We start from the raw sequence: 72089 nt of genomic DNA on the forward strand, positions 1-72089 counted from the left end.
TACTATATTTTTCCTCGTAAAAAACTGCACTTTTTGTTGACTGCTCATAAAGTTTCTCGGTGAAAAATAGTAGTCATATTGGTCTTAGTTCTACAATAAATAGATTCATTAAAGTCATTTTTTAAAAGTGTCCCCCCTTTCTTTGTCTAAAAATTAAAAACAAAACTTTTCCCTGGTTAATAACAAGGATTGTATAACTTTAAGTAATTAAATGACACGAAACCGGTAGATGTAATTCGTTTGAAATGGCGGAAATACTTTATTTAATTGACTTTTGCTATATGATGATTAAATCATTGCACTTATTTAAGTTTTTTTGTGGTCTAATACTGTAACTAAAGACGCTATTAAGTAAACGGGTAAAATAGTTACTGTAAATATCATTACGTTAAGTCGAAGATCTTTTGTTTTAGATTCGTAAAATTTCTTAAATGCTTCTAAATGTAATGAACCGTATGTCAGGGAAAAAGTACACCCTCCGAAGTGAAATTAATGAACCCCATATCTAATGTCCTTAACGAATAAAGCGCGCCCTAAGAGATATAGGCAGGCAACTTCAAGGAACCCTTCGAAAGATACTATTGCTACAGAATATTTCCTTTCAGATCTTTAGTATCTTTCTGCCATATTTTCGTACGCAGAAAATAACAACATATTGTCTGAATTTTCAATATGTTGATATTTTTGGATAATTGAAAGATTGCCAGAAAGAAACTAAATCCCCCAAACACAAAACAGAAATAGTATTCAACCATTCTTATTGTGTTTTATTTAGTGCATTTTTAGATGCAACATAGTCATTGTTTTACAAATATTTAGAAGAAAAATGTTTCAGGGTTTTAAATTTTTTTTTTGTAAATGCATAGCAGCGTTGTATAAGCTCATGTATGTTATAGATAAGTAAAAAATTATACAATACAAATGAAAAAATTATACAATACAAATCAAAAAAACTACTAGTATACAAAACAAATGCAAAAAATCGAATATTGCAATTTGTCACGCCATAATAATGATGAAACTATGATGTCGAGATAACAAACAGTATTCGAGCTCAAATGTCCATTAAACATTACAAAATAGGAGCAGAGCAAACCTCCAAAACATCAGAGGTGGGATCAGGTGCCAAGGAATAGTGAGCATCCCTGCTGACCGATCACACCCGCCGTTTGCTCCTTTTCGTAATTGGGAAATAAAAGTAAAACATCAAAATTACAGTGAAAAGCAGAAAGAATTGGACTAAGATCAATACAAAGAAAACTCAAGTTATGTCATTAAACACCAAACAACCGGCAAGAATACAGGTTGATGGAAACGACCTGAGCAACACAACAACATTTACCTATCTAAGCAGCATAGTAACATCAGATGGGGGTGTAGACAAGGATTTAAAGGCCAGGCTAAGCAAAGCTAGGGGTTCCTTCATCAGCCTCAAGAACATCTCGAAAACAAATGACAGAAGTAGAGGGACAAAAATAAGAATATATAACAGCTATGTACTGTCTGTCCTACTCTACAGGGCAGAATGTTGAAGAATGACAGAAGGAGACATATGCAAACTTCCCAGTTTCCACAATGGATGCCTCAGAAAGATCATGAGGATTTTCTGGCCAAACAAAATTACAAATGTGGAACTCCATGAGAAGGCTAACACAGACAACATGAGAACTTTGTTGACTAAAAGGAGATGGCGATGGATAGGGCATGTGTTGAGGAAGCCAGCCAACAACATGACAAAAGTAGCCCTTAGATGGACACCGAAAGGAAAGAGGAAACCTGGTAGGCCAAAGAAACCTGGCAAAGGACTGTTGAAAAAGAAATGATGGACCACAAACTAACGTGGGGAGATCTGAAGAGCAATGCTAAAGATAGTGAGAAATGGAGAAACTATGATGCCGAGATAACGAATAATACTCGAACTCAATGGTCCATAAAACATTACAAAGTAGGAGCAGAGCAAACATGAATTTCCAAAACATCAGAGGTGGGATCAGGTGCCAAGGAATAGTGAGCATCCCCTGCTGACCGATCACATCCGCCGTTTGCTCCCTTTCATAATGGGGACATAACAAAAAAAAAAAATCCGTGGACAACTTGGTGTTGAAGTAATTGTCCAACAATCAATATGACTTAAAACTGACTCGTAAAAAGGCATACGTCATTTTCGATATATAATTATCTACGAAACATCAACACTAGAGTACACTCTAAGTATTCGTGACTTTTTTCTTGCTTTAATATATAAAAAACCTTGCAAATTCCAGGGGTGGTTCTGAACCCCCCCCCCCTCTAAGACCGCGCATGCGTGTGTATAAAGAATGAAAAAAAAGTTTTTAAAAAATCGTTATATATAAACGAAGAAGGGTTGTATTTAAGTAAAAAATAAAAATTACAACAGCCAAATCATTGCTAAACAAGTACTGTACTGTAAACCAACTATTAATCGCGTCATCTTTTATTCGCGGTCAGTCAGTTTTAAATCAATCCGCGACGATTGATTTTCGCGACTGAGGATCATTTTCTATACCAATATAAAGCAACCTAACTGGTTCACGGCGATAAATATTCACGAATTAAAGTGGTTCGCGAAACTTGCGAATATTTTTTGCACGCGAATGAAAGTTGGTTTACAGTAGTGTTCAGTGTCATAGCGAAAGTGGTGAGCTCTACTAATGACATGTACGTACGGAGGAAATTCGAGTTGAAATCTACAACCTTATGATATCAATACCTCATTTTGGATATTTGACATCTACATAATAAGTGATGCTGTAATGAAATCGAAAATAAACTGTGGGTGTAATGAGCCTCCTTAAAACCTAAGATAATAAGTAGGGCTGGGTATTGGCCTGAGAATTCGTATTGCGATATATTGCGATATTTTTAAATGTATTGCGATATGTATTGCAATATTTTCAATGTAATAAAAATGGCATTTTCTTACTATATTTACTTTAATTTACATACAGAATGTACACAACTATGATAAGTAACCAACACGGAAAAAAATCTTGTTGATTTCATTTAAGTTATGCTCTGAAATTTTACCACAAAACAACTTCTGACTTACTGTTTGGCTTAATAACAAACTTTTATAAGTCCATTTTTTTATTTAATGACAAAATTCCTTAATCTATGTATATTGCCAATATATCGATATTACAAAATCGTATTGCCATACGATATTTTTTGTCATTGTATTGCAATATATTGAAATATCGATATTATTGCCCAGCCCTAATAATAAGCACCAGATTTACCTGGTCTGTATTTCCCCACAATCAAGTTAGTGAAAGGAAGGAAAGGACAAGATAGGGTAACAGCCGAATCTGGCCCCTTATTTGATATAAAAATCAGAACACTGGTAAAATTGTGATAGTTTGTAGTTAAGAAGTTAAAATGATGCTAACTTTAAGAAAAGTACTACCTTTGATTCAAAGCTTACATGTAAGCCACTACAGGATGCAGAAATAGGACATTTTCCCGAATTTTCTCAATTCTGGTGGAATTGCATCATATTTGGGATACATTTCTCTTCGGAAAACAAAGAGCACAAGCTTGCCTATCTGAGATTTTTACACATATACTGCATCTGATATCAGTGTATAAAACATATAAATTCGGTAGATAGGCAAGCGTGTGCTCTATGTTTTCCGAAAGAAAATGTGCTGTAAAATTAATGAAAATTTGCATAAAAATGAGAAATTTCGAAAATTGACCTATTTCCTGACCTCACTGTGACCCCTGTATATTCTTAATCTTTAAACTAACACTCATTTTGTGGCAGGGGTGAAAACAGGTTTTCATGGATAAACTGTTGGATCATTCTGAAAGACACCCAAAATCGGGGGCCAAATACTGGTCTTATCCTATCTTGTCCTTTGTTTTGAACATATTTTATTGACAAGCAAAAGGATAAGAAACAAGTTTTAACAACTAACTAGTTCTTCTTTTTAAAAACACGTAGTAATTGTCATGCAAAATTATATCAAAAACGTTTACAAATAAAGGTCAATAATATATCTAGCTAAATCTACAAGATTCATTGCAGCCCGGAGGACCGGACTGCTCTATACATATAAGTTTAAGTGTTGTTGTATGAGGATTGAGGTGGGAGAAGTTATTCAGAATTAAAGGTTTTCTAAAAATTGAAAAGATTGTTAATCAGAATGTTTTTCGCTTTATAAATTACGAGATACATAATATATTTACTTCAGTAAGTGAATCTGAAAAAATATGTATGTTTTTCATATTTAATATATAAAGTTGCTTATCATTTACTTTCGAAAAAACGACAGGTCCCTTTTTTTTTAGAACATCGAATTTTACTTCTCGCATAAAAACTTACTCTGCACAGTTCGTGTTTTATATTCTATGATTGAAAATTAATACATCTTTGAATATAGGTGATGCATGTGTCTAACTTCAATTTATATTTTATGCAGCCAACATTTACTTAAGAAATTGATCAAGTTTAAAATGGTATCGTTTTTGTTTGATTTTTATCCGACTATAAGTTTTCAAAATATTCGCGACTATCGTCTCTATCAATATTAGACGCATGCTTTTTCACACATATCGAAGCGATTGGATGATCAAGACTTATTTCCATTGTCTACTTTATATATTTCCCGGGCGACAATTGATGGTTACGTCAATGTTTTCTTGTTTATAAATTTATGAAGAGCGGCAAAAATGCCAATGTTTAATTAAAATTCGACTGTTGTTGATTTGAAGAACAGTCAGGTCCCGGGCTTCGATAATATTTTAAATGAGCACATAACAAGTTTGTCATTATTTTTGCCAATTTATGAAAATCTTTTCAATCTTATTTTTAAACCTGGTATTGTACCAGAAAACTGGTTAATTAGAATTCTGAAATCAATAAAAAAAATAAGGGTGATCCAACGCATCCTGAAAATTACCGCCCGATTACACTTTTAAGCTGTCTAGGTAAACTTTTTTTTCTAGAATCTTAGGTAGCCGTGTAGAGAATTATGCAGAAGTCACGCTCATTAAAGAAAGTCAGACTGGATTTAAAAAAGATTACTCTACTTTAGACAATATCCTTTTATTACAATTTTATCTCAAAAAGTAATTAACAGCAAAAGAAAATTGTTCTGTACGTTTATAAACTTTAAACAAGCGTTTGATACAGTCTGGCGAGAAAGACTTTGGTGCAAACTTTTCAGAAGTAAGGTAGATGGTAAATGTTTTACTTTTATTAAAAATATGCTTATAGTTGAATTAAATCTAAAATACAGATGATGGTTTGTCATCTGATTTTTTTAATTGTAATATACCTTTCTTATTCTCAATATATATTTATGACTTGGAAGATTTTTTTGTCAGAAAAGAATATTGTCGGTATGTCTGGCATTATCAATGGTATAGAGGATGAGTTGTTTTTGTATATGAAATTGTTTATCTTAGTTTATGCCAATGATAACTGTAATTCTTGCGGAAATTGCTGAAGATCTTCAGAGAGCATTAAGTAATTATTTTTTTTACAAATATTGTGAAGAATGAAAATTATGTTACGCTCCCTCGTGTCATTATGATTAAGCCCATCGGGTATCTGCACATAACCAACAGTATTATATGGAGTAACTGCTAAGAACTTCGAATGTCAGTTGGATTTGTTTAATAAAATAGTTTTACCAGTATTGCTATATGTCTGTGAAATATGGGATAATGAAATATCGATATTATTAAACGAGTACATTGATGTTATTTAAAACTAGGGATGTCAACGAGTACCCGGTTAACCGGGTACTCGATCGAACGTCCGAGTATCGAATACTAAAATCGGTACTCGGTTACTCGGATGTATATTTTAAATATTTCTGAGCTTATATATTTATTAATGCATTAAAACATCGATTTTAAAACGTAAAATGTTCTTTGCATTTGTACATACAGTAATTAAGGTTTCCTAAATGACCGTTATCGCCCGTGGCAGTGTTTATACAGTAATTACCGGGACCAAACACCTGATGTGCTTACCTGGCTTTTCTCACCTTCGACTGTCTTCTACCCTTATGTTTAGTTTGCTATAATTATTTGTTTTCATTGAACATCGTTTAAGGTCCACTGTATTTAAATAAATTAAATAATTTTGTCAATTCTCCAAAAAGCCGTAAATTCTCGGGAAAGAGACAGACGATATTGCACGTGCGATTGTTGATATGCGTTGATTACATGCCAATTAATGCAAATGGTTGAAAGCAAATGCTTTAAAAATGTTATGTCCATCGTTGCTCCAAACTAAAACATACCGTATCGTAATTCTATGAAGTCTCGGATCAAAAAGTGTACGAAGATTGTATAAATCCTCTCTGTTATAGGATTACTTGATCAAGTTTATACCGTACATGTAGCTCTGACAACTTATCACTTGGACGTCAAAGGCATCAAAGACTTACATATACAATTACGGAACAGAACTGATTATTTTGAAACAAAAACACTGTGAACAATTTATGATTTTATTTCTCGTATTTATCTGATAAAAAAATTGAACTTAAAAAAAATTTCGTCGGGTACAAAGTGGTCATAATTGTTACAACGCATTTGCAGGTAACCTCCCATCGGTTTTATTTCTACAAGAGTTTACCATGTTTTACAGTTATCAATTAACTTGTTCCTATTTATTTACACTTTACCGAGTACCCGGGTACTCGATCGGAAAAACGTCCGAGTAACCGAGTAATAAAAATTGACCGATTTGACATCCCTATTTAAAACATAATTTGAATTTGAAAAGTAGCACGCTATATGAATTAAGGAGAAACTGGACGGTTTCCATTACACATGAATATTTACTCAAGAATGATAAAAATATTGGGCAAAGCTTCTGTATAGAAAAGAAAACAAATTGTGTAGAATTGTATATGTGTACGAGGGGTTATCAAAAAGTTCGTAGACTAGCGCCATAAAATTAAAACCGCTTAAGGTACATCAATGAATTTTTAAATATCTAGTTAGCATCATCTTTTCTATCCAAAGAATAAACCACAAATCATGAATTTTATTTTTAAATAAATCAGTAATGTTTTTGTAAGCAATGGTATGTCCGGGCGGCGCACCTCAAAAACGACGTTTTTTCGACCTATGTGTAACTGAGAAAAACTCTTTTGATATGATCATTTGACATCCAAAAAACCCATTAATTCAGGTATATCTCGGGACACAATTGTTCTATAAAATCACTTCACTTTGAAAGTTCTATGAAATTTTATCGTAAATTTTACACGGAATGTCCAAACAAACGAGGCCTTGAAAATGACGTCAAAAGGGGGGAGGGGTTTCCGTTTCCAACATTCTATAAAGTTTTGCCCTTAAAAAACCAGTATAGACCTAAAATATGTTGAAACTGGCTACAGAGAAATAATATGCATCCAGAGTACTTGTCTTTTAATGTCAAAATAGATTCAGAGAGTAAAGGATACACAGTTAATGTCGATTTGCAGTCAATGTGTGCAATATCAATCCCGTCAAAAATGACGTTGATCATGTGTTGTATATATTTAACTCCAAAAAGCAAAATATGCCAGTACAATCATGCAAGGATACCTTCCTATATATTAATCCATCTGGAGTATTATACATTCATTGAAGGCCACTGTTCATGACATTGTATAGTCACATAAACAAGGCGGGTTTAAGTCCTTACTCAGCTCCAGGGAATCTCATCAAAAAAGTATATGAGGTAGGAGAAGAGGACATGGAAAAACAATGACGTTATTGGACGTCATGAAAATAAACGACGACAGCGCCGGGTGATCATATAATGTCGTTTTCATTTTATGATAATTTGCAAATATTGAACGTATCAAGCTAAAATTTTCAACATTTCTTTATTTTGTGTTGTTTTATGTTCCAAATAAATTTTGAAAGCACAGACTACATAGTACTAATTTTATAGCCTCAGTCCACGAACTTTTTGATAACCCCTCGTATTTACGAAAACAATATGATAAAGATGAAATGAAAAACTCAAAAGATATCATTTGTACAAAAGAATTTTGATAGATGTGGTTTATTAAATATATGGTTTGAGCACGAACAATATTTTTATAATGTAGAATGCTAGTCAAACAAAGATTAAAAAATCAATATATTAAAAAGTCAAATGTGAAGTTCAAGAATCTTCAAAAAGTTTAAATTATAGAATTTTAAAAATTCTATAATTTAAACAATTTGAGTGCGAAAAATAATTAATTCTAGCTGTTATCATATACATTTAGAAAAACTTTTGTTATGAATTAGAACCACAAATCACCACCTTCCAACTGAAACAGGTAGATGGAATGGTATTCAAAGAATTGAAAGAGTTTGTAGCTTATACAGTAGTAACCAGATAAGAGATGAATAACATTATATTTTAGAATGTAGTGCTTTAAACCAACTGAGGAAAGTTTATTTGAATTAAAAATATTGCTCTAATCCAAATATTATCAAGTTTTGGGAAGACATGTGCCAAAATGATGTTGATTCTTTGAAAAAATTATGAAAAATGAAAATCATCTCATAGTGTTTCAGTAAAATAAATCAAGATAATAACTTTTTTTTATCGAAAAGTGTTATCCAAGTGAAATTTCAGAGCTCAAGAGGTGGTTAAATCAATTCGTTTCGAAGCCTGCAGAAAATAGAGTCTTTAAGAAATCTTTTGCGCATGCCATCTATATTATTCCTTTTCTTTTCAAAGTTTGTTAAGAGCAGACCTGCTTATTTTCATAAGCATTAAACAGTTGTCATCCTGCACGTCTAGGACAAATAAAGGGAAAAAATGCGCCAGACATCGAGAAATTCCAAGACAAAGAGTCCATATTACAGAGCAAATATTGTAAATTCGGTCGTTGGTTACAGGTAGTAGAAATCGGCGTTCTTGTGGATATATCAATGAAAACACTGAGCATTTCCTCCTCTATTGTAAAAATTATACTGAAATAAGAACAGAATTATTTCATACTATTAAAAAATAACAAATGAGAAATAGACCTTGACAAAATTCTTTTTGGGGACCCAAACTTGGGTCAACAAAATAATATTAATATTGTTAAAGTATATCAAAAATTCGAAAAGATTTTTGAACAGCAAGTGTAACCCCACGTAACCATTCTGTATCCTTTACATCCCCTTCCTTCTTTCATCTTTCCTTCCACTCCTATTCCCCTCCTTTCTTATCACTCTGCACCCTTTTCTTCTTTTTTGCATTGTAGATTTGTTTGTTGTTCATCACGTGTATATAAATTTGTTTTTTCTTTGTTTGTGTTGGAGAGGACATTCTAAGTTGGAATAACTTGTGTCTGATCCCATTCATTATGTTTCAATAAAATATGTTTAAATCAGAAATCGGCGAATTGTGACAATGACGCGTGCCAGGGCTTACTCCGGCAACATAATTCAACCAAGTGACATAAGAACTCTGCAGCTTGGGCGGTGATGCAGAGTTAGGACACCAATTTTTGGTCTCCTGCATATGTTGACTGTTGATCAGTATAATTTTGCAGATTGCATTGCTTTCTCCGACGATGTACTGACTGTTTTTCCAGGCATCCTGGATGAAGATGGTACATCACAGGCACCTGACGTTACTTATTTTTCTTTAATTAAAAAAAAATACCGCTGCCTAATAATTATTGGGTAGAGATAATTTTTTTATTTAACGTCAAGTGCCTGTATGGTTCATCTATTGATTTTTTTCAGGGGTGCAAACATCTGTTCAGTAATTGTTATTTTCTGATATAATTTATATCGATATTATGGCCATGAAAAGTACGCTAAAATACATTGTTATGTATTAGTTATATTTATAATCGCTTTGTACATTTGTTAAATGGTTTTCCGATCATTGCCATATGTCGTGGCTTTTAATACATGTATATTTAAACTGTCATGATATACAGGCGCGGATCCAGAATTTTTTTCCGGGGGGGGGTCCACCCCAGTAATAAAAAAATCGAATCCCAGAATTTCCTTGACAAGCAAAAAAAAAACACCTAAACTCGCCCCAACATGAAAAACTTATCTCGTGGGGGGAGGGGGGAGGGATAAGTCTATGACTTCTATTTCCTAAAATCTTTCTCTTTTCATACCAATTTCACATCACAGGTACTTGTAGACAAGACCCCCCCCCCCGATATTCAACCCCGGGGCTTATTGGACATTTTTTTCAAAAATTGAAATAAAATGTCCAATAAGCCCCGGGGTTGAATATCGGGGGGGGGGGGGGGGGTCCTGTCCACAAGTACACCTGTGTTTCACACATATTCACGTTTACCGGGGGGGGGGGGGGGGGTGTCAGCGTTTTCCAAGGGAGATCCAAGGTAATTTTTTTTCTTGCTTTTGTATATGCTTTTGTTTTGACCTTGTAAATTCCAGGGGTCCTAACCCAACCCCCCACCCCCCTCTAGATCCGCACATGATATAGTATGTCCAAATAATAAATATTCACCTTTTCTATTTTCCTACCGTTTGTTGTATTTAAGTTAAATAAAATATCTAAGAACTAAAGAAGGAAGTTTGATCAGTTTGGTGTGCCATTCAAGGCTCCGCATGTCTCCACCCCTCCATTGTTTCTCTATTTTTTTTTAAAATAAAATATCCGTTTTCTACATTTTACACCATGCCTTAAATTATGGCGACGCTAAAGTACATCGAGGAAATAATAAATAATCTTCATTTAGTCAAGGCTTTTAAGTTTAAAAATATATTAAACCATCTAAGAGTTATTCTGTTAAATTACATGATTATATATGCACATTCTTGGATCTTAGGTTTTTCGTACAGGTTATTGTTAACTATAGCATTTTTAAAATTCTATTTTAATCAAATGCATCATGGGGTATATGCTCCATATATGCCAGACTATGTGTGGCTAAATCTGCTGCCTAAATGCTTTTGAATCGTATTTTGCATGCCTGAGTGATACCTTAGAAAGATACATACCATTGCTGAAAGGTACAGAAAATTGAACATAGTGCTAGGAAGGGTAATCTCTGGGGTTGTGAAAAACGAGTAATTGCCGCTCTACGTGGGTGTTGCTAAAACGCGGAACGGAAAACGGAACGGAAAGCGGAACGGAACGGAAAACGGAATGTATTATTTTGGATTAAATCACTTAAAATACACAAAATTTATCATATATTTTGTACATATTCAATCCCCTACTATTAAAAACAAGTTGATTTTGTCATGCTTAGTCTCTTTTTTAACGAAAATCGCTAACGTATAGCAGTCACCTAGAATCGAATATGAAAAGGGGGATATAAACGAACTTGAAAAGTATTTTACAAGCAAAAACACAAAAAGAAACAATTGTTTGATTCGGGAGAGGGGATAAGTTCCAATTCCAACATATTTCAGTACTATTTTTTTTTTTACACTAACTTACTACATTAATTACATTCACAAAAAGTATGAGGATGTCAACTTGAACGAACATTTCCGTAGTAAAAAGGTTATGACTGGTGGATCAAATATTTGATATGTAAATGAACCATGAAAGAGAAATAAAATGTAAAAAAAAGATGTAAAGATAATACGTTTAGGGCAAACCTTTACAGCAAGCTCGAATAAACATCTCTTAAACATACTGGTTGTTAAAATTTTATTCAAAAGAGAGACATTTTCTATATTATATTTAAATTCTGGAAAGACGAAGTTGGAAAACTTTCATTTGGTAGATATAATGCAGAATCTTTCATTCAATGAAGTTAAATTTTGTTTGCGGTACATATGTGTGTATATTTGGGGGGGGGGGGGGTGTATATGAATGACCCCGTAAAAAATGAGTTTGTTTTCCCTCTCATCGGAAAGGTTTGAAAAGTCTAATAGGAATGTTCCCCTTTTTGTGTCAAAAATTTTCATAAGGTTTAATAAATCAATTTTTAATGTGACTGTGGGCCCCTACACAGACCCGAAACTGCAACTCCCCTTTCATGATTCGCGAATTCGACACTGCGTGCATAATCTGAATATTACGGAAGCCCGTTGGTGCCACGTACGAAAAGTATTTTATCTGGCGACCGCCACTTATTATTTGGCGGCCGCCACATATATATCTGGCGGCCGCCACATAAATTATTTTGCAAAAAGTGAGTACGTGTTATTGGGTAAAGAAGATGGATGTTGACACAACCGCTGCTTATTGATAAAAAAGTAATGATAAAAAACGAATTCTGAAATATTGGAACACCATTCTTGGAAATCCACATCTTCGCTAGCCAAGGGTTTCTGATACGCTCCTCTCCTCATAAACCCTTGGCATACGGTGAAGTCAAAAGACGGGAATGTTTTCCGTCACGTGATCTCAAATCTATCAGGTACGCACAGATTGCGTCATCGCCAGAAATAAAGACACGTGTTAAAAAAAAAATTAAATCAAAGTTTTTTCAAGAATAATTAAGAAGCAATAATTGAGTTATGTTTATTCATTATTTATAGAACAAATCTGAAGCTTCAATATAGATTCTTAATCACATATTTAGAAGATTTTATCTTACGGATCGGTGTTTTCTTGCGTTTTTCGTTTTCGAGATTAAAGAGTGAAGATGTATCCCGAACGCAAATATCGTCATTTACAAAAAACAATTGCTGATTGGTCGACCTGGGTGTACTGAAATCCAATCAGAACCCTGGAAAAAAATCCCGATTTCTATGAACACCGTAGGCCAAGGGTTTATGAGGAGAGTAGCGTATCAGAAATCCTTGGCTAGCGAAGATGGAAATAGATAAATAAACAAAGTGGCTACAACTATTTGTTAAGAACCATTGTTTTAAATGTAAACTCACTGCAACAGGTATCACAGCCAATTGTGCCTAACGTTAATTTAACATGAAAATAACGTTAAATATTTAACGTTAAATTAACGTCAATCGAGCTTATACATGAATTTAACGTTAAAAAATTAACGTTATTTTCATGTTAAATTAACATTAAGCGTTAAATTAACGTTAATTAGTTCACACTTATTTAACGTTAAAATGCATAAAAATTGTGTGCATATTTTTGGAATTTTCCTTGTTATTCTTCCAGACAAATACATGTTATTGCCTCATAGCAGAAGCTTTAATGATACTACATGTAATCATAATTATTTCTCTAAAGGTACACCAGAAGCTCATCAATTTTGCACTTTTCCTTTAAGCACTGCAGAAAGCTAAGCTTGATGTTGACTTCATCCCTGGGGTCACTTTCTTTTCAATTTGAATATCCAAAAGGGTAAAGGGACCCATCAGCTCTTTCAACAAAATCCCTCAATTTCTGAGCATTGCCTTTGATTTCAAATTTTCTGAAGAAAAGAGAAAAACACCAATTCATCCATTAATACTTTTAATCAGGCATCTTCAATACAATGCTACAAATCTTCTTTCTTTTTTCCAATCTGAAAAAGAAAAGAGGCAAATGCTTATACTATAATAATTATTTGAAAAACACAGATCAGGTAAGTATTGAAAGGCTTACTTAATACTTATTGGGGGAGGGGGATTTGAATTTTCTATTACTTGAGATTGTCACTATTACAATACAGCTTACATGTATTTTTTGCCATACTTGAAAAGAATATTTTTAAAGATTTTTCCAATACATTACCTGATCTTCCATTGTGACCCCTTCTTAACCCCCAATCCCTGGGGCATTATTTGAATAAATTTAAATTTTCACTACATGCAGATCATGTCAATTTGACCAAACAATTTGTTCTGTTCTGGAGAAGATTCTTTTTCCTATGTATTCTTATGCAAATCTGTGATCCCTCATTGTGGCCACACCCTAACCCCTGGGGTCAAAATTTGAACAAACTTGAATCTACACTACCTGAGGATGTTTCCACATAAGTTTCATCATTCCTGTCCCAATAATTCTGGAGAAGATTTTTAAAAGGTTTTTCCTATGTATTCTTATGCAAATCTGTGATCCCTCATTGTGGCCACACCCTAACCCCTGGGGTCAAAATTTGAACAAACTTGAATCTACACTACCTGAGGATGTTTCCACATAAGTTTCATCATTCCTGTCCCAATAATTCTGGAGAAGATTTTTAAAAGGTTTTTCCTATGCATTCCTATGTAAAACTTGGATCAGCCCTAACCTCAAATCAAATTTGAATCTACACAACCTTAGAATGATTCCACATAAGTTTTATTTTTCCTGGCCCAGTAGTTCTTGAGAAGAAGATTTTTCCAATATATTCCAATATATTTACATTTGCATATGTTTTTCCTTTATATAACACTAATAAAAGCAAGCGTATCTATAACTGTATAAATACCGGTACAGGGGTCAGGAGGTCATGAGGGGTCATGAGGTCATAGATGTGCGTATCGATAAATGTTCAACATAATTTCTCAGTGACGTCATAAAGGGTCGAAACACGTTCAGTGTATTGCATACATGCCATTGGTTTGAAAAATAATGCATTTTGCATGTTAAAAGCCACAATCAGACAAATATAAAGTATGAATAATTCACAAATGTAAATGATAGGTAATAAGGTATCATTTTAAAATATCCAACGGGCTATAAATACGGGTTGGTACGAGATTAAATTCATTATAAAGCCCTTCAGGCTTTATGGAATTTAATCTCGTGAGTTGTGACCAACACGTATTTATATCCTGATAGATGTTTAAAAATACCTCATTTCTTAAGTAAGACTAAAATTCCATTGTAGCCCCACCCTACCCCAAGGGGTTGAAGAAGTTGAAAGTACACTACCTGATGATGCTTACATTTAAGTTCCATTTTTCCTAGCCCAGTGGTTCTTGAGAAGAAGTTGAAAATGTGAAAAGTTTACAGACGGACAGATAGACGTCGAACAAAATGTGATCTGAAAAGCTCACTTGAGATTTCGGCTTAGGTGAACTAAAAAGCTACTAGTATTTAAAAACTATATACTTCCATATATATTACTATACAGTGAGACTGGCAAACAGACATTGTGTTTTCAGTATACTGTAACAAAAATTTAGGGGTGACATATTAAATGGTTTTAAATATTTGATGTGTTCAGAATAAATGCACTTTACCTGGTATTTTGAAGGTCGCTCAAGATGATGAAATATATTCACTTTCTTGTGATTATCATGTTCATGACAGCAAGACTTTATACAGAGTAAACCTACAAAAATAAAAAAAAAATGATAATTAAAAGTTATATCTTCAACATATTCCTAGATAGAAACCAAAATTTGTGTGTAGCGTCTAATTTAAAGCAAAATTTAGTACAGTGAATGCAACCAGTGGCTTTATTAATTTTGTCTCTTTAGCATAAACTCTAGATCAAGTTATAAAATTTTTCTAAATGAATTTATGAATACGCTATGTATATACTATTTTATAAATAACCTTTATTCCTGGTTATCCTGCATTCCTGAAAAACATCAATTCAAGGAGGCGCCAAGGAATGGTATATAGAGGCTGTAGTCGGCTCTTTTCTCCATGCATGTCTTGCATACTAGTATCTTTTCTGCATTATGCAGTAGAAGAAAAAAACATCTTGATTTAATAGTGCTCATAAAATGTTTCTGCACAAACATTGACAAGTGTCAAGTAGTGACAATTAAGTACTGGTATTTTAAAAAAATCAGTTAGGGTGTTAATTTGAATGTAAATTTCACTGTCTGTGTCATTACATTTACCGTGGGAATTGTTTACATTTTGTTCCACTTTTAATACCTGTTTTGTGTTCCACTGGCATTATATAATTTAGGAAGCTAGTCCGACTTGATCCATTTCAGAAGTGCGAGGCAGGTATGGCACCGAGTTTCAGCTGTTTAAAATACAATAAAAAAATATTAAATAGTTTTTTCTCGTCAATGATGAAACCAATTAAGATGAACTGTTAGGATCTGGGAAAACATCGGTCACATTGCGTGTTTTACTTCAACTTCGAGATGGTAATTTAACTTGTACACGATTCCTACTTTCACTTTCGAATTTTCTCCATGTCATACGTAGGGCGGCACTGAGTACAGTATAGGCTTAAGTGTTCAATCAAATTTAACCAACAATTACTAGACCTAAAAAAAGTAATGCTGATATACAAATATCCATCATAGCAGAGGTCTGGTACATCGGCACAGTCTACGACACAGTAGCCTGCAAGCTAGAACTGTTATGTATGCGTAATATGCTGCAGAAAGTTCAAACATTTAACGTTAGGGGCCTCAGAAATTATGAAACTCTTAAAAACGTAATGTTACAAAGACAACAAAAACACTTACTATTAACATAGACTTGATAATATTCGTTTTTCCTCTGTGTTTCTCAACTTCTGTTACAGCTGATGACGTCAAACATGACGTTTTCGTCCGATAAAAAACAAAACCGATCCTGAGAAAAGTTACGGACCATTTTTAGCCGGAAAAAATCTAAATCCCAAATTGACATTTTGAAAGATAGACATTGAGCTTATGAATTCAGTCTAGATTAATTATAATTACTTTTTCAGAAATGTATGGAGAAAAAATTGGACGAGGTGAAGAGGGTGCAAACAGTTGGAACACCCCCCTCCCACACCCACACGTGTACACACCCTTACACACACAAAGGCACTTGTGTCGGAAATACTTTTTTAACCTAAGGTATCATACTAACACAACTGTTACATGTGTATCTTTATGTATTGGGGTTAAAAATTTATTTCCGACACAAGTGCCTACCCCCCCCCCCCTACCCCGGCGGTTTTGAGTATCCACATATGGACATCTAAATAATTAATTAAATGTCACTAAAATGATTGGCAACTATTGTTTAAAGTTAGGTCTAAATTTTGAATAATAACATTAATCTCATGTTATTCTTATTAACATGAAATTAACATTAAAGAATTAATGTTAAATTCACATTAACAAGAAATTAACATTAACTAATTAACGTTAATCTAATGTTAATATTTTGGTTCTAGTTTTTTAAGACAGAACCCAAGCTCACTTAAAATTTTAATGTTAATTTAATGTTAAAAATTAACATGAAATTAATGTTAAGTTAAATTAACGTTAAAAATTAACATGAAATTAATGTTAAGTTAAATTAACGTTAAAAATTATCGTTAATTTAATGTTAATCATTTTAACGTTAACTTAACAAGAAAGTAACATTAAACTAACATCAATGTAACGTTAATTCAATGTTAATTGAGATTAACACTAAATTAACGTTAGGCACAATTGGCTGTGTACAATTCTTTAAATGCATAGTATCAAGTCAACAAGAAAATGTTAGCCATTAAAGTAGTGCCAACCACTAGTCCGAAAAATCTTACGTTTTTCTGGCTTTTTTACTATTTTGATATTTTACATGCCAGGAAAACGTCAGAACCGGCGCCATTACGAAAACCGGGAAATTCACCGTCTCCACCCGAAGTTGATTTTCTATACTTTGAAACCGAATTAGATGCCGAAATCACAATTTATCAATGGCACAATGCTCTTAGAACTCACCAATATCGATGAATAGAAATTACCACTCCATATTCCGATTCAGAACTTGCACGATTTTAAAATGCACGAAATGAAAACGAATCTCAACAGTCAGATAAAACATCGGATTATATTATTTCATAAACGAAACATAAAAACGATGCTGGTGAGTACTAAAGATGTTGTACTATTGATAAAATGTGAATTCAGCATTTAATTCGGTTTACAAGTATCGAAAATCAACCTCTGAATGCCGCCTCCGATTGGAGGCGGCGATTTCCCAGTTTTTGTAATGGCGCCGGTTCTGACGTTTTCCTGGCATGTAAAATATCAAAATCGTAAAAAAGCCAGAAAAACGTAAGATTTTTCGGACTATGCCAACCACATGGCAATGTGTCAAAAATAGAATTAAAGAGACTGTTGTTCTATAAATAGCACTTTATATGAAAGCCCAAATTTATCAAAAGGATTACATTACAATGGTGTGTACAAAACAGGGAAATTGATGTTAGAAAATCATTTTTCTCCTTAAAAAATATAATATAATATGCTAAATAAGAGATTAAAAATCTGTAGGGTAATGAAAGTGTGCAATTTGAATGACAGTTGGCCCACAATATTTACTTGAGTCTTGTTCTTGTCGTGTTCTTCACATTTCTAAGACATTCTTGTCCCTCTTAATTCTCGTGAAAAACAAATATGAGTTAATATTTGGCCCCACCAAGGGGTCATAAGGCCACATCTAATCTAAAATTGATTCTGCAACATGAGGATATTTCATTATCAATATGGCTTACAAGGCTAATTCTAAAGAAAAATGTTTAACACCCCCCCCCCCCCCCCCCCCAAGTATGTATGCATACATTGACCAGTTATATAAAATCTGATCCCAGAAGAAAAAAAAATGAAAATACAAATAGGGAATATTTTAATATTGTTAATACATTGTATTAGGTCTGGTCCATGATTTAGACCAACTTGAATGTTCACCAATTGAGAATGTTCACATTGAATTATGAGTAAATCATTACCCTGTGGCTTGTTAAAAGACATTTTTTTTACTACATACTCCCATTTGATACCCTATTTTAGGGTTTAATTTTCATGGATGACAAATAAACAGAGTTAACAGACACAAGAGACCCTTTGATCAGAAAAGGTCCATAGATTCTTTTGCTAAAATGACCTAAGATATAAAAATGTCTTTGATTATTGTAAAAAAAAAATCACAAAGAAGAACAAAACAAAAGGATGATCAATGAACTTTTTTTTAATGCTTCATCACTTCCAGAATATTTTATTTCTTTCAACATGTTATCCAGCATATATAAGTTTGACTAATTTTATTTAAAAGTCTCTTTAAAGATAAAGGTATAATTCTATAAATAAACTTCAATCTTAACAATATAACTGCAGTATGAGAATATCTGATACCTGTGTTCTAAGCACTGGTTTCAAAAGACTGATTTAAAAACATTTTGTGCATTTAATGCACTGACAAGAATACATATAAACTAGGTAAAAAATTTAATTATAATATCCTTAACCAAGATCCCAAAATGTTCTTCATTGCAAACTTGTAGAAAGTTCATATATGTGTTTTTGTTTATGGTCATCATATGATCTTTTTCAACAATGTTCGGAAAATTCAACACATGTGTATATACTACCATGAAATCAGAAATAACTTTCAAATCACATTGTAATAAACTAGATCAGAGTCTTCATATGTTGCTGATATTTTCTCCAACACTGTTTTCCAAAAGATTAACTGTTGAGACAAACCAGCATGGACAAAACCTCTGTCATTAGAAGCATTTCCTCTCTAACTTTGAAATCTGTAAAATAATATAAAATAACACTGAAAAACCCAATACAGATCACTATCAAAGAAGAAAATTGAATTGAATGATAAATCTTTACAACATGACTAAGAAAGCATACTCAAATGTAACTTAAGATCAGTTAAGACTCTTTTATTTATTAATCATTTCTTCAGGTTTTCAATCTACCATTTCAACTAAAGAATAGAATTATATGCAAATTTCATCTTTAAAAAAAAATGCTAGTTATATCTTTATATTTGTTCAATTTTGCTGCTTATTTTCATTTGATGAACAATTCATATTTCATTAATTTAAATACTTTTCCCAATGACATCTCCATACACTAGCTGCAATAATCTGCAAATCAGAATGAGTATGGTCCAAAATGACTTGTATATAAATAGTACAATCTTGTGTGAATATCATTATATAAAGAATTATAAATACAAGAAGGATATGGAGATAACGAACAGTATTCAATCTCAAAGTCAATAAAACAATACAAAATAAAGAAGCAGAGCAAACACGGACCCCCGAAACAACAGAGGTGGGATCAGGTGCCATGGAGGAGTGAGCATCCCCTGCCGACCGGTCACACCCGCCGTGTGCTCCTTGTCATGATCAGGAAATAGCGGAAAAAAATCTGTTGTCAATTCAGTGTATAAATAATGGACTAACAACTGGTATGAAAAACGTCAGTCAGCATTTGACTCAATGATAAATTGTATTTGCTGACAAGGTCATTGTATCGAATGTATCTACGAAATGATGACTTTAAATGAGACTGCTGATATTGTTGATTCATCAACTTGCTTGTCAGTAATTTACCTCGTTTCAGAAATTGTTCATACGTAGAGCATACTCTTGCGTATCGAATCAACTGAGATATATATACTCCGTGTGCAGGTGATAAAGGTATATTGCTGCATAAGTAAGGGAAGTTGACGATAGAAAAGTTAAAGTCATCACGTTTATCATATAGTTTGGTTGTTAGACTACCATTAGCGTCTTTTTCAAGTAAAATATCCAAGTATGAAACAGAAGTGTCAGACTCTGTGGTATCTTTTATTTCAAGCTCACCAGGTTATATCGAATCGACAAAGGAATGGAAATTACCATTGTTAATTGACAATATGTCGTCGATATATCTAAATGTTGAGTTGAAGGCCACAGCAAGTGTTTTCTTCTTTTCACGCATAAGATTATGCATAAATTCTGCTTCATATGAATATAAAAATAAGTCTGCTAATAACGGAGCGCAATTTGTACCCATGAGAATTCCAATAGATTGTTGGAATACCTGGTCTCCAAAAACCACATAGATATTGTCAATCAGAAACTCAAGCATCTTCATGATGTCAACTTCAGAGTACTTATGTGTGCAATCAGAATCCGTTTTAACAAAATAATTTTGCAAATGACCAATGACGAGGTAAGTAAATTTACGAGTTCCATTTTTATTGAAGAAGCAGCTGTCAATGATATTAGAAAGCCTGGATTTTAATATGTCGTGGGGAATTGTTGTGTATAAAGTTGAAAAGTCGTAATTTTTAAGCTGGTGATTTTTGTAAAGTCAAAAAATAATATTTGAATGTCAAAATTTTGATTTACAAATAACACAACTGATTTACCATATTTGTTTACTACGTAGAGCCTTTTCACGTAGCCGTCATTGTACATTTAACTTTGAGTGACTGAGGCTCAATGAAGGATGATCCGATCTTACACAACTTAGTCAACTATTAATCGCTCATTAATGAACACGCATTCTCAATTTATAGTGCCAAATCGACTTTGGGAAAAGTCAAAAAATTTTGTGAGCTGAAACTAACATTTTTATATGTCATTTGAAACATGAAAGTGTATAGTAATTAAAAATCACAATTTGATTTACATACTTCATGCTGTGTTTTGTTGACCTCCTTCGAAATGAATGCGGTTGGAGGGCTAATTTTACACAAAGATATTTACGTGATGTTGTTAAGCCATATTTGGAAATGAAAGATTTTTTTTTAATACAAAATAAAGATAATACACATAAAATTTTGTTAAATATAAACATTTATGAAACCGTTTAAGCACATTTGTAAAAGGGTGTGGAATCTTTCATTCAATTATGAGTAAAACAAAATAGGTATAATTTTCATTTTAATGAAATTATTTTCTTTTTACTTTATAAAGTGTTTATCAAATCTGACGATAAGCTAAATAATGATATTCCCTAAAATGCTTCATTATTTGATACTTTATTAATCTGTTCAGAGAAACGCACATTATTTAAAATATAAGAAGGTAAAAATATTTCGCCATTAAATGGTTACGAAGTGTTTGTTAAAAATCACGTAAATATCGCACATAGATATCATGAAAAAATAAAAGTATATTCGGGGGAAAATGATTATATTATTTCAAATTATTGAATTATATGAATTTTCTTATCTATTTTCTTGACAAAGGGTTGAATTGAAAATTCAAGTTATGACTTAACTATAGAGGAATTTATGATCACCCCCCCCCCCCCTTCACCATTTAATCTGTCGATTATTTCGAATGCTTAATTGCTTGTGAAAACTTTATCGTCAAATCTCAAAAACAATACAAAGTTACCCCCACCACTCTTTAAAAGGTTTGTTAATTACAAAGTGTTGCAAATTATATATGTGCTCTATAGAGAAATATACGTACATTCTAGATCTACAATAATATAATGTAAATTGAATTTTCTGTACCTTTAAAGCATAGACGCATACTTTCTAAGTTCTATGTCTAAGCAACAATTTAAATGGGAAAAATTAGGTGCACAATTTAATGCATGTATTTCTTGCAAAGCAACAGAAGTGGAAATGGATTCAATTTCGACCAGTTTCTTGACACCCAACACCCACAGCCGTCTTTTTTCTTTAACCCGATGTGGAAGCCCCCCCCCCCCTTCACATGCAGCGCAGCACCTATTCTGTGGAATTGTATTTCCTACGAAAAATGATATTTTCTTCTTCAAAATGTTTAGCTTGGTATACAATTTAGTTGTATATAACGATTTTTTTTAAAGTTGATGATATACTATCAGTTCAAACAAACAGCAAAATACAAACTTTAAGAAAAAGTTTTGTTTCAGATTCACGTTGCGAATGATGACGTGCATTACACTTAAAACTAAGCAATATTAACCGATTGCTCAAATTGGAAACATTCGATCATTTAACCACATTTTAACTTGTAAATAAAATTTTGTCAATTTGATTTTCAAATCACACGGATGCACAAGATATTGTGTAAAAAATGTTCACCTTTGCATGTACACTTCCATTTGCATTTCTGCACTCTTGTTACAGAAAAAATGCCATTTTAAGAAACAGTGTATTTCTTCATGTTTTTAGTTTTTTAAATCATTAAGATTCACTCGCAAATCTGTTCAAACAGCTTTAGAATTCAATTTTAATTTACTTTAAAACATGGTAACATAAATATTGGTAAAGTAAATATCGGTAACGTAAATATCTTTCTGGGAGATTTATCGTAACTTTTAATGCTGTTGTTTAATTATTCCACTGTTAATTAAAGGCATATTCTAGTACTTGAGTGTAAGGCAATTTGACCCATAGGAAACAGTGTAGTTCTCATACTTAATTTGTGAATAAATACTAACACGTAAATATCGATGAATTTTTTCACTATTAGACTCATAAGAAAAGGGGGGGCTATTTTTTTTTTTTATAAATACAGATAAACAGTGTCTTTTTTACCAATCCATGCAATAGAAGAGGTGTTCATGATGTTAAAAAGTTACAACTTAATCCTATTGAGTCAGTTCAGCAATCCTTCAAGTCCTTTTGAATTTCCAAATAGAATAGTAATAATTTTGCGGTGACATCAAAATTTGATAAATATATTAAAATTTCTAAAACTTTGTAACACGCATATACATGTGTGAAGGGTGTGATATTCAGAAAATATAAGTCAAATTTAGGACAATCTTACTAAGAAAAAAATATGTAAGTGATTTAAAACTTCTTTTTGGTTTAAAATAAAAACTACACTATGATCGGCGACAGTAACGTAAATATCGATTTCTGCTATAAATGCGATTTTCGCCTAAGACAATCATTTAAGTTACAACAAACAATTGTTGTAATTTAATCAACAACCAACAATGGTTCATATGAATTGCAGAAAATAAAATTTATTAGAAATATTATATTACTTAAAACACGGTACATTATTTAAAGCGAATTGAGACTATAATTTGAGAATGCGTGTTAACCTATTTAGAATTGATGTGCACTAGATCACAGGCTTTATCATACTCAAAATGCATTACTGATACTAGGAGTTATGTAAGATATCTGAGATAACTCATAATTCACAATAAACACAAAAATCGACTTATCAAATCCTACTTTCATTTTAGCCGATTATCGCATGACAGACATCAGAAATAAACTACACATAGCGAATATAGTTCTTAATTTTCGTGCAATATTGTTTAAAATTATTTGACATCGCACCTGCACCTGTAAGATTAATAGTTATTTCACAAAAAGTATTTTATAGCCTTACCTGCAACAGAAATAACAGGAGTTTATTTCAATCGGAACTGCTAAAACTGGGCGCGTATTAATTTATCAGGTCCATTGTAAAATCCAAGAAGGAGCATTCCATAATACGATGTAAACATCTATGTAACTTTTATAAATACACAATATTAAATATACCGATCGATACTTTCAACACATAGACAAGTTTTCAGAGATATCGCTCTATAATTTCTTTGTGTAAATGGGGCACTAGAGACAACAGATTACAGAAATATTCAATAGTTTTCAATACCGGAATCATAGGAATGGCAGCTTACCGATTTCGCCTGGCGGACATGCCTAAGAGGTTAAAAACATACAATTATAAAAAAAAAAAGACGCATATAATTCCTAGGAACAAAAGAAATGTTGTACCCATGACGTTCAACTATCTGTACATGTACAACAAATGTCATGTTATTGTTTTATTAGACCTGCAGCTATGCAGTACTGCAAGTGCATTGTGCACATTGCTGCTGCAAAACATTGCAAGTGACAACCAAATTGAATACATTTCAAGACAGCTTTGCAATAGAAGGTGCCATGGGTCATGTTTTATGAAAAAGCAAGAAGTATTTATAAAGATATTGAGATTTTTATCTATACGAGTTTCACTTGGCTGAACACAAAAGCAAACCCTTAACAATCGCAATACAATTATATCGTATTATTATGCTTCCTGTCAGTTTGTCTCTATATAACCCATACCCTACTATTCTAGCATAGTGGTCTAAGGATTTATATAGCGTAAGCATACTATGCCGAAATAGTGCACGGCCTTATTTTTTGAATAAAATTCTTCAATGTCCACACCGGGATTCGAACTCACGACCATGAGGTTGCCAGTCCGATGCCTTATCGATTACACCACAGAGACGATCAATGAGTGGGAGAATTGTATTAAATATATAAACTTTATTTATACAATTGACACAAGAAGGAGAAAATAGACAAATGTTATTTGAAAACAGTTATATTTATTTTAAGGAATCTTAGATAAATGTGTACAACAAAGTTTCAAACAAATTACATACAGATCGTTAGATGAATTGATATCAAGGGGTCATTAAAACGCTTTTTTATATAGCGCTTGATTGAAGGATGTAAAAGAAAATTATCAGTGAGAATCCAAGTCTGTAAACAAATCAATCTTACTAACAAAACAGAAAATAAAGATGAGTATCTTTGGGACAGAAAATCCTGACTTATTTAGAGAAAATACTGGTAACCAAAATAACTAAGCATGCAACTAATTTTACCATGAAAATTTTGAATGAGTTTTTGCAAGTGCGCTGTGTTACCACCATTATTTTCAGGAAAAAATCAAATGGATTGCGCTATAAATAATAACAACAGTCAGCATAATAATAACAATAGTGTTGCATTATGCATGTACTATGCCTAAATAGTAGGCAGGGTTTGACACATAGTGCACTCGCCTCCGGCTCGTGCACCATGTGTCAAACCCTGCCTACTATTTAAGCATAGTACATGCATAATGCAACACTATTATATAAGTAGGCAGAGCCAATATGATTGAACCGGTTTAGCCTTTTATTACCGTCTTCCTTGGAAGACGGTATTGTATAGTTGAAGTTTTTTACAGTCTTCGGACTATGCACTTCCTCTCTCTTTTGATTGGTAGAAATTGCATGCATGATGAGAAAATTTTCAATTATTTCATTGGTTGAAATGCTGTTCAAGGCAAAGGAGATAACTTTCTGATGATCTAGTTTTCGTACGACTTAACAATTTTGCAAGATTTCCAATCTTAAAAAAATGACAAAACGAACAGCAAAATCAGCAGTGATTAATTCTTAATAACATGGTATTTTTTTATAGCAATAAATAAAAAAGGTCTCTTATTTTTCAATTTAAATAAAATTTGATTTTTATAGCTTGCATGCATTTCAATTTGTTATTATTCTTTTCCCCTTTTTTGTTTTAAGAATCAGCCGAGGTTTGCCGAAAGCTCTCGGCCAGTCAAAGTTTACGGAGATGACCGAGCGACAACCGTGGTAGGGCTACAAGTTTATCTTTTAAAAAGATAGGTGAGCTAGCGCCGTAGCAATTTTTAAACACAGAAAGGAAGATCCGTGATCAAGTGATTTATTTTGCTGAATTCTTTAATTTTAATCGAGGCTGGAGAGTGATAAATTTATTATTGTTTTGTGAAGCGTATCCATTTTATAGACACATAGGTAAAGAAACAATGGGGTGGGTGACCTATTGGACTTTTGGTGCAACGGAACATATAATTATGACCTTTACTGGAGAAGGGGGGGGGGGGCTCTATACAATATGAAGAAGATGCCGATTGAGACATTGCATGTTTGGGCTGATTTAAAGAAGAGAATTTCTTGGCAATGTAGCAAAGAAAATACATGGGAGCTGAAAGGAATATAGAAAATAACTCAAAGTGTATGTCGTGTAAAGAGTACAGAGAGTTTGGAACGCATGTAAAGTAGCTTAATTGGTCCTTTGGGTCATCTTTGTCAAGATATGTTGGGTTAAAAGCCATACACATTAAAATTTTTTTAAACACAAATAGTGGATAAATTTATTCGTTATTTTTAGTGTAAATTCTTGCTTCTGTTTCTGGAATTTGTAAGATTGGCTGAATTGACCTATCAGAAATTAGAATCTATCTTTGGTTGTGCTTAGATGTAAAAAAAAAAAAAAAAAAAACTCCCTTGTCATTGTTTAGAACAATCAGATAATGCCTCGGGCTTTTTCGTCAGCAACCCCCCCCCCCCCCCCAGAATTTGAAATATTATAAATATGAAGTTATCTTTAAAGTGTAAGCTACACAATAAATAAACAATTATTTCATGCTACAACATGATACAACGAAATTGTTATCGTACGGTCTATCTGTAGTAGTTTTAGTCTCGTTCAACCAGACCCTCGGCTGTCTCCGTAAATCTCCGACCACCCAGAGGGTCTGGTAAAGAATCACGTTAGCGTTTGTAACCGTCAGAGGGCGCTATCTTGTTTTCATTTTGAAGATCATTTTTGAAGACAAATGTTTAATGTGTTTCTTCTTCTGGATTGTGACTTTATATTATTAAACTAATCTTAAATTTCTGACACCAAACGAGAAATTACGATACCAATCGAAAGAATGTGTATTACGCAGGTAGGGCTACTCTACTTTCACTTTTGCTTTCGTACAGAATATTTGCAAGACATAATAAAACACACTTACCTATAACTGGTGGGCATTACCGTAAACAATTCCTATCTAATAGCTTTAACTTTTAGACATATAACTTTTACATCTTTAAGTTATTTTTCTGCTGATGTATCATGTATTTATTTAAATCGTGTAGGTGTGTTCTTTTCAGCCAATCAAAAACTTTACCAGAATTTTGGTAAGCCTCGTTTTGGCGTTACAAACGATATTACGTATCTTTACCAGACCCTCTGGGTGGTCGGAGATTTACGGAGACAGCCGAGGGTCTGGTTGAACGAGACTATAGTAGTTTTCACAGTTTTCCCAGAATGCACGGCCATGGCGGCCGAGCATGCGTATTCAAGGAATTTGGACTAACGTAGTTGCTAGCGCTCGAGAGCGCTAGCAATAAGCTCATTTAATGAATCTGTCCCGCAGCAATGGCGCATGCGCATAAACACATCCGAATGGATACAGCGTCTGTAGCGACAAGGCGGAAATTCCGAAATCATGGTTAAAAATTGCTGTGTTTACAAATGTCGGAATGTCTCTAATGCCGATGCTAGATCGAGAGGGGTTAGTTTCTTCCGTTTCCCAAAGAATAAGCGAAAGCGAAGATTGTGGATCAAAGCAGTCAACAGGGATAAGTGGGAACCAGGCGACCACACTTGGATCTGTTCCGAGCATTTTTTGCATGGGTGGCACGGAGATGATCCCAGTGATGATAATTACGCCCCCACTTTGTTTGCTTATAAAGACATTAGATCGGATGAAGACGTCAAAAGGGAAAAAAGGAGATAAGAACGTGAATCAACAAAGGTAAAGTCTTAATACATGATAAATCATAAGGCCTAACAGTTACCCCAGCAATATTTATCGTATATATATGTGATCGATTTTTTATATACTCCACATAAATTAAAGAAAAGTCTTATCAATATATATTATGGTACATGCACTGGAGCTGAAGAGTAGTTCAGGTGTGGTGAATATAAATACTGAAGTGTATGTACTGTACATGTATGATAAATTATAGGCATTGAGATAAATTCAGAAACTATAGCCTACATATTATATAATCTTTTTTCGTCACAGTGAAAAGGGGTTGTTTGGGGGTTGGGGTGGGCGTGAGGTACCCGTTTTTGTGTGTATCAAGTTACCAATACAAATTACAAATACCTACAATAAAGTTTTACAAATATTATGTAAATTTATTGAAAAAAATAGTTTATCTATTCAAAATTATAATGAAATAATTAAATGCTTAATAATGGGGTGGGGGGTGGGGTTCAAATATCACAACAAATTTACACCACTATAAATAGCAAACTGAATAATTGGTGTGTTTATGTAATATAATACATAGTAAGTACTATTTATTCTAATGTTTAATAGTATATTTTGTTGCTTGTGCATTTAAAATATTGATAATATATATGAATATAGAAAATATTCATTTAATAGGAAGAACTGTACAAGGAGGTTATCTCGAAAGAGAGGGAGATGGCAAGCCTTCATTTTTCGCTGCTGGCCCATGGATCATACTGTAGAGTAGAAGAGGCTGTAGATATCGATCATGAAGATCTTTCTGCCATCACAACAGATGATGTTAACATTCATCTCACATCTGATTCAAGTGAGACTACCACTATGCATTTGTAACATCTAAATGGTATAATCATTAATATGAATACATAGATAACTTATAAATGGTCATCAATTGACATTTGAGTTTTTGTGAGATGAACTTTTTTTTAAGTATACCCTCAATAATACAAGTAAATCTATGTAATTCTAAATGAAAATATAATATATTACATAGGATGAATATTGGTGCAATATTTATAGTTACATAATTACGAATCCTAGGTGTACAGTGTGAAGAAGACCCCCTACTTCATGAAAACAGGGAGCTAAGACAAGAGGTCAGTCGACTAAGAGCGGAACTTGGCAGGCATAAGTGGGGTGTGGAACGCATCAAAGACGACGATGGAATGACAAAGTTCTACACAGGATTACCGTCATTTGCCATCTTTTTGTGGCTGTTCAAGTAAAAGAATAATTAAAGGCCAACAATAAAAAAATGATTTGTTTGATGTACTCCGACCTTCCCGTCAAAATCGCCTCTACCCAATCCTTGTTTTCAGTACTTTAAATTCTAGTGTTTTTTTTTTATTTTTGGGTGGGGAATTGGTTTTCAGGAAAATAAAGATTGTTCTAATTTAAAGGGGATTTATAATTTCCTTAAGATGCTTTTTTCGTGCTTTGACAGAACATTTTTAAAGCAATGAATATTAAATCTGTCTTATCCAGAGTATCAAGAAAACATCAATAAATATGATTACTATATACCCCCCGCTTGAAAAAGTCTTTGGGTTTTTTGACAGTAAATTGTTGGATACTGCAAAAAAAAAAAAAAAAAAAAAAAAAACAAACAAACAAAACCTACCTAAACCCACCTTGTAAAATGTGGATCAGAGTACATAAAACAAAAATATTTTACTGATGGCCTTAGAAACAAATTATAAAATAGGAATGTCTACAATGTTTGAGTACCCAACTTCATGCAGGGCTTAATGGTCATACTGATCATTAAGTGACTAGTTATTTTTAAAATGAGCTACTCTTTCAAAATTTGCCATTATAAAAGTTACATAATTTCTAAATTCAATTTAAAATTTAATGAGATGATTTGTCCTCTTTTTTTCTGTTTGTATCTAATAATCTATTTAAAAAATATTTTAGCCAGAAAACTATTTTAGAGTAGGCTTGCATATTATGTCAGCAATTCACTTTATAAAATATTTAAATGATTTCTTAAATTATTAATCATTGCAGCTACCTTGCACGTAAATGCTCAAGGATGACCCTTACCGAAAAATAGGGCTTCTGGCGAAGTACTGCGGCGAATCTGCCGCAAACTTAGCGGCAAGGTTACTGCAGATTGTTTGCAGCAACCTTACGGCGACTTTTTACCATGCAAATGAAGTTTGCGGTAGACTTGCTGCAAACTTGAGATAGCCTAATATGGTTTATGGTGAACCTCTGGTGAAGTTTTGCGGCTAACCTCCGGCAAACTTCTGATAGCCATATATAGTTTGCGGCTAACCTCCGGCAAACTTCTGATAGCCATATATAGTTTGCGGCTAATCTCCGGCAAACTTCTGATAGCCATATACAGTTTGCAGCAAACCTCTGGCAAACATTATCAGATAGCCATATATAGTTTGTTGTTTACCTCTGGCAACTTTGAAATATTTATTACTCCCCAAAACTTCTAATAGCTATAAATAAATCTAATGCATTATGAACACATTAATCATGGACTGCATAAAACAAGGATTATATGAGGGATTACTTGCGTTCAAATGATTTTTCTAAAAAATTTTGTGGTTTCCATAAAAACTACAGAGTGAGTATATATAAATAGCTGTGACTAGTGTAACACTATCAATAACAAATAAATCAATATAATCAATATAATACGTACTTGCTTTAATATGCATAATAAAAACCGGGTACATAAATTTAAGAGAATTTTGCCACATTTAACTGTTATAATTACCATGTACAAAACAATTTTTTCTTAAAATTATACAAAGACAAGTACACGTAATCGAGTTAGGGAATCGGTTCAGGATTGTCGCTATTAGACCATTAACAATTAAAAGATCATATGATATATTAAACATAAATTTATGAATCAGATATGAAAACATGCATTTTACTTACAACTCCATGAAACGGCATATCATTAAAAATCCCAACCTATTTGGAAAGTCTGTTTTCTTTCACTGCACGGCACATGGTACCGATCTTGGTGTTAATGGCTTTCACAATGTCTGTGTTGTCCATTCCTAGAGTTGTGATGGCAAAAGCTGTAAGAAAAAATAGAAAAATTAATTAATTATTTATAAACTTAATTCAAATTAAAAAGATATAATTAATCAAATTAGTGATAATAACTTAATACATTTTTTAAATTGATCTCACCTTTCAAAGCCTGGCCAAGAGGTGTCTGTAGCAATATCATTGCAGTTTTCTTCTGCAACTCCTTAGGCTCATAGAACCCATTCATGATCAATTTCAAGCAGTGGGGTTTGGTCTTCCCCCTAAACAGACTCTTAATGTTGGCCATCCATTTTGCCTCGATGTAAATATCATGGCCCTCCACAAATTTCACATAACCTCGTGGTACTTCAAAGTTTTCTGGGTTCTCAGCTAGAACCTAAATTATTGATAAAAACGATTAACTAGACATAGATATCACTTACGTAAAAAATAAAAGTTGACAATTTAAGGGAAACTCAGAAAATTTGGATGCATGATGGTAAATCATATTACTAAGTACTTACGTAACAACATCTTTCCACGCAGATCCCCCTCTTGGGAAGGTAGTGGTCATCCTGACCGGTGGATTGATTTGCTTTCTCAGAATTGTTCTCCCTTAATGTGTCTGATAATAAAAATCAGTATATTATATATATGTAGAGAGAGAGAGAGAGAGAAGAGATGATGTACAGTATATATATATATATATATATATATATATATATATATATATATATATATATATATATATATATATATATATATATATATATATCAGTATCATATATTTTTTTTTGCATTGTACTTTGAAATTTTAAAAAACGATTATGAATTAATTTCAGCCTGATATTTATGACAATACCATTTACCAAAATTTGTGCAATTTTTTTATTGAATGTAAATGAAATCAAGATACTTTAAATGCATTCACAAAGAAAGCAGATTATTTTTAAAACAGTAACCTAATTCCGCCCTCAATTTAATCGCTTCAGACTTCCAGTATGTAATATCCCTTTCCTGCTGGCTTTGATATTCTTTACACCTATTCAGCTCAGTGTCTTTCAGTACACAATCCCCACAACCATTGTCGGAGAGGGCAGATAGAAATGAGTTGGACTGTGAGGATGCACTGGGGAAGGTTGACATATCACCAGCATTTAGGTCATTGTTAGCGCTACTGTGATAATCACTATTTTCTACTGTGCATTGAGTGCTAGATGTTAAATTCAAAAGATGTCTTGGGCTATCTGAGTGAGAAGGGGGGCATTCAGATGAAGTGGATGAATTCAGTTTTGGAGGAGATTGGGGAGATGGCACATTCATCATGCTACTGTTAGGGACAACTGAGGAAGGATTTTGGTTGGTTTGATAGAAAGGATAAAAGAATGATGAGAGAGGATGAAAGGGAGTGGGAAACCCTAACCCTCTGTTAAAATGAGGAAAAGAATCAACAGAGCATGCCTGAGAAGACTGAGTTTGAGAAGAAGAGGACGGATTAGAATTAACAGAGCATGCCTGAGAAGACTGAGTTTGAGAAGAAGAGGACGGATTAGAATTAACAGAGCATGCCTGAGAAGACTGAGTTTGAGAAGAAGAGGACAGATTAGAATTAACAGAGCATGCCTGAGAAGACTGAGTTTGAGGAGAAGAGGACGGATTAGAATTAACAGAGCATGCCTGTGAAGACTGAGTTTGAGGAGAGGAAGACTTAACTGGAGAAATGGGCTCATATTCCAGAGGATTTAAGTGGCTACTGGACAAAGTGGTAGAGCAGGCAGTTGCAGAGGAGGTTACAGAACTTGACATTTCTATGTTATTTGAACTTACATGTATATCATGCGATGGCGGTTAGGAAACTAGACTTAAACAGCTCCTCCGCTGTCGCCATCTCTGTCTGCTTTCTTGCGGACTCTATTTTTTTCTTTTCCTCATTCTTTTCTGAAATTTAAGAATGTTCTGTATGATATATATAATGAAATTTGAAATGACTAAAAATTTTGATTTATAGATATTTGAAAGAGTTGGACTTCATACTAAATCAGTAATATATAATAATATAAAAAATATTAACCTTTCTTTTTTTTCTTCAGAGCTGAATCCTCAGCACTGACTTCAGAATCAACAGGCTTGTCTACTTTCCTCTTCTTATTCTTTGTCTTTTTCTTTGACTCCTTGTATTTAAGGCAATCCTCTTTTGATTCTACAACAAAATGAATGTAAAAACTAAAACTAAGAATATTTGTATATTTAAATAACTGATAAAAAATTATGTATATTGACATTCAATCAATAATGAACCCTTAAATTATTTGTGAAAGAAAAATTATATAACCAGAAAACCACACACTGCACCATGCGGGTGCCTGTTCAAGGTAATCAAGTTCAACTATATTTGAATTAACTAAAAAGAATTATATTGTACGTGTCACAGTGAATAAATATTGTAATACATGTTTTATTAACATACCACTTTCACGCTCAATAACCCCTTGGTAAATGATTCCATCTGTCCACAGAGCATTGACTTTGTCCCCGACTTTGAAGACTTTCTCCTCCCCTGTTTCACCAGTTTCTGGATCCTCTAATTCATCAGACCTAAGGGGTGCACTTAATTCATTATCGGAAGAAAACCGAATCACATACCACTCTACAAAAATTAATTAAATTAATTGAAGCATGTAAAATTAAGTTTTCAAAAACTTAACATATAACAAAAAATTTCAAACAGAAAAAAGGTTTTACCAAAAAAAAAAAAAAAAATTATGCAGCATATATTGAACGTGAACAAATAATTGAATAATCATAGTGTACATGCATGTTTTAAGCTAGACGCGTGCATGCAAGCTAATTTACTTGTAAATATTAATTCTCATGGGTTTGTAGCAATAAAAACAAAAAATCAAATTCAATTAGTAAAATTACAATGTTTACTCCTAAACGATTTTTTTATGTTCTGTAGCTCAAATTAATAATGATAAACATGATTAAACGCCTGGGCACAGGGACCTAGCTATAGCTGTGACCATGCATATTGACCGCCAAAAAAAAAAACCCAGAGAAACAGAGTTTATAGACATAATTACATTTATGAATGCAACCAATATGTATTATTTTTTAAGATGAACTTACTGTTTTCGTCAGCAAATCTCCCTGGCAGTTTGACTCTTCTTTTGGACATGTTCGATCAATTGGTTAACAAATTTGGATTTCCCGATGGTTGATGGAAAGAAACCAACAACAGAAGAGTCTTGAGTAAGTACTGAAAAACAATATTTTACCAAACAAATATATTTTACAATTTACATTAAAGTTTAGTAATTTAAAAGTGAATACACATATATTTCAATAATTTTACAAGAGTGGAAAAATATGCCTCATGTAAAATTCAACTAATTTGGGTAGCATGTCTTTTACGTATTGTTCATCGAAGTAAATTCTCTCGATGAAAATGTTGTCTAACTTAGCTGCCGTCCATACCACAAAGTCCACCCAAGGAAGCCCAATGATGGCCATCTCAACCCTGAACCTGTGCGTAGTATTTGTGTGATTTCTTTAATGTTGGGCCGAATTCACTGAGTTCAAGACAAAACTGTTTTGAATTCATTGAAATGATATCAGATATTCCCAACAGTGTTACATTTTGTCCTGAGATGGAGAAGGGACATTTAATTTCTAGCAGTCCAGTGCTTTCATTATCAACCACTCTCCCATCACTGGTAGCCCCTAGAAAAGAATGCGTCGAGCATAGATTAAGACCAGATGTCTGTACGTCAGTTTCCATTTGAATAGCTCTTTTGATCTGTAGGTAGTCTTCCTTTGCGTCCATCTCATGGTCAATTCCCCACTGCACTGCGAGAGGTAACCTAGAGTATCTGAAATTGTAGAAACTGGTTTCTAACTTCTGTTGATTAATAATCAGCATTTACAAAAAGTATTTTATCCTTTTATCTAAAAAAAAAGTTGATGTTAGTTTTGTGATGCAGTGTGCTACATGTATTTAGAAAGTTAAAAAACAAATTAAATTACTTGTTTAGATTTGATCCATACAAAATCTGTTGGATTAGGGATGTAGGTTTGTCTCCCGATTGAAGAACATCACCAAAGATCGAACTTGTGATCCGTCCAAGATGAAGCTTTTTCCATAGATCACTAAGTCTTTGTGCTCTTGTGTGTTCTTCAATGTAGTCTACTAAGTTTTGGTCAATCATAGGTGGTGGGACTGCAAAATTGCACAAAAATGCCCTTATTAAGATGGCATTAGCTTAGAATTGATGGTTGCACTGAATGTAACTTTTCTTTTTTTTTAACTATCATCTGTATGGTAATCATTGTACTATTTATAAATGAGTATATTTCATGACTCACCATTGTTTTGAGAGAATATCATTTTTTCCATTTTCAGGTGGAGTGGATGGACAGATGTTTCCACCTCCATTTCATTGTCCACTGCAGTTGGTTCTCCAGAGTCAGGAATGTTCCATAGATGTGCCATACCTAAACATTTCAAACAATTTTTTATGATTATTGTGTTTTTTCTTTTAACAAGACCAAAATTTAGATTTTTTTAAAACTTGTAAATATCACTATCACTTTAATAATTTCATGTCTCATACAATTATGCCTGTTCATCATATCAGTAAATAAAAACTTGCAATATTATTTGATTGATTGATTGATTGTATACTGTTTAACGTCCCTCTCCAGAATATTTCACTGATATGGAGACGTCACCATTGCCGGTGAAGGGCTGCAAATTTAGGCCTATGCTCGGCACTTACGGCCTTTGAGCAGGGAGGGATCTTTATCGTGCCACACCTACTGTGACACGGGGCCTCGGTTTATACGGTCTCATCCGAAGGACCGCCCCATTTAGTCGCCTTTTACGACAAGCAAGGGGGTACTGAGGACCTATTCTAACCCGGATCCCCACGGGGGGCAATATTATTTGAATTAAAAGGCTTAGAACATGAGCAAGCTGTTTTTAAAAGAAGAAAAGTTGTGTTTCAATTTTTCCATCGATACCTGTTTGAGGGAAAATGACTTTTAATTCTGAAAGCTGCTGCAATGACCAGTCTATGTCATTTTCCTTATCCTCTGAATGGCGAGGGTCAAATTTCGCCATTGCAGAGCCATGTGGTAGAGAAACGGTTGCTGCAACATTGTCCTCACTTGTCTTTTCTATTTGGGCACGAGGCTTTGATAGATTCAGTTTGCTAATTGGGGTTGGTTTCTGGTTAACCGACCTTGGCATCTTCCACGTGCATAGAGTTGAGGTACAGCTCTGGGATGACGTAAAGATGCCATTGCATATTGCAAAAAGCAACCCACCAATATGGCTGCAGGCTTGAGCTAACCTATAGTAAAATGATGATGAAAAAAAACTTTTAAAATTTAATTATTCTTAAGTGTATAGAAGTTTAACAATTAATTAGAGTTTCTAAAATGGAGAAATCAAAAGATCAGTGTCAGATTAAAGAAATAAATTCAAATAGTTTAGGTGGGTGGGGGGGATTAAGAGCTCCAAAAATTCTTGTGCAACAAAATTTAATGCTCAGAGATTTAATGTGGTACAGGAGACATTATTAACTGGTATTTGAAATGTTTTTTATGAATAAAAAGGGAAAATAAAAGCTATTAACAGTGTTATAATATATCAGTATTTGTTGAATAATTAAATTTCAATCAACAATTTAGTTTTGAGGAGGAGGGGAGGGGTCTTGATGAAAACTATGTAGTATTTTGTCAAACACTGATCTTTTGACCATTCTCCTAGCCTAAGTGTAACACTTGAAATACTTACCCAATGGGGCACTGGCAATATGCAAAGTCCACTTTGTGTGTGCTGCCAATGTTTGACATACAAAGATAAACCTGATACCTCTGCTTTTTCATAGATGCCAAGCAAAAGGCCTTGACATAGACTGTTGTGTCATCAATCTACATGTAAAACACAATGTAACAGTCTAAATACAATGGCATACTTATTAATACTGTATTGGTTGTAGCTGAAGATAATACATATATATATATTTATTATACCTCTGTGAATTTGTTCAATATAAAAACATGACGAATAAACATGCTATCTTTTCCAAGCAGCCACTACTGTGAAATAGTTTTTGTGCTATCTGCCCATGGTGAAATAGTCATCGAACTATTCACCGGCAGCATTCTGTTTCCCTCGCTTTTCATCTCGGAAAACTTCTGGTTTTATACGGATTGTGACGGGTATGTATTATGACGTAACAAAAGTTAAGTCAGCATCGGTATAATATGGAATATCATAATTGTGTGTACCCTGGACTCCCAAAAGTTAACAAAAGTTAAGTCAGCATCGGTATAATAAAACACCTATTTACTGACTATTCGGACAATAGCAAGTTTATCGTCCCCGTCGACAGCAAACTATTTCCCTCGGCTGCGCCTCGGGAAATAGTTTGCTGTCTTGGGGAACGATAAACTTGCTATTGTCCTCATAGCCAGTAAATAGGTGTATATTATATATATATATATAATATATTATTGAAATAAAAAGGACAAAATCACTTAATAAACCTAAAGAATCAGTATTACTTACGTTGGCAATACTTAATTCTTGGATGTCCCCTGCATCAAAATGTTTCAGAGACTTGTCCAGTCCTTTAAAGTTTTGAACACTCTGACCTCCATGCCTTGTCCTTGAGATCATAAACTCATACAAAGAGGAAAAAGAAAGGGCAGGTGGTTTCACATGACTTGATGGACCTATCAGCTGGTAAGAAACTTTGTTGAATGGTGGCAAGTTTTCTTTGAACTGCGTAAGTGTAGGATCAGAGGAAGAAAATACCTCAACAGTGGGACACAGGGCATCTGTACTTGTGCTGCTTGCAAGAATATCGCAAATCAGATCATCTTTTTTCTTCTTCTTACAATCAATACCCAGATCTAAAGCTATTGTTTTCAAAATGCCTATATTTGTTTTCTTTAAATGCTCCCGCGTCGCCATACTTGTTGGACGCGCATGGTAACTAATGTAAACTTGGCAACGATAAACAGGAAGTTCGACTTAATTTTAGAAATATCAAAAAAATATTTAAAAAAAAAATATAACGGTTAATTTATTTAACACAAAATTATAGTTAAAATCTGAAACATGTTTTGATACATTTTCGACGCGGTTCGCTTCACGCTCGTATCCACTCGGAAGTAGTTGTGCGCATGTCTGCATATATTATTAAAGGGGTCTATTGCCAGTAAAAAGCTAATGTAGAAATACAAAATTTAAAAGAATTATACGGCCTGATAGGTGCCGTAGATCAGTTTACTGTTTAAGACTTTTGCTAAAGACGGGAAGCTTTTTTAAAAAGCTCTACTTGTATTGATTTGTAGTACAAATTATTAGTTTACAGAAAACTTCCAGGTGCTTTATGTCTTTAATTTAACTCCGTCGCCCGCGTGGCTCGGTGGTTAGAGCGTCTGCTCTGGAGTCGCAAAGTAAGGAGTTAATCCTTACGTCGCGGGTTCGAGTCCCACTGTGGACGTGGAGGCCGGTCCGTCGGATGAGACCGTATAAACCGAGGCTCCGTGTTGCAGTAGGTGCTGGCACGAAAAAAGATCTCTCCCTCCTCAATGGCCCTGAATGCCGAGTATAGGACAAAATTTGCAGCTCTCCACCGGCAAGTGGTGGCGTCTCCATACGAGTGAATAATTCTCGAGAGGGACGTTAAACAATATTGTGATGAAGTTGACTTTTGTTTAGTTAATATTATGTTTGATTTTGTGTTTTCCTTGCGAGTTTTGGTGGTTATGCGTTTCCGTACTTTTGAGGGTGTGTATATAAGCTAAATTTAGAAAACTGGTTAGTCAGAAGGAAACGACGCGTGGCAGTGAAAGGGGCGTTGTGCCACGACACGTCTACAGCTTTGGTCACCATGGACGTTCTTATAATTGGTGAATTCTAGAAATAAGTCTGGAACCGGTAGCCAGGGAACGGTGAATTTCTGTGTGTGGTCATTTCTGTTTTCTCCAGCCGGTAAGCTTGTTTTCGTTACTATTTATAGGAGTTTGTTAATTTTTGTCTGAATACTTGTTTTGTGTTATGTAGGTGTTTATATTCTGTTATTTGATAGTATTCTAGAAAAAGTCGTTTAATTTATTTTAGTGCATAGGGTATAGAGTATACGAGGGGCTAAGGGCTTAGGACGGCAGATGTAGAGTGGTCAGTTTGTGTGTAGGACCGGATCATAGGGAAAGGCGGCGGCGGTACTGATTATCGCATGTACGTGTACTACGTCCTCACAGACTTATGGGAACACCATAGCGTCCGTCTAACGGAGGGATAGAGGACTGTTGAGACGTTTTAAGAGGGAGACCAGTGAGTCCGGCGGTCTAGACGGTCAGTGAACGTGGTGTCGACCAAGCGGTGTATGGAGGCCCAGTGGTGCCGATATTTGTGTTGAAATAGGAACGGTTTTCAGACGAACTCTCAATTTGGTTTATAAATAAAATAATTCTAAGGTTATATTACAGTGAACGGTATTGAAAGTATAAATTCTTTTTTGAACTTTTTAAAAACAACTTGAAGTTAATTAGTGTTTAATACAAGAGTTACTGTTTTCATTAAGCAAGTTTTGTTTTGATATTTATTTCTGACACGCAGCTTTAAGTTCATTGTTTGTAGGCGTATCAGTTCATTCTTTGTAAAGTTATATTTTTTTTCTTTCTCTGTGTGAGTGTTCGCGAGTGTGGTGTATGTAAGGTTTTTGTGTTTTTTTTTTTTTTTTTTTTGTTTATTCATTTCTTTCATCTGTAAAATAAATTTATTTTTGTTAAATTGATTCTACAGTGTTTCGTTTTCTTCCGGACTAACACAAAATCCAAAAGAACTCATTACAAATATACAATCAATTAATTAATTTGACTCCGCCCCAGACAATGAGCTTTAAAAATGTCAGCCAATGAAACGAGGTGTTGCTTTACGCCAATGGGAATGTTTGATTCAAATTAAGAGCGAAAAAGCACTTTGGTGCGATGCTTCCTAAGTAACCAAAGTAAGTATGTTAAGCATAAACTTATGATTATCATTGGTGCCTCTTTCAAAATTTTGAATTTCCTGAACTCTGGTTTAAAGCACGAAACAAATTCAATTGTTGGAAAGTTGTTGTATGATACTCAGGTGACCTATAATGCCCAATGACCTCTTGTTGTTATACCCACCTCTTGAAAAGTGGGAGGGTATAAAGTAACCGGGATGTCCGTCCGACCGTCTATACTTCCGTCCGTCTGTTATGCTTTGGAGTACCCATCTCTTACCCACAACTCCTCTCATACCACTGAATGAAATTTGATGAGACTTTTACAAAATCTTTATTACATATTGCCATTGTGACCTCCTATTTTTTTTACTTTTTGATCCGACACTTCTTTTGGGTTTCCCTAGCAAAACATGGACATTGCCATAATTATATTTACAGGGAGGCGGTGTGTGTGTGTGTGGGGGGGGGGGTATAATCTAGTGGGCTCACTTCTCACAGTATCTCTAGTTTTAATATTAAATACACAGAAAAAATCATATATAGGCCTGACTTTGTTATATATTTCTCACAGTACCTCTAGATTTAAGAAATTTAAAAATAAAATTCAAGCGAATGGTGAGATTGGTAATGATGGCATAAATATTAGAAAAATTTGATGATTGATTTATTGATTGTATATTGTTAAACGTCCCTCTCGAGAATATTTCGCTCATATGTAGACGTCACCGTATGCCGGTGAAGGGCTTCAAATTTTGACCTTTACTCGGTACTCAGGGTCATTGAGCTGTAAGGAATCTTTATCGTGCCAACGCCTGCCCCTGCCACTGGGCCTCGGTTTTTAAGGTTTCATCCGAAAGACCCGAAACTTTCACTTCAAAGTGCCGAGCGCATGTCGAAGGAACTGTTGCTACCCATTTTTTATCGACTTAGGTCAGTCGCGGCCGAGATTCGAACTCACGACCTTCCGATCACGTTCAGCGAGCGCTCTACCGACTAAGCTACGTGAACGGTAAAGAAAAGAACAAGTCTCAATAAGACATTATCTGTGGTCCTCGGTTACTCGTCAATTTTTAAAACTTCATTAAAAACCTTAAAAATACATTATATTATTCTCTTATGACTGTAGTATATGAGCCAGGGTTTAAAAATATTAAATAATTGTAATAAACGACACGCGAAGCTGTGTTTTGAAGGTGTGGTCTTTTGATTTTCATTAATATTAAAAGAAATTTATGATAGATACCCACTTCACAGCCTTCGTAAACATCGAGCGCAGATTTGTTCAAAAGTCGAGGTCGAAATATAATGTGTATATTATATTTATCAAGGTTGTGTGAAAATATCTTTGTTGAACAACCTTGCGCTTTATGTTTTCTTCTTAAAAATATCATGATTTTGAATCTGTACGGTGAGTACATTTACATAGGATTAACCTCTTGTTGACCTATTAAGAAAAGATAATATGTCACATGAATCCAAACCGTCACAGGTGAATAACTCGTGAAAGCGTGTTTACTATCTGATGCTACACATGGAGCTTGTATTTGAACAGTACAACCACTTTCATTTTTTTTTAAATTCAATACAAAGCTCTTATATAAGAATTCGATGGATATCATTTTATGTTACACCGTGCACGTGGGCTTTGCATGATAATTTTCCGGGACATGTTTTTATTCTTTTGCGTGTAATCGCAATATTCCTGCATGGGCAATGTCATTGCGAAGAACACACAAAACAGTATAGAAGTATATGTCTATGTGGGAGGATTTATATATATTGAATATATTTATTAAAATTTTGCATTTTAACTACGTTTCTAAATATCTAATTGAACGATGTCTTTGAGAGTAAAGTAAGACTAGTTTGTGTGCGCAGGTGGATTGAATTGGTGAACACTTTCTTTGATTTACTATTGGTTAAGAATTTTCATTGGCTAATATCATAATGAACCATCAAATCAGATCGTTCCTTTTGTATTATAAGCTAGCCAAGTCTAAATTCAAATTACTGCAGATCCGGCGACCTGATTAGACACTTCCACCTCGCACAAGGTATTTATTATATATTAATAACTTTAAATTACAATTTTTCTTAGTAAATAAACGACTAAGATTATCAGAAATAAAGTTTAATATTTATATTCTTGTCAAATGTAATGCATTACTATGTATAAATTGTATATATTTACATGTACTTATATTTTGTTTTTGTAGAATCACCTTATATGTTACGTAAATAAATATAGAAACCTACAGTTCCATCATTATTTCACTTGGTCACATCTATAAATACACATTTAAGCAATTTCTTCCGAGAAAAAAACCAAACAAACAAATAAACAAAACTAATAATAATAAAAAAACAAAAACAAAACACGCAAACGATTCCAAAGAAGTAACAATTTCTTCACATTAAACATAAACAAATACATGACTGTACAATATACTAACCACTGAATATCCAAAGAAACTTTACATTCTATTAACTTTTTGGGCTCATATTAATTCGGAAAAAATATTCGAATGTGTTTATAGAATGCAACAAAATAGATGATTATTAAATTTGGATTTCATCTCCCAATCTTGTGAATTTTATTATAAGACAGAAAGTATCCTTGTGAAATATATTAATAATGTTTCTTTATTCCAACATCTGTATTTATAATATATGCGTATAATTATGTATTTGTACACTTTATGTATTGATCAATTATCGATAAGTAAATCAGAATACGGTATTTATAACAACATTTAGCGCGAAATTCAAAAATACACATACATGTCAGGAAGATGGTATCAGGGGAAGGGGGTGACACCTTCTTTTCGGAGATAAATCTGATCCCCCCCTTTTTAAAATATTGTTACGTCTTTACGCTGTTACTATATGAATAAAATACAAATTTATGTTAATTTTTTTCTAATCAAAATGAGTAAAAGTTTGACTCCTACATGATCGCTTTTTTTTCGAGTTTGGAAACTGGGTTTCTGTTTTTCTTTCGCTTTATCAAATTTTTGTGCACGTATCTATACTTGTCTATTTTTTCTCAAAACTCCGACTAAAATACCTCAAGAACGAAAAGAAGAACCACACCCACACCAAGTTAAGAAGAATGCAAATAATATTCAAAATAAAAAAACAAGCATTAATTACAAGCATTAACATTATATTTATCGTATATCACGCTATTGCCTTAGCTCACAATGTCTTTCTTTAAATATAAGTACCGGCCTTGGTTTATGCAAGCTATTCCCACTTTTTGAAAATCAGGTAGAAAAAGGTGAAATTTCACGTGGGAGTAGGTGGAATTTTGTGTAAACAAATAATTAACTATGTTCTTAAATTTAGGTATTAAGTTGCTATTTCTTGTAAGATCTTTTTATTATTTCGAAAATCCAAAATAAATCATATTTTCTCATAGATGTATTCATTATTTTCTATCTTTAAATGTACAAAATACAGGTAAATCTAAACAGCTATTGTTATTTGCAAGTGGAATTGAGATTTTTAAAAAGTTGAAATAGCTAGAAGACACCCCGGCCTTATATAAATGTCTCCGCCCATTTTCTTGTAATAAAGAAACCGCGTACTCTGTTCGAAAGAAAATGTTCCGGAATTTGTATGTGCGGTAGGTGTTGGAAATTGCCTTGTATTTCTTGATATTCAAAGTTACTAATAATGATTCCACGTCATTTTAACTAGAAATAATATGATATACATCATGAAGATAAATATAATTCTGTATCCTCAAATATATACTGTCAAATAAGGGCGAAAAAAGGGACCAAGCTACTATACTTAAGTGGAATACTCCTTTGAATTAATACTACATGCTTTATTTGAAAAAGAACTAATATTAAATTAAATTCAAAATTGGATCGTCAGTGGTCCTGTTTTCTTTTACGGTATGAATAGATGTTGATGATGTTTATGATAATCATTATGAAAACAAGAGTCCCTCCAGTTGTAAGCACAAGGCCTCGAATTAGTGATTTTAAAGCAGGCATTGTCTCTTCTCCATTGGTAGTCTCATTACCACTGTTTGTCAGGTTAGAGATACCTACAATGTGCATGTATTTTGGTCAAAACAAAAGCATTAAATTCAATTACACTCTGTATAACAAAAATAAATATGAGTTACCCCCATTACACCTTGTCCGAAAATTTCAACTTGCATTCGAATAGTATGATATTATCAGTGCATTGGCCTTTTGTTGCAAACAATCTCTAATTTAGCCAGAATTGACTTTTTTAAATGATCAAAGCAAGCTGGCACAAAAATGACCACCCCCCCTTCCCACAAAGGATATATTCTTCGTAAATATTCAATAATCATCAAAAGCTGTTAAAACCTTGTAATTAATTAAATAATGAATAAATAAATAAAAAGAAAAGAAAATAAAAAAATTACAGGAATAAATAAATAAACAAGTAAATACATAAATAAATAAAGTCCTTACCGTCTATTGTATACGTTTGATATGAATTTCTGGTGGTTTTCTCTGTAGTACCTACGGTTCAGAAATGTTAGTTTTAACTAATTTTTTGGTTTGAAAAATTCAATCTTTAAAGCGACACAAGTAACAGCTTTTTAAAAAGCTTGCCTGACTTATGCCATCAAAATCTATAGAACCTATAAGCATGATAAGCTTTAAACGTTTACATTGAGAGAGGGGGGGGGTGTAACTATTTCACTAGAGTAAATCATGCAGATGTTCCGCAAAACATCATGCATTCATTTTAAGTTGTATGATACTCATCACAGCAATGGAAAAAGAACACATTTTATATACTGAAAGGAAAAAGAAACGCATAATAAACTTTTGAATAAAATTACAACTTTTATTTCCAATATTTTTTCCAATATTGTTATCAAACAATTTAATCCAACTTTATACAACAAGTAACCGAAATCTTGTGTGACTTTGACTGAAAATTCCTGAGTTATTGAAATTGATATGTCGATACCCCCCAAAATTAAAATAAAAATTCTCATCATCTCCCTTGCGCATCAGTAACAGCCTTGATTTTCTTGTGCATTGAGTTCATCAGAGCATTTATCTTTCTCATAGATTTATCAATCAAGCCTTCCGACGATAGTCTTAATGGTTGAGAATAGCTGAGTTATTCCAAAGCCAACAATCCCCCCGCCCAATGAATCCCACGAAAGGACAGAATTTACAGAATCTAGCTGATTTGGTACACGTGAATTTCATGTTTGTAAGGAAATCTACAAACACTGACTACATTTTCTCAGCGTGAACATGCTAAAAAACATTACGCATACGGCGCGTACGTGCGCGTGTGAGAGTAAAATCGACGTAAAGTTGCCAAGCTTGCGTACCAAATTAGAGCAGAGAGTTTCTGTCAGTAATAATGTGAAAATATGAGTCTGACTGTCTGCTGTAAAAATATCGGTGTCAGTGATAATGACTTGACAATAACCGAGGTAGCATGATGAAAAGCCCTATCTTGATGTGACGTTGTTACGCGCCAACGTCACCGTCATGGTTGGTTCGAAACCTTTAAAATTACTCTCTGACAACCGAAAAAAATTTTTGGTTGAAAATTTAAAAACAATCTTCACAGCAACATGTTGTTGCCTTTTTATTCACTTATGGAACTCAATTACTAGACCCTATGTAACTTCTGTCAGCCATACCATGATTGCAAGAAATTTATACTGACTGCAAATATCGGAAAACGATGTCTGTAACTCTAATGCATCGATTGGCACTACAAAATGGGATCACAAAAATGTCATCATCAACATGCACGTGTATTTGGCTTTTAATCACTTCCCATACGTGACGCCATACATTTCATGGTTGAGTAATTTTGACCAGCGATTTTAGTGCACAGTAGCCAAATTACACATTTGACCAATTTTCATAATTTTCGGCCACATAGTTGAATATTTTTCGCTATAATGCTATTATGCGTTTCTTTTTCCTTTCAGTATATGAAATGTATATATTGTTTGTATCTCAAACAAAAAATGAAATCATGATCATGACCCGCTGTAGAATTTTAGATTCAAACCCTCGACGTAAAAATGAACACCTCACTCCGTGAGTCTAAAAATGGTTTTAGAGGATGACGTAATTAAGGGAAAACACTTGATTATGCTGAAAAGCATGGCTTCATAAGAAGTAATTGATTAATGCTTGAAAGCATGGCTACATGTAAAGGTCATATGAATTAGATTCAACTGCATACAACATAGGCTATGAGGAAGATAGCTGAAAATATAACTGCAAGAAATTGAGAATCGTAACGATTATGACTGACATGCAGAATATTTTAATAGTTTCTTGTGTATGCCGAAGCATTGTCGGAAACGTGGGTAAAAATTTAAAGCCTTAAATGACCCAACAAACTTGACGGCGATATATGAATGGTGCGAATTCAGGAAGTTTTTCCAAGGGATGAGGGGTTAACATAAAAATATTTGTCAATTCATGTTTTCTCAATCCTGAAATGTGCGAGAGGACACTTTCATAAGTCTATTCTCTGTGGAGGAAACCCCTGGAGGGGGGCGGGGGTCAGATGTTTTATTACTTTAGATAATGTAACTTCTAACTCACTTCACAAATATCACCGATTTGTTTTTTTTCCCAAAGCTCGACCAAGATTCAGACAGAAAAGAACAGACTTTACATAATTCATGCAGTTTCCATTTACATTCAATAGAATAGTCCAGGAAAAGGGCGTAAAAACTTACACGTGACACTGGACATTTGCGAAATAGCGTACAGCGAACAGCGGACTTCGGACTTCAGACATTTAAAGGCAGACTTTTCTAAGGGAGCGGTTTAAAAACTTGAAAAATATAAATTTATAACAAATCATCTAAAAATGTATAAGCCTCTGATAGCTATGAAAAAATTAAGTCGAAGAATTTTGAAATTTGTATTTTGATTGGTTTAATTCGAAAGTTTGCAAAAAATTTATTCGTGAACATTAAACTGTCTCGAAATAACATTTTTTTTGTATGCAAATAAATTGAATAGTATCAAATATGAACTACAAACAACTACAATCTCAGAAAAAGAATTGTACAGAGGCTAAATTATAACTTCAGATTCAATTTGTTTCTAATTTGCAAACTGAAGGTACAACTTCCGATCAATGTGATACAAAATGTACACTGTAAATAAACCTTATCAAATAAGGGATGTTTTACGCCCTGCATGCACAAATTTGGGTAATATATTACTTGCATTAAACTTTTCAATTCCCATTTGCTGGGCCATTTGTCGTTGGAAAATGAACTGAGTAGAAAGCATGAATTTTGTCAAAACTTTAACATTTTACTGTATAAAACTTGTACTAAGTTAGCTTATTTTAAATACAGTGGACAATTATAGAAACCAAGTGTTATTTAGCAAAAGCTGTTTTTTTTTTTGTTTGTTTGTTTGTTTGCTTTTACATTTTTGTTGATTACTGAATAAAAGAAATGTTAAAAGTACTAAAAGCTTAATGTTTCCAGTTACTGTAAACAACTTTTATTCGCTTGCGAGAAGTTTTCGCGAAGTTCATGAGAACCTTGTCATCGCAAATATCCCTCGCCTTGAACCGGTCCCTTAAGTCTATGTGTTAATTAATAACAGATCCAAAATCGGCTTGATCGCGAAAATTGATCGTCGCGTACTAGTTAACCGCTGTTTAATCGCGAAATAAAGTCTTTGCGAATTAAATATGGTTAACATATAGTCGTTAGATATATATAATATGTACTGAAGAGACACTATCGATTTTGAAATTTTTTTTTTTTGGGGGGGGGGGGGGGGTGTACAACTTCCCTGAATTTTTTTTTTTTTTTTGACAATCCCAAAAAGGAAAATATTGAAAATTCCATTCTCAGGGAGGGGAGTGTATTTAGGAAAGGGTGTGTGTATGTTAATTTCCATCTTTTAGATACATTTGCATATTAAGATAGTTTCACTGCCTATACAAGTACTGTACCAAAAGGTGTGTGCCTGTGAGAGGGTGGGATCAACTGGCGTTTTAATTAATGTATTGTACCCTAATTTTATTTACTTAAGCCAAATTAGAGTTTGAGTTATGATACTAAGTCTGAATATCAGCCTTGCTTTTTGAAATGGATTGAACCAGGTAATTGAAATTGGTATAAATCTGAGAAAGCTGAGTAGATCAGGAATCTGCATCATGTTTCCAGCTAAGTCAAATGTACATCACTCTTTATTTATTTCAAATTCGATAAACATTTGTACATAAGGGCACATCCTTTTCTCTCTTTTTTTCGGAAGGGGGTGGGGGTGGGTGTTAAAACAGGCATATAGAAAACAATTTTTAAAACTGAAAAATCTTGAAAGTCAAATATTCAATAATAAAATTCGTATAAAGAATAATTAAATAAAGATGTAGTAAAGAGAGAAAATGAAAACACATTAAATTTTTCGATGCGAGTTCCGATTGCAAAGAGACTGACTGAAACATAATGTAGTCCAAGTGTTCCTTATTTCCTATTTATAAATGTCGCAGAAGTATATTGTTTATTGATAATTATATCACATGCTATTGTACAATGAAGCGCATTGAAGTGGTAAAATTTTCCGTTCGAATGGAACGTTTTGAGCTATCTTTAGAGTGTTTATTGTCATCTTATGACACGCCCATTTCTTTAGAAATGGATAAAACGGTCCAGTTGTTTCTTCAAATACCTGTAGAACAGGTTTTCCATAAATATAATAGCCAGTCAAATTGTGGATCTAAATAAACACCGAGTAAACACGTGTTCGACCGAAACATGTGTTGTGGTAACTTCAGTAGACATGATAAGTTGAAAAATATGTACATATTTGTTGCAATATGTGTTTTACATAAGCGGGGAGTATCTAACTCTCTCTTTTAAATTTTTTAAAGCTCCATTTCAGTGTACCTTATGATGCTTGTCGCGAAGAATGGGGTGTCCTAAAACTACGACGAATATTTCTTTCTCATTTCTAAAAATATGGGCGTGTCAGTATGTTATAATTGACGTTCAAAACATGACTCAGAACTTTTCATCCAAACGGAAAATTTTACCACTTCAATGCGCTTTATTGTATTATTAATTCAAACGTAAATGTGATGTATAAATTCTACACCTTGAGATGCTCCCCTTATTTAAAGTCCGAAGTCTGAAGTCTGTTGTCCACTGTACGCTATTCCGCAAATGTCCACTATGGCGCGAAATAATTAATAGTGTCACCCCTTACCTAGAAGACAAATGGACTAATCCAGTAGTATAGAAACGCAGAAAAAAGGTCAAACAGACATGTGCGTATAGGAACTCGCATGAAATTAATAGATGTTAGCAAAAAGCTAAAGGAAATAAATACATCAATGTATTGTATCAGCAATATGTTTATTTTTCTGCTAACAGAATAGATAACTGTTGTTGCAGAAATGCACGTAGCAAAATCCGATGATAATCAGCATGCACAAAATTTTGCTGGCTAACTGTGACCTCTTAGCTTCGAACCCAGGAAATATTGATCCTTAGTAGTGCCTGACGCCGTGACGTCAGGCAAATACGGCTGCAAATCGTGTGCTTTTTCATTCAAATTTACCCAATATATCAATAAGGAATAAGGTAAAAAGTTGAAGTAAGCATTTTGAGAAAAATAAATATTCTCTCCTCATACAAAGATAACGTAATTAGAATCTACCGGAAAATCAAGGGTCGTACAACTTAGATCTTTTTACTTGTACCACGTGATTTCTAAAATAGCACGTGCATAAAATGTAGGGTTAACAATTATAATGGAATATTAGGTAAAAGCAATTCTCAGAATCAAAATATCATAACTCTGAGTCTCTCCATTAAATTAATTATAGTTAACATTTTAGTCTGCATTCAGACGAATTTAACACGATTACGTACAAATGTTGACTTTGTGTATTGGGGTGCAGGAAAGGAAAATCCACCAAATCATACGTCATCGTGGCAAAATGTCAAACAAAATATCTTTCTGCATTTCCAAAACTATTTGCACTTCAAATGACAATAATTTTTATATGTCATTAGTGCATTTTTATGTTGAGTTTACACTGATATTTTTTTTTCTTTGAAATCTATGGAGATACGAGAAATGAAAGCATGTATCAACAAACCTGTAGGGTAGAACCTTTGCGAGCCCCACGTTAATTTCCCAACTTAATTTTTGTCAGGAAAGTTTCTTTTTTAATTTCAAGCCCTATTTTTGGTTTCGTTTTTCGTTTTAGTCGACTTTTTCTGTGTTGCAGGCCTACCGGACTTCCCTCTCTTACCATGCTATTTTGTTTATGAAAACTATACTCATACTGTATAGCATGGAATGTGGAACCTCGAACACGTTGCGATGTATATATTTATGTACCGTAAATAATTATTTATTTTAATGAAACAATCAGAATTATTTATTTATGAAACTTGTAATTTTCTTAAAGTATATAAATTTATGAGAATGAAAAAAAAGTTCCAAATCCTATAGGAAAATTTTAACAAGTCTGTTTTTGAAGAGATGCGCCATATTGTCACTTTAATGTCGTGTTCTGCCGGATAATTTGAACCAAATATTGTAGTTTTGAGCAAGAAACCTACTTGTCAGAGAACATCCCAGTGCATTATCACAATCTTCTTCTTTACATGTACAATTGTGTTTGCATCGTGAACCATATGTTGGATATGCACAAGAAATGTTACAGTGCACTCCGAAGTATCCATGTGGACATTCTATTAAATAAAAACAAGCATGAACTATTTAAGATATTAAAAAATACACCATATAAAGAGAAAAATAAACCTTTTTGGAAAAAAATATTTAAACGAATTTTACATTTGCTTTCATTAGACTCTAAATACATTTGATTGATTCATCTAAAATGTAAAGTAATAAAGTTAAGACTAGCAACCATTAAGATTATACAACATCTCGCAAATGGGCCCGTATTGCAATTAAATTACTTACCTGAAGTAGTTCTATTTGAAACTTAACAAAACATACCAAAATATTACCAATCTGAAGCAAAATTTCTTTTTCACGGAGGAGAGTATATATCTCTGGCAGACCTTCTTGGTACCCTACCCCCTAACAAAAACCTGACAATGGCCTTGATATGAATACTTTCGATTTATTTCATAAATTAGCAGCTAGGAGGGGAAAATTTGCAAATTGACCTAGATCTTATGAAAACATGATTGAAGATGAGGATTTCTCCCATTAAATCCAAAATGAGACACAATTTGCAAAAAAGAAAATCCTACTACATGTACGAGTATATGTGATAGCAAAATCGATTTTCTCAGAGCCAATCCCCGTTAAAATATCACGACTATACGTATGTATGGGAGAAGGGCACCATCTACAGATGTCACTTCCTCAAAATGGCAGCCAGTTACATTAAAAATGTGACTTTTGATAATTTTATATTTCCATTTTGCTCTAAACAACCAATTCTTTTAAACGATTAAAATCTTGTTTTTTTTTTTGCCCATCTCTTCAAACTGGATTTTGAAACAAGAGGTCCATGGGCCTTATAGGTCACCTGGGCATTATGCAACAACATTCTAATGATTGAATTCGGTTTACGTTTTAAACCAGACGTCATATGCATGACATTCACAATTTTGAAAGAGGCAGAATTGCCTATCATAACTATACATTTAGCAATTGCTTATTTTGGTAACTGAATACCCATAGGCAGAGAAGGGGAACAAAAATGCATTTCCGCTGATCAGTAATATTCAGCAATAATCAGTATTGCCTCTACCACACTTGAACCCCTGACCCTTGGTCCAAAAATTTCACAATTTTGGAAAAAGCACCCTTGCTTATCATAATTGTTTGATTAATAGGCTACCAAGGAGCAGATTACAAAGCATTAATTCGTTTTCAGTATATAAGAAGACCCCCCCCCCCCCATAAGAACCCCTGATCCAGGGGCCTTGAAATTCACACTTCTGGAAGAAGGGTCCTTGCTCATTATAGCTATATTGGTAATTAATTTGCTTACATGTTAATACTCAGAGGCAGAGAAGACAATTTTCAAAGAGTCAATGCATTTTCATTATATATATTCAATAGAGCAAGCTCCAGACAGCTCAGTATTACGTTACGCTACAACTCCATATCATCGCTGCCATAGGCCTTTTGATATGACCTCGTTCAACCGAGGTTGACTGCGTGACGTCACAGTTAAATAAGGCGCGGTAAAATTTAGAGAATGCTAGATCATTTTTTTTTGTAGATTATCTAGATCTAAAAATTGTATTTGATTATTCGAGTAAAATTCTGTTGATACATGAAAATACATACAAGCATTAGCGATCCCCTGCTTTAATATCAATCTTTTTTTTTATTTAAATATTTAATTAATCATGTTTAATAATTATCATGGTTTATACACCATGTGCACGCGAGATAATTAATATGTCTAAAAAAAAAAATACTTGAGTTATCTATGTGCTAGCCTAAGTACAAAATTCAATCAAATGCATTTAGTATTTTAGTTCAGGCAAAAAAAAACAAAAAACAAAAAAACATAAGGTCCATCATTAACAAGCTTTATGCCGCCTGTTTATTTACTGATTTATTGAATCGGTAAATAAAATTCAAAATTACACATTGAAGCCGATTATATTATAGAACATAGAAATTGGTAAAGAATTATAATACATGATGATTAAACTGCTTAAGAATATTTTTTTTTACCGTTCTATCTTTCTTTTCTAGCTTTTCTCCACTTTTTTTTTTTAAATCTAATAACATGAAAAAAGACGATTGTTTTTCATACGCCCGATTTTTAGAATTGGGGGGAAATGTCAACGAAATAATTGAGGAAGTAAACATATATTAAAAATCAAAATTCAATTTGCATTTTCAGCATCGATAAACATGAACGTAATATCGCTATAAAATATAAGCGGGCAGCCAGATTTTTTTTTTTTTTTACAATACAACCCCCCCCCCCCATAAAGAGAGAGAGAGAGAGAGAGAGAGAGAGAGAGAGAGAGTAGCTAAAAAAAATGACTACAAACATAATACCATTTTTTTGGTTCAAACTTTTCACACAAACAAAGGACCTGGTTCACTTGTTGCAAAATTCGACCCTGTGTCAAAATTAATAAAATTTCTCTAAGTTCTTCTAAAGAGTGTGTATTTTTATGAACTTATCAATATATACCTGTACAGAGCTTTATTAATATTTTATATAGCTGTAAAGGTAGCATTGTTTACGTTAACGTTGCAATATTTTGGTGTTGCTTTATGCGACGTCATGAACAAGAATGAGATATAATATTTCAAAATATATCAGCTAACATGCATTTTTCATTGTGTAGGTTAATTAGATTTCTTTCACAAACGTAAAATGCAATTTTATATTGTTCTACATGTGATAGCATACCATAATCACTACTTTATTTTCCATAATTAATAGCAAATCTTTGAATCAACTAGTATGTTTGAAATCGATTTTTTAATCCTATTTTTTCGATGAGGGTTTTCATATGTTCGTGTATTGATACACTGTACCATGGGAGTCATACGCTAAAAATATTTTAAAGAATATAAAACAAAAAAGTACAGTTAGTGTTTAAAAGAATCACCTTGATACTTTAAACATTTTTCTATTTCATCGTTAGTGTGATGACCTCACTTTGCGTGTCGCCCTTTAATTAATGACGTCTTTGTTTCCCCCCCCCCCCCCCCCCCCCCCTGCCTCAATGCACTTTTCTTGACGAGATATTATCGTGCTATTAAATAGTGATGGAATCTAATTTTGCATCTATGACTTTAAAATTTCATCAACAGCTTACTTCAAAACACAATATTGAAGATGGAACTACGCTTAATAAGAAAGATTTTGCTCCAAGCGTCGTTGAATTTCAATTTCTACAGCTAAACAAGAGGCCCAGGGGCCACAGCGCTCACCTGAGCACATCGGGCTTGAATTTAACCCCCCCTCCAGGCATTAACCATTTGAACAAACTAGAATCTACACTACCTGAGGATGATTCCATATAAATATCACTAATCATAGCTTTGAAGTACTTGAAAAGAAGATTTTAAAAGGTTTCCCTATATATCCCTATGTAAAACTTGGGTCGGCCATTTTGGCCCCACCCTAGCCCGGGGGGTCATGATTTGAACAAATTTGAATCTACACTACCTGAGGATGATTCCACATGAGTTTCATCTTTCCTGGCCCAGTGGTTTTTAAGAAGAAGATTTTTAAAGATTTTTCCTATATATTCCTATGTAAAACTTGGGTCGGCCATTTTGGCCCCGCCCTAGCCCCCGGGGTCATGATTTGAAAAAAACTTGAATCTACACTACCTGAGGATGATTCCTTATGAGTTTCGTCTTTCCTGGCCCAGTGGTTTTTAAGAAGAAGATTTTTAAAGATTTTTCCTATATATTCCTATGTAAAACTTGGGTCGGCCATTTTGGCCCCGCCCTAGCCCCGGGGGTCATGATTTGAACAAACTTGAATCTACACTACCTGAGAATGATTCCACATGAGTTTTATCTTTCCTGGCCCAGTGGTTTTTAAGAAGAAGATTTTTCCTATATATTCCTATGTAAAACTTGGGTCGGCCATTTTGGCCCCACCCTAGCCCTGGGGGTCATGATTTGAACAAACTTGAATCTACACTACCTGAGGATGATTCCACATGAGTTTCATCTTTCCTGGCCCAGTGGTTCTTGAGAAGAAGATTTTTAAAGATTTTTCCCATATATTCCTATGTAAAACTTTGGTCGGCCATTTTGGCCCCACCCTAGCCCCGGGGGTCATGATTTGAACAAACTTAAATTTACACTACCTAACAATGATTCCACATGAGTTTGGTCTTTCCTGGCCCAGTGGTTCTTGAGAAGAAGATTTTTTAAAAATGCCATTAATTTTTCTCTAATTCATAATTATCTCCCCTTGGAAAAGGGCGTGGCCCTTCATTTGAACAAACTTGAATCACCTTCACCCAAGGATACTTTGTGCCAAGTTTGATTGAAATTGGCCCAGTGGTTCTTGAGAAAAAGTCGATAATGTGAAAAGTTTACAGACAGACGCACAGACAGACAGACAGACGGACAGCTAGACGGACGCCGGACAAAATGTGATCAGAAAAGCTCACTTGAGCCTTCGGCTCAGGTGAGCTAAAAACGTAATCAGCTGGACTAATTTTTTCTCTCTCTTTTAGGCGGCCAAGTCTACATGCATGTGATAATTTAACAATAAACACAACCACCCCATTTCCAGCGTTATTTTTTTCTTACAGTAAGATTTTTTTACTCTCTGCCAATTACTTTACAAAAACTAATAGAACTGAGAAATCGTGAATTTTACGACATATAAGTAAATGAAATTGATTATTAGATGACAAAATGCTCACATTTGCGTTTCCCATGCCATTATAAAAATAACTAAATGTATCGCTTGGTTATACCAATACTTATTGAAACAATTTTTATAAGATCCCTTCAAATGACACCAAGGTAAATGACCTTGTGACCTTGACTCTTACCTATGTGCTAAAAGTAGCTTTATCGAATTCTGTTGGCGGGGCGCCTAGTGTTTCACAAACACATCTTGTTAATGATTTTTTCAGGCACGTAGCCTCACTTTTTTCCCAACTTTATTTTCACTATTGGAAATGTTCATCGAAAGGTTGGTGGGCACCCTCACATTTTACTACGGTAAAGTGATATAAGGGAAATGTAGTATTATTGTATGCAAAAAAATTGGTACCGGAAGAAGTTAACATTAAAAAATGTTGGCTAATAACCCCCCCCCCCCCCCCCCCCCCCCCGAAATAGGTTTTTCGAAATTGGGCAATGGGTTTTGTTTTTTTTTTTGCTTGTGAACTTTTACAGGTAAGTAAAAAATTATCTCTGGCTGTGCCCCCTAAAAACGATGCTACGTCACTGGTTTTAGACTTGTTACATGTAACCTTTACATGTTCCCAATGTCAAGATTTCACGTTATCGTTCTTCTTTACAACGTTGTATACGAGAGCTGTAATTTCACAAAAAAATTGACGCTGTGTAGATGTATTGCTTGGTACATAGTTGACCTAAAATATGTACTTTAATTCAACTCCGTATTAAGGTAGGATTCTTCTCATATTTCTAATATTTAAAAATTAATGAAATTTTCACAGAATCAAGAAGACAACATCATTAAGTGATAGTATCAGTGAAATTAAATTTGACCGTTTTATATTAGAAGCAAGGTCAGGTCAAGGTCATTATCTATTTCCTTGACATTAAGAATAAAAAATAACTGTTGCTAATCATGTGATACCAACTTCTATTTCAAAAGTTTAATGATTGTTCTTTTTGCATAAAAACATATTACTATATCAGGTCTACAGCATGATATTACCAAATTTACATAAATAATCTAACTAAACTGGATATTGGCTAATCCGAATTTTCTCTGTTTTTCTTAATTTTTTAGGATATATTAGTTATTTTCATATGCTTCCTATATTTAACTTTTTCTTATTTTCACACATAATAAAGTAGTCTTATAAATGTACAAAATGATATCAAAACAAAAAGTTTTGATCGTTTACCAAGAGAGAAAAAATACTTTTTATGGATTTTTGGCTCAAATCTGCAATTTGATAGGAAGCGTTTAAACGCTAACAAAGTTCTAGTTTGTTTGAAAAATCATATTTATTTGATATATTTTGAAAGTTTAGTCCCTCATTATTAATTTAACTTACATTTGAAAATGTCTCCAAGTCTTTGATTGTGTAAAAATTACACCAAAATTCATTGTTCTATTATAATTTTGAGAGACAGAAAAGAAAATATTTTCATACGCCACCATTCCGCCAAAAATATAGTCCCTGCTAGTTTTCAAACACAGTTTACCATTTCTATTTGATGAGGAAAGAAAAATATGGTCTTTTAAATTCCTTACACCGCAATGTATAAGACATATAAGCAAATATACTTTAAATGTTTCATCCAGTCAGAAACCAGAGAAGAATCCTACCTTAAACAAGGGGCGAAACGTACATGTACTATAGAAGATTTCACTAAACAATGTCGATTTGAAGAAAAGTTGACAGGGCTTATTTCATCTTGTACAGTGTGAGACAACAACTTCCATGGAGCAGATTAAAAAAAACATTAAAAAAAATCAAAACAAATCTGAAAAAACCCTTTCTTTCTTATATATCTTATCTACACTGTATTTAAGAAGGTATTCTTGAACGTTGCATACCCCATCCTCTTCCACCACGTTATCCTGTTTGGTATTTTGTAAACCATGTATCAGTTTTGCGCTTGAAAACCAAAAGAATGAATGAGGATGTACCCCCCCCCTCTCAAAGGACAGATCACTCTTTTTTTTTAAGGCCGGGAAGGGGGTCGTAGCAGACAATAAAATTGGTACATTTTACATGTACATGTTTTGTGTTGGGAAAATCTATACAATGATATGAGTTGTGAGTAAAATATCATTACTAAATTGTAATAGTCACTTTGTTATAAATATTAAGACTAATAAGAAACACTGATATTCAAGCAAAAATAACTGTACATTCAGCTTATTGATAATTAATTAAGCATATATATATATTCAATATAACAACAAAAAGAGAGAGAAGAGAAGTAAAAAAGTTTAGACGGGAAGAGTATTTATAGTCGCGGAAATCATAAGATTGCCGCTTCAAGTAATTAGTTGCCCGAAGCAAGGTATGCCGGTGTCCGATGCATGGTTAACTATTGAACCAAGTTGGACTTTGGTGAATTTTGTCAATGATTGGTAATTTTTAAATTATAAAGAAATTTCACTGTAATATTTGTTTAATTCTAGTTAGAGCTGTTTTTTCTAGTATGCTCATTTCACCGTACATCGGACACAAACTAGCTGTGCATCGGACGCTTTCCGATCAATCGGCAATCGTTATTCGTAGGGCACGAAAGTAGTTCCGGAGAATCGACACTGTATGGAGTTTGTCAATAGAGCCACATCCTAACACCAGAAACCCCAACCCTGGAGCCTTTAAAATTCACAATTTTGGAAGAGGCATTCATGCTCATCATAATTATTTACTTAGTTGGTTTATTTAATACCAACGAGCAGAGTAGATTTCCTCAGATTTAATGCATTTTCACTAAATAATCAACAGAGTTCCGCCCCAACACCAGAATCTCCGATCCTTGGGCCATAAAATTCAAATTTTGGAAGAGGCACTCTTGCTCATCATAACTAAGTACTTAGTTTATTCAATGTAAGGGAGCAGAAAATGCATCTTCACTATTTAATCGACAGAGCCCCGCCCTAACACCAGAACCTTCGACCTTGGGGCCATAACATTCTCAATTCTGGAAGATACATTCTTGCTCATCATACCCATATAGTTACATACACTGTACAATGTAGTTTATTTAATACCCATGGAGAAGTGAAGATGATTTTCAAAGAATTAATGTATTTTTACAATAGAATCATTAGAACCCCGCCCTAACGTCAGAAACTCTGAACCTGGGGCCATAAAATTCATAATTTGGAAAGAGGCATTCCTGCTCATCATAAATATGTTATTAGTTAGCTAATTTAATACCCAGAAGAAGAGGAAAGATTTTCAAAAATTTAACGCATTTTCACTATATAATCAATAGAGCCCAGCCCTAAGACCAGAACCCCTGACCTAGGGGCTATGAAATTCACAATTTTGGAAGAGTCGGGTTTGTTTAACATAACTATGTACTTAGTTAGTTTACTTAAAACCCAGCTGCAGAGAAGAAGATAAAAAAAAAAATAATAATGCATTTTCACTATATATGATACATAGCCCCGCCCTAGCATCAGAGCCCCTCGCCCCAGTGCCATGAATTTCACAATTTTGGTAGAATCAATGATAATAACACAATAACACAAGAGGACTAAATGATAACTAAATCATGCCAAATTTTGGCTGCTTGATGTCCAGGAGTAATAAAAGAAGTTTTTTAAAAAAATAGATTGCATTCATTTTAGTGGTTTGGTCCCACCATACAGGCCCCTCGGGAGGGGGGTAGAGACCATGAAATTTTTAATATTTAGTTCACTGTACCCATGCCAAAATTGGTTGAAATTGATTGAGCGGTTGCATAGAAGAAACTGAAAATGTTCAAATGTTAACACACGACGACAGACGAAAAAGGATAGCAATAGGTCACCTGAGTAAACTCAGGCGACTTTAATGAAAAAAAAAAGGAACATTGTCAACGGTTGGGCATTTTTAAAAACCGTATCCAAAGGTTTATGATGGATTTTTTCCAAGTTATATTTCAAAGTAATATAGATAATTTCGACATGTCAGTTTATATCCGAAAATACCGTTACTGTGTCCAGGGTCTTCTTGTCCCCTGTATTGGTATAACATTGAATTTTAAAGCAGATAACATATACTTTTGAACATTTTGCAAAAATTCATTCTTTAAAAAATATATGACGCAATTTTAGGTTTCTGGACACAGTAACAGTATTGCATCTTTATTTTTTAAAAAGAATTAGACTCCTTCGAAAGTTTGAATAAGTTATGAAGTCCAATCTTACTTTAATTTTAAAAATGCCTTTGACTTTTCATCTGAAGACGAAATCGATTGAAAGATTTTTCTTACCTATACAATCACTTCCGTTATAATGGTAGAACGTGCAGCATTTAAGCTTTCCGTCTGGTCTAAAAGACAATTAATAGGATAGGATACTGATTTGCTGTTGTTGTTTAAAAGGATTTTCAAACGAAATTAGATATATATCCCAAAACAATGGCCTTACTGTCATGGAAGTCAATGGTAGTTTCAGTATTTATCTTATTTCCCAACTACATTTTCAAAACTAAAATATCGTTATTCATGTATGTATTAAGTAAAAGTGAAATACAGCCTACTCCAGCTTATAAACCGAGGTCCCGTATCGCAGTAGGTGCTGGCACGAAAAAGATCCCTTTCTGCTCCATGGCCCTAAGTGCCGAGTATAGGACAGAATTTGTAGTCCTCCACGGAAAATGGTGGCTTCTCCATGTGAGTGAAAAATTTTCGAGAGGGACTTTAAGCAACATACAATCAATCAAGGAATGAATGAATCAAATGAATGAAGCCGCCATTTTTAAATAAAAAAGGTCAATCCCGATGTTAAAGGTACTTAGACACAGATTTGAAGTTATTATTTCCTCTATAATATTACGACTTATATATTTTAATAGCATTTCATACAAAAATTAATTAAAAATCTTATTTCTTATAAAAGATATTAAAATCCATATTAGACATCTAGTATTATTAGTTACACAGTCAGTTAGTGACCTAATACGGATTCATACAGGGTGTGAAATGGAAATCCATATTGGGCGAGGGGAAGGTCACTAAATGACTGTGTTACGAATTTATCCCGCTGAAGACCCCTTTCAATTAAAAAAAAAATTGTGCATATTATGAAAATATTAAGTTTTCATCCAATAACAATCAACATAAAATATCGTTACGGTAACAAGAAATTAAATTAAACTACCTACACTGTACGTAAACCGTTTCTTAGCCGCCATTTTTATTAACAATAACAACGCTTCGAACGGAATCACATGCCCGATTTTCATAATATATTACGCCACGACGGAGACGTAAATTTTCAGGGCGTCATGTGATTAGCTTGTATCCAATCAGTAATCGACAAATTTGCCTAAAGCGGGATAATTGTTCATATCATCCTTCCTTAATAATTAAAGTCGCTTTCATCAAAAACAAATACTCTTACTTTCGTGGTCCACAGATATTTTCACTGCTTCCCTGGAGAATGGCCGCACAGATTCCAAAAATAACAATATAGTTTTCAAGTTCAGCCATGGCAGAGTGGTCTATATAGCAGGAAGTAATTAATTAATTCTTTAAATAGCTATTATTTTTGACATTCAAAATATTTATTCACAGAGAATATAAATCCCATTCGATTGATAAGCAGTAAAAAAGGAATGTGTTACCTGAATTTTCCGATGAAGGGCCTGATAGAGCACAATTGCGGAATAAATGGTTAAAGTTATTATCAGTATAAGTAACTAATTATAATAATAAAAAAATGGGTTAAAAGAAGCATTCGGAAACTAAAAGCACTGAAATGGCTAATCCATCGATCATTTTAAAATATGAAAACTTTATCGCTTTTGCTGAAAAGCAGACGATTGAGTCACGAGGAAGGATGAATCAAGTGCTAAAAATTATTTGGCTGAAATTATATATTCAAAGTGTGTCAATACAAAATGAGAACAAGGACAGAAGTTATACAAATAAATTCGAAACTCTTTCAAAAAGTTTTGTCTTTAGTGGAATGAAAAGATAAAGAAACGAGATGTGTTTGTGAAACACTGATGCCCCCGAATGGCAACATAGCGAAGGTTAAGCTTTCTCAAATGCAGATCAAATATGTTCGTACCAAAGTATGGCCTTTTCACATGAAATGCGAAATATGAAGCGCTAGCTACACCTGTTTCAGGGTTATGACCAAGGTTTACATTTTATAATGTAGGACAAACTCCGGGTCAAGGTTGTTGGGTTCTAAAGAAAGGCCTTGTCTCATAGATTACGTAGGATAAAGTTTGTAAAAAAGTAGGTCAAACTTTAAGGTAAAGGTCAAAGGGTCAAGATTCTTGATATCCAATGAAAGGTCTTTTCACAAAGATTACACATATGAAATATGAAAGCTCTAGCCCCTACTGTTCAAAAGTTATGGTCAAGGTTAATTTTGTAAAAAGTAGGTCAAAGGGTCAAGGTCAAAGGTCAAAGGGTCAAGGTTCTGGATATCAAATGAAAGGTCTTGTCACAAGGATTAAATTTGTGAAGTATGAATGCCCTAGGCCGAACCCTTCAAAAATTATGGTCAAAGTTGTATTATTAAAGTAGGTCAAACTCCAAGATCAAGGTCAAATGGTCAAAGTTCTTGGTATCCAATGAAAGGTCTTTTCATCAATATTATATGTGAAATATGAAAGCCCTAGTACTTATTGTTCAAAAGTTATAGCTAAGGTTAAATTTTTTTCATAGGTACAGAAATCTCCAAGGTCAAGGTCAAAAGGTTAAATGTTGTTGGTATCCAATGAAAGGTCTTTCCACAAAGAATATATAAGTCAAATATAAATGTCCTGGTATATATTGTTTAAAAGATATGGCCAAAGTAAAAGTTCAAAATTTTTGTGTTAAAGTGGGTCAAACTCCAAGGTCAAGGTCAAAAAGTCAAATTTGGTGGTACCCGAAAAAGGTTTTGTCACAAGGAATACACATGTGAAATATGAATGTCATATCTCCACTAAATCAAAAGTTATAGGCAAGGTTAAAGTTTTTGCGGACAAACAGACAGACAGAGAGACAGACAGACAGACAGACGGACGGACAGGACAAAAACTATATACCCCCGAAACTTCGTTTACGGAGGCATAATAAAATCATTTTATTTGTTTATTTCATTACCTCAAAGTACTCCCTTTAAAGCCGCTTGGTCCGATTCTATCGCTAAAAAAAGATATTCGTTTTTCTTCTTGAAAAATAATTGTCAATAAATTATTTCAACTTTTGTCAAATTATATCCCTAAAGTCTTTTTCATTTTATTAAGATATCAAAATTCAAAAGTTAAAAAAATAATTTTTATTAGGTCACACAAAAAATAATCCTTTATTTACATGGTGTGAAATCACCAACGAAAAATTAATTTTATCGCTTACATGTATAACTCATGAAGAAAAAACCCGAGCATTTTTTCCGCAACAAAGTGTACACGGGCAATATTCTAGCCCTCGTTACTAAACTCCCTTTTTAAAAAAATCTTTAAAAATATCTGATTTTCCTTTATTCTGTAAATATGCATATTAATAGAACCAGAGGTCTCTGCCGAGACTGTAGCTTTACTGGTTTGTACTTATAACAGGGGAAGAGAAAAGTTTCATCTTAAAGTTTTTCTAGTAACCATGGCAAGACCTTTCATCGAAATCAAAAAATGACTTTTGTGCCAAGTTGTGTTGAAATCAAACCAAAACTGCAGGAGGAGTAGCATTTTAAAAGTAGTTCACAGCAATTTCTATTTTTAGTAACAACAACATCGTTCATCGAAATCAAAAACCAATATACAGACTTATGTATCTTAGTGTAGTCTACATGTGTGCCAAATTGTGTTGAAATCGGACCAAAACTGTAGGAGGAGTAGCATTTTAAATGCATTTCACAGAAATTTCTATTTTTAGTAACAACGGCAACATCGTTCATCAAAATCAAAAACCGATATACAGAATTATGTATCTTAGTGTAGTCTACTTGTTTGCTAAGTTATACAGAAATCAGTCCAAAACTGTAGGAGGAGTAGCGTTTTTGAAAAATTTTTACAGACAGACAGACAGACAGACAGCTAGACAGACGGACGGACGCCGGACGCATCACTATCGCATAAGCTCTTCTGGTCTCTGACCAGTAGAGCTAAAAATTACTATGGATTATATTCACTTAATTTCTTAATTTTTAAAAGATATATCATGACTTAGGATTCTACTGATGGAAAAAAATTCTCGGGTTTGAATTCTCTTCATAATTAGATTTAACCGATAAAAGTATTTTTTTTTCAAAGGTGACTTCAGAACAGATCTTAACTTCCCGTCAGGAACTGCTGTTTGTCAACAAGGTTTTTGGTCTATGTTTTCCATGTAAGGATTGTTGTAATAAACTATTAAATCAATCTTATAATTAATTTTTATATATTATCTATGTAATGCCATACTTTTATTGTTTAAGATAATATGTGCCTGTTTCGGATGAAGCGGCTTTAAGGATTTCAATGTATAACGACCATATTTTGTACCTAATAAATGAATGGTCCGATATTTTTCATCACAGTAGCATTTTGAAAAGGTTATCAAATAAAAATGCTCCACCAAAGCACTTTACAAAATTTTGATTATTGTCCGAATAATTTCACATTGACATTTACATTGAAGTCTATGGGTAGTGCGTGTTTTTATAAGATATTGTAAAAAGTAATTTGAATTTCAAACAAATCTCTTGGTGGAAATATGCATAAACACCCTCTTCATTAAAGAATGAAATAAAATGAATTCTTTACCGCAAAAAGAATCAGGGGCATTAAGACCCTATATATGCCCCAACCATAATGGACAAAATATTATAAATATTAAAAGAATTATGATTGAATCACACCTTTTCAGACATATTTTGACGAATAAACCACTTTCAAGACATTTTGGGGTCAATACAAAAATAACACAATTTTCACTGATATCTGGAAATTTTTAATAATTTTTTTTCTCTGTATATATAATTAAAGAAATAAAAGATGGATATTTAATACAAATACAACAGAAATGATCTCAAACATGTGGATAGAAACTAAAAGTGGTAAAAAAAACCGGATTTTAATGTAAAACAGTTGTTTTTATGTTCAAAATCAGAGATATCTGGGAACTTAAGATGTCTTTAAATGGACTCCACTCGCAATATGTACTTTACGGTAAAAATATTTCAAATAAAATCCTATTAATTCTATACGAAACTATAAATGAGGAAAAATAACCTTTATATTATTTTAAATTCACAGAAAAATGTTAATTTTTCAAAGACAAGTACTATTTTATGTATTTAACATAAAAATACATTGAATGCACAAAGTGAACAAACAAGAAAATTAAATGTATTCAACTAAGATTTTTAATAACAATTGATTAAACTTGATTAAATTAACAATAAGGGATTTCAGTTTGCATAAATAAATTCCAGAACTCCCATCACCCACCTATACTTTTACCAAAAAGATCAAAGAAGTTTAACATCACACCACTCATGCCTTATACACTACATTTACTCATAATAAGATAATGTTTATCATCCTCACAATGTCATAAAAATGAACTAAGCATCAAAGAATTAGTTATACTAGTACATGTTTGTCTGGAAAGGTTTTGTAATTACATTGTATTACAAAAAATAACAAGTACTTGTATATTGTCATGTTTAATTATTAACAAAGTTCAATATGCAAATAAACACACTGCATAATCAACTATAATTGTTACTATTATCTGAGAAACATTTTGTGATGCATTTTACATCAGTATATTAATTTTGATAACAATTATTCATGAAGTATAATCATATGATAATAACAAATCATTTCATTTGTCAAGGTACATAATTAATCTTTCAATATTTACAACCGAACTTATTAAACTCATGCAATGAATCTAATATGTTTTTGGGTTGTACAATGTACTATATTTTAATTTCTCAATTATATAATAGATGTTAAGAAATCACAATTTAAACATTAAAAAAAAAATCATAGATACATAAAAATCCCTATTTACAATTAATAAATAACAATATATACACAGCCTTCCACTATATTGTTGAAAACAATAATGGGAGTCTAATGCAGTGGCTATCATAACCTGCAGATTGATTGATTGTATATTGTTTAACATCCCTCTCGAGAATTTTCACTCATATTGAGACGCATATAATCTGCAGAATGTTCACTCTCAATAATGTTCACTTTCAATAAACCAATGTCGCAATTCATGTCATTCTTCCGTTGCACTCATTTTACTTTCTGATGAGCCATCCATTACTGCAGGAAGCACAGCTGCATCCTAAAGGTAGTCAGCCCAGTCTTGAGTAGGTCTTACTGCAAAGTTTGTGTGTCTTTCATAGCCAAGAATCCACAATACTGAGGCCACATGGGCACATGCCCCGACAACTCTGGCTCCAGCACGACACTGAAAATACCAACAAATAACAGCTCCAGTAACAGGATATTGTTTTGGACCATCTCCAGGCATCCTACTTAGAATTCAAATATAAATATAAAAATTAAATTACTGTATAATATATATTATGGATGCGAATTTTGTCTATTCCCCATTTTCAAAAGGTGAGTTATTTCCCCTGAAGGGAACTCTTTTACTGTGTTTAATACGCATGCGCTATAAATAAAGTCACTTCCGCGGACGTTCTTGATGTAAGTATGTTCATGGTGTAATGACTCTGTCATATGGAAAAATGTTATAGTGTTTGTGAATAAAAAGAAATCTTAACTGATTCGTATTTTTTTTTAAATTGCCCACTCATAGTCTCTTTCTGGATTTGTATTTTATCTGTATAGTAGTATAATAAGGCGCTGTGTGAGCCCCCCTCCCCCAACAAAAAAAAGAGAAAAGAAACAAATTACTGATAAAATGCTGATACGTATTCGAATAGGCCTATTAAAAAAAAGCTAATTTTCGGTAATGGATGTTCTGCATACGGATCATCATTATTTACAAAATGTGCGGAACAAATTTTTAGTTATAAAGTTTTTACGAATTAATCTAGTGTAACCTTTTTTACAAAGTACAAATAATTATTTAAAAGGTCCGCTTAGGATTCCTTCCTAAGTATCACGTTTATAATATGAATCAAACAAACTTCAACAACAATGGCACTATAACTGACTTAAATTCATTATTACATGTATATATACTTTTTCCTCGGTCCTATCTGGATAAATGATTAGAAAACTAACTATAAAACGAACAATAACAAAAGAATCACTAATAATCTATCAAACGAATGATCAGATATAAAACCTATCTCTGTAGCTGCAGACTGAGTGGTATAACGAACAGTTCTGTTGTTTCCCGACACAGTCTGCAGCTACCCTAAACACACCCAAATAATCACAAAGTAACATTATCATATTAAGACACACAAACACAAGCTGAAGTCACCAAGACACCATAGCTATTAACAGGACACGACTTTTGGTAAGACACAAGCTAAAGTCACAGAGACACCATGATAGCTAGTCACAAAGACACTAGGGAACTGGGTCCCCGGGCTGAGTGGTCTAACTAACAATTCTGTTGTTTCCCGACACAGCCCAGGTACCCTTCCCAAGTCACCTAACTCCGACGAAGAGTTACACCAAAAGTAAACAAATCAAAAATTGATCCCTTTATTTATACTATTTTTCATCTGTTCAATTAGCACTGATTGGTTAATACTTCTAATCATTTGATTGGATAAAATATCAACTCTGATTGGCTACACATAATATGATTTGATTGGGTGATTTAAAAACCTATTTCAATCCACTTAACTAATTCTGATTCATTACATTAGCCTGCTGCAGCCATATTTTCTTTAAATATCTCTGGGAATTTTTTTGAGACTGATGACATGTCAATCTACAGTTTTACCTCTGAAATTGCTGCATATACAGCAGTAGTTCTTTTTTTGCAAAGTGTGTAAAAAACGATACCAGAGAGAGAGAGAGAGAGAGAGAGAGAGAGAGAGTCATAACATAGACCTTTTACTTATTAGAACACATTTGGTGACAATTAAAGGCCTATTGCATTTGAATTAAAAATTTCTTATTTGTAAAATAATTGATTCACTGTATAATATTAAAACTTTGAATGAAATTCTAAATGAATAATTTAATTTCACTTGATTAAAGCAATTTATCACTTCGTTACCTACTAAAGAAGTGATATAATATGGCTTTAGTAACTGTTAATCTCATGTGCTCATCTAACGAAGAAAGACTAATTAAAATAGCATCGACCTGAATTCGTGTTACATATGTCGTATAAAATAAGTTTTAGTGTAGGATCTAAGCATATGCACATGTATATTCCCGAGTAAAATACACATTTTGTTTTAGATTGATCATACAGAGAATTGAGAGCAGAAACACGAAATTGATACAATAATTTCCTAGTGTATTTCTCGTAAATTAACGGAAAACATTCTTTTCTCAAGTGTTATTTATTTTTTTTTAATCCTTTCAGTGTAAGTACATGTTTTTATTTTTATAAATTATTCTTTTTTGCAAAGTGTGTAAAAACAATATCAGAGAGAGAAAGAGAGAGACTCATGTAACCCCGTGTAACAGACATACACCGTAATTTTATTGAATTCACAATTAATAATTCTAATGATTATTAATTTTCACAACTATGGTTCATATTCAACTGTTCAACCCATTTACATATTCGTTCATATTCGTTATCTGTACCTGTACGCACGGGGGGGGGGGGGGTGGGGTCAAGGGGCTTAGCCCCACCCCCACTTTTTTCCCAATATTACTTTTTCTGTTCTGAAAATGTTCATTGATAGACAGGTTGCCAACCCCCCCCCCCCCCCCCCCCACACACACACACAGTTTATACTACGGTAAAGTTATATAAGGTAAATGTAGTATTGTATACCAGGAACTGGTAGTAAAATAAGTAGCTTTTTCAACTTTGGGCATGGTTTTTCTTTGCTTGTCAACTTTTCCAGGTAAGAAAAAAATATTTCTTTGGATACCCCCCCCCACTTTTAAAGACGATGCTACGTGCCTGGCTAATTCGTACATGTATAGCTTTCTAGAAGGGGGGGGGGGTTAAAGACCCTTTATAAATTAATTTATTATCTTAAAAAAAAAATGCAAACCGTTTTCTTCTTTTAAAATTTTTAAATACAGCGTGTAAGTTGATCATTATGTTGTGGATTATCGTATCACGCGTAGTCCGCGGAAGTTAGGCTAGTATAGAAGAGTTCCGATTTTGAGGGGAGATAACTCACTTTTGAAAATGGGGAATAACTATGGAAGGAGCGGGGGTTACTTGTACAGTGTATATACATTTGCATAAGATTTTCTTTATATATGAGAAAAAAGGGAATTTTATTAATATTACCAGGTATAATATATAATTATTTCATTCATGAAATCTATTTAAATAGCAGTTTTATTGATTTACCTATTTGAGTTTAATGAATAGCAAGAGGACCAACGCTCTTCTGATAAATGATACAATCTATCCTAAGACCCAAGATGCATCAACTGACAAAGTTTGATGATTCTTAGCCAGTTAGGGCTGAAGATATGAAAATGTAACTATAAAATACCATAAGTAGGTCACGGTGACCTACTTTTTGATTGAAATTTCCTGAGGACACAAGGTGCATTAATTGACAAAGATTGATGATTCTAAGCCAATAAGTACTTGAGGTGTCCGAAAGTGGGTCACCACTGAAAACCCAAGGTGCATCAACTGACAAAGTCTGACAATTCTAAGCCAATAAGTACCCTAGAATACTTAAATATAGCCATAAATGTCACAAGTAGGTCACCGTGACCTTTTTTCGATTATCATTCTCCAAGAACCCAAGATGCTTCACATAACAAAGTTTTATGATTCTAAACCAAGAAGTACCCGAGATACCTAAATATAGCCATAAAATGTCAAAAGTAGGTCACTGTGACCTACTTTTTAGTTGACATTCTCCGAAAACCCAAGATGTATCTACTGACAAAGTTTGATCATTCTAAGCCAATCAGTACCTGAGATATTCAAAAGTAGGTCACCGTGACCTACATTTTTATTTTGGTCGACATGCTCCGAAAACCTAAGATGCATCTACTGACAAAGTTTGATGATTCTAAGCCAATAAGTACCTGAGATACATAAATCTAGCCATAAAATGTCAAAAATAGGTCAGCGTGACCTACGTTTTGATTGTCGATCTCCGAAAACCTAAGATGCATCAACTGACAAAATTTGATGATTCTAAGCCAATAAGTACTCGAGATACTTAAATCTAGCCATAAAATGTCAAAAGTAGGTTGCCGTGACCTACTTTTTGGTCGACATTTTCTGAAGACCAAAGATGCATCAACTGACAAAATTTGATGATCATAGGTCTTATAGTTTTCAAAATATGCCTTTTAAACAATTTGAAAACAAATGCCTGCAAAGTTCAAAAAGTAGGTCACAGTGACCTAAATAAATATGTCTTAAGGCCCGAAGATGCATCAACTAACAAAATTTGGTGATTCTAAACCTCTCAGTGTCTTAAATAATGGGATTAAATGTTTTATAAAAGATTAGCCATACAATTCAAAAAGTAGGTCACAATGACCTACTTTTAAGTTGATTTTGTTTGTGGACCCAAGATGCACCAACTGACAAAGTTTTATGATCATAGGCCTTAAGGTCAAGATCTAGTAAATGAAAGGTGCCTACAGATTTATCAAACTTGAGAAATAATTTCCTTTATTGATGCTTTACAACTTTAGCTTGGTCAAATAAAGTGTTTCGAGGCATAATTTGTAGGTAAACAAGATGAAAAACTGTATTTTAAACTGTCATTTTCAATGAAAAATTAAGAAAACCAGTCATGAATACGGGAGTTTTTTTCGTATTCGGCAAAGGAAATGTATCCAGATTGCCTACAGTCTCTCAAAAAACGGTATTTAGTATGTTCATGCCCTCTTCTTTAAATCAATATCAAATTTGATATAGGTATCCGGTTTACTTTTCATATGATTTCAAATTGAATGACATGAAAATACCCCATTTTCTACATAATTCTGCTAAAGCCGTAAAGTACGGGAAAAAGAAAGTTGAAATTGATTATGACGTCATAATGGTTCTAGCACCAAAAAATTAGTTTCAAGTTATTTACTAGATCTTGACCTTAAAGTGTCCAAAATATGCCTCAAAATCAATTTGAAAACAAAAGCCCGTAAAATTTAAAAAGTAGGTCACCGTGACCTACTTTTGTATTAACACGATATGAAGTCCTGAGATGCATCAACTTACAAGATTTGATGATCCTAGTCTTTATAATGAGCAAAATATCATCGTTTTTATTACGTGTAATTTTATATCAACTTTGAAGTGACCTTGAGACCACGCCCTTTGCTCCAGGGTGATGCCTTGAACAATTTTCAAGTTTCAACATATCCCGATCCTTGTATGTAAATTTGGTGAAAATCTGCCTGGTGGTTCTGGAGGAGAAGATTTTTTAGCAACCAGTACTTTTGGTTTTGTTTTCCTGATTATCTCCCCTTGTTTTAGGGTTCCAACCCTTATTTAAGTATAAATGGTAGCCCTTGGGCCAAGGATACCCTGTGACAAATTTGACACTGATTAGCCAAGGGGTTCTTGAGTTATGGCCCATTTTCTAAAAAGTTAACGCACACCGCACACCACACAAATGGCCATAGCATTAGCTCTTTGAGCCTTTGGCTCAGAAGACCTAAAAATCAGAGGCAACGACATTATTGGGTACTTTAAATTAAAACAAAAAAAAGATGAAACTTGTAATGACAAAATTTTTTTTTTTTCATTTAAATGGTGACTTAAATGAATTTATAATATTCCAAGGTAATCTAATTATTTTTTTAATACTTACAAAAGTTTAATTTTATCATTTATTCTGCAATGAACATTAATTAGATTTAGTGATGTTAGCTTATTTTTAAGAAACTAACTTTTTTTATTTCTTTAACGGTTTTACAAAAAAAAAAAAAAAAAAAAAAAACAAACAAAAACAAAAAAACAAAAAAGAACAAAACTCTTACCATTTTTTTTTTATTTTTGACTGTTATAACACACCATACTTTTACACAAAGTACACAGATACCAGGGTAAGGTCTCTTGAATACACAAACGCTAGACTCAGTTGTATTTGTACTCAGACAGAAAAATATGTTATAGACACCAACATAGAAATGTAGTATATTTATATTTTAATGCCGTATATGTAAAGATTTTCACAACTGATAAAACGCGGCTAGTCATGCAGATCAACCGGCCGATCGAGGGTTCATGAATCATGAACATTAGGCCCTAAATCAAAGAGAATCGATGATTAAGTCAACTTTTTATAATCTATTTTTTTTCTTTGAAAGAAGATAGCATGTTGTGTTCCTGTTTAATATATTTTAGATACACATTTTCTATTTTCAACTGTTTGACATGATTACCGCCCCCCGAATACGCAAGTTTCGAGATTATCTCCCTTGGTGCGCTCTTTCGTTGGGGAGGGGAGTTTCGTTGCCGCGTAAACAAACAGGTGGGACAAATTTTTATATTTATATATTGGATACATTGTATCATCGATATACTGGTTTATCATAACTACATGATTGTCGGAATGCACTCTACATTTCGAGAACAACCGAATTAATTTAAAGACGTCATTTTTTAAAGCAAAAAAAAAAGTAACAAAAAAGAAAATGTCGGTTGATGTGAGACTTTTCAGACGAGGGAAGATATTTGGATCTCTAATAAAAACGGTACACATGCATCTGAACATTGTACGTAGGCGATCTAAATGACACATTGATTCTCTTCCTTATTACAACTTCAAAAAAACCCACAAACTTTTTGTTTGTACAATCAAGAAAACCAGTTACTTTTTATTAAGCCTATGACGTTTATTTCGT

The 72089-nt window shown here is 33.5% G+C and overlaps 3 protein-coding genes, 1 long non-coding RNA gene and 2 pseudogenes across 5 annotated transcripts in view; 1 reads left to right on the forward strand and 5 right to left on the reverse strand.

Moving 5' to 3' along the window:
* Window positions 1-1441, reverse strand: part of LOC134272449 (uncharacterized) — a 7998-nt gene extending 6557 nt beyond the window's left edge. Inside the window, exon 1 of the mRNA XM_062754679.1 lies at window positions 1364-1441. Coding sequence (XP_062610663.1) covers window positions 1364-1441 — 78 coding nt within the window. The remainder of the gene's footprint in view (window positions 1-1363) is intronic.
* An 11484-nt stretch (window positions 1442-12925) lies between these two features.
* On the reverse strand, window positions 12926-16220 carry LOC134272444 (uncharacterized). 2 transcript variants are annotated; one of them, XR_009993202.1, is made up of 4 exons: window positions 15686-16220; window positions 15356-15476; window positions 15037-15128; window positions 12926-13298 (listed from the first exon to the last, which is right to left on the reverse strand). It is a non-coding gene; the product is annotated as an uncharacterized LOC134272444 (long non-coding RNA). The 2 variants fall into 2 exon arrangements; XR_009993201.1 differs by having other exon boundaries at window positions 12926-13391.
* An 11206-nt stretch (window positions 16221-27426) lies between these two features.
* On the forward strand, window positions 27427-29059 carry LOC134272450 (uncharacterized; annotated as a pseudogene).
* A 1714-nt stretch (window positions 29060-30773) lies between these two features.
* Window positions 30774-32159, reverse strand: LOC134272451 (uncharacterized). Its single transcript, XM_062754680.1, has 4 exons — window positions 31799-32159; window positions 31361-31461; window positions 30999-31233; window positions 30774-30883 (listed from the first exon to the last, which is right to left on the reverse strand). Exons 1-4 carry the CDS (start codon window positions 32157-32159, stop codon window positions 30774-30776), a joined length of 807 nt encoding a protein of 268 aa, XP_062610664.1.
* A 2028-nt stretch (window positions 32160-34187) lies between these two features.
* LOC134272445 (uncharacterized) lies at window positions 34188-37847 on the reverse strand (annotated as a pseudogene).
* Window positions 37848-50379: 12532 nt separating this feature from the next.
* On the reverse strand, window positions 50380-60687 carry LOC134272452 (protein draper-like). Its single transcript, XM_062754682.1, has 3 exons — window positions 60596-60687; window positions 59464-59522; window positions 50380-50573 (listed from the first exon to the last, which is right to left on the reverse strand). Exons 1-3 carry the CDS (start codon window positions 60682-60684, stop codon window positions 50380-50382), a joined length of 342 nt encoding a protein of 113 aa, XP_062610666.1. The 5' UTR covers window positions 60685-60687.
* Window positions 60688-72089: the final 11402 nt, after the last annotated feature.

Source organism: Saccostrea cucullata, unplaced genomic scaffold (genome assembly GCF_032062105.1).
Source record: "Saccostrea cucullata isolate Sc308-1 unplaced genomic scaffold, CSIRO_AGI_Scuc_v1 ctg714, whole genome shotgun sequence".
In the NCBI taxonomy this organism is placed as follows: domain Eukaryota; kingdom Metazoa; phylum Mollusca; class Bivalvia; order Ostreida; family Ostreidae; genus Saccostrea; species Saccostrea cuccullata.

Coding starts and splice junctions, on each gene's coding strand:
- LOC134272452 (XM_062754682.1), bottom strand. CDS start 60,684: ATGGCTGAACTTGAAAACTATATTGTTATTTTTGGAATCTGTGCGGCC. Junction 59,523..60,595: donor AATATCTGTGGACCACGAAA/GTAAGAGTATTT, acceptor ATTGTCTTTTAG/ACCAGACGGAAAGCTTAAAT. Junction 50,574..59,463: donor TAACGGAAGTGATTGTATAG/GTAAGAAAAATC, acceptor TTTATTTAATAG/AATGTCCACATGGATACTTC.
- LOC134272451 (XM_062754680.1), bottom strand. CDS start 32,159: ATGAATGTGCCATCTCCCCAATCTCCTCCAAAACTGAATTCATCCACT. Junction 31,234..31,360: donor GCGTGGAAAGATGTTGTTAC/GTAAGTACTTAG, acceptor TCAATAATTTAG/GTTCTAGCTGAGAACCCAGA. Junction 30,884..30,998: donor TCTTGGCCAGGCTTTGAAAG/GTGAGATCAATT, acceptor TTTTTCTTACAG/CTTTTGCCATCACAACTCTA.